This window comes from Phalacrocorax carbo, chromosome 1 (genome assembly GCF_963921805.1).
Source record: "Phalacrocorax carbo chromosome 1, bPhaCar2.1, whole genome shotgun sequence".
In the NCBI taxonomy this organism is placed as follows: Eukaryota; Metazoa; Chordata; class Aves; order Suliformes; family Phalacrocoracidae; genus Phalacrocorax; species Phalacrocorax carbo.
Window position 1 is genome coordinate 173,178,927 of NC_087513.1, and position 72,089 is coordinate 173,251,015.

A 72,089-nucleotide genomic window follows, 5' to 3' on the forward strand; every position below is an offset into this window, starting at 1 on the left:
TCATCTTATTCTACAATAACTGTCTAAGATAGGTACATGAGCTGCTCTTTGTAGGCATCTCATTCTTTTCATTGACTGCAGAGAGCCAAGATAAATTATTTAGATTTGGTCTTTAATTTTTAGGTGATTAATGGTCAGTGAGACAAATACCACCTGGCTCCCGTGGGAGAAGAAACAAATCTTTCACTGCAAAGCCAGCAGAAGGAACAAGCAATCAAGGACATGGAGACCGCAGTCCAGAATGTGGTTTCCTTGCACCGAATCATCAGGTCTGGAGGGAATGAAAATCTGTGAAATGAAGGACACGCCTTTATTCAATAACTGGGGGAAAAGACTTGGATTTCCCATGCTGTCACTGCCTTTGAATCCCTCTTTTCTTCTGTTCTAATGACAAAGACTGGCTCTTCAAAGAAAAAGATTAGACTTTCCTTTTTAATAGATCTAACAGTTGGTCTTAGGGTGCTGCTAAGTCATAGGCACTATAGATCCGTTTCCAAAAGCATTTTCTTCAAGAGACACTGGTCTTCTGGAGAGTATAACAGGTAGGTCATGCGGAAGGGAGATATCCACTAATGATCAATAATTTATTAATTATTTAGTCCCCCTATTCAGAGTCTTTCTTTGGTCCTGCACCTTTTGAACCGCCATTTGCTGCTGTCCAAGAGCAATTTGTGCAGAGGTGAGCGAGCACTCGGTGGAGGTAGCTGACCTTTGCACAGGTAGAAAGGCAGTGGAAGACCACTTGCTCTCTCTGACCACTCCATCACAACTCAGGAGAGGGGTTCAACATGGCCATGTGGAAGTCTGAAGAGGCTCTGGCATCACTTATAACCCCAGCAAACCCAAAGCAAGCTACTCTGGCTACCTAGATGGGCTTCCAGGCAAAGCTTATCCAACTCCCTAAGACTTTCCTATGACACTACCAGGCTGTTGTCTGGAGACAAGCATGGCATTGCAGGCTGCACACAGGCCTGAAGGAGGAACGCACGCAGGCTGATTTGCTTTACAGCAAGATTAATTAACAGAACAACCACAGTGCGGGACTGAGCGCTGATCTAATCAGCTTGGCATGCGTGTTTTATTCTACCACCTTCCATTGAATTAACTCCCTCTAAAACAGGTGTCAAAATGAATAACTGAAAGTGGTAACTCCATTGTGATGGTCAGCTAAAAGACTTACATAATGTGAGTAATCCGGTCAGAAATAATTGGTGACATTTTCTTTGGCATAATTTTCAACAATATAACTAGCAGGAAGCAGCATAAGCTGATCTAATAGACTGGTTTCTCTTCATGGCATCCTTTCCAATTGCATTTCGAAGTGTTGACCCCGTTGATGAGACAGGTGTGGAAATTTTGCCACTCTTGCACTGAATGAAGAATTGATGATGGGCACAACCACTTTTTTTACACATTCTTGTTTCGCTCCTGTTTATGGCAGATGCTCGAGCTGCTGTTTCCTACACTCAGAGGAATCAGACAAGGGAGAGCAGGTCTGCCCCCTGTCCTGAGCCTCTTTCACCAGCCATCTCCTGGTGCTGCTTCTGGCAGCTTTTCTGGTTTTCTGTATCTCCTCTGTCTCTCTGTGGTATTTCTCACTCTCTTATGCACAGATGCAGTACACTAATCCCTTTGCCCCCGAGGCATGTCTTCATGATATAAGACAGCAAAGGCCTGCCATACCCATGCTTGCTCTGAGCTACAGAGAGCAGCAGAAGGATGTAAGTGTGGCTGTACTGCTTAAAAATGGGGTAAATATCTGCATCGTGAGGTATGTTGTGCACTGCACATGTACTCAGCTAAGCTTTCCATCATACACTGGTGGCTTGGTAATGGACTTATTTCGGCTGAAGAGCCTTGCTGTTTCAGCTATGCCTTCCATAAAGAAGCTCAGCTGTGTCTTAAAATTATCCTGAGTCAAAGATAATTGTGATACTAAATGAAGTCAATGAGGATTAGCTTACTAAACAAAAATGTTTTGTAAGTACATTGATAAGAGTCCCTGACCCAATCAAGGTATCACTTATAAATCTCTAGTCTTCAAAGCAGTTAAAAAAAATAAATATGCTAAAAATCTGCTGCAACCAACTGTAATTTGTACTCATTTCTTTACTATCTTTGTTTATGCAAAAATTAGAAAGAATTGTTTTTAATATCTTAATCTCTGTTCTATATCAGCTTTCTGTTTCTGGAATGTAAAGCAAAGATATTAAGTATCCCATAAATCTATACCCAAGCCACTGGGAAAGAATCCATGAAAAGCAAATGCCGTAAGAAATACAAAAGCTAGTTTCTCTGTCTAGTCAAGAAATTTCTAGTCACACCAAAACAGTTTATCCTAAACAAAGTACTTGCTTGCTATTAATCAGTTGTATGCCAATGGAATTTAGATTTTTGCCTCAGAAACATGTACATTTGAGGCATGTAAAGCTGCAGGTAGCCTCTTTGAATGGTTTTCCTTTTGAACAAGGCACTTATTCCAATGGACAGCAAAAATGCATTTGTCTTAAACATAAAATAATAAATTATTTAAATAATAAATAAGGCAAAGGTTAGCTTGAAAAATGCTGAGAAAAACTGTGCACTCCAAGCACTCTTGAACTGTTTTGAATGACTGTGAAAAAACTTCAGCTATTAGTAATTCAGGCCCAGAGTATCTTATTGACTCCAGTAGTAATTGACTTTGGCTCTTGAAGAGCGTATACGTACATGCAGAGATACTGAAATGATACAACTTATAAATCCAAAGGTATTTTTATAAAAGCCCTTAAACTGTACCTTCCACATGGTCTCCTCCTGCAAGGAAGAGCTTGAGCGTTCGTTATGCAGCAGTGCAGGACACTGCATGTTAACTGACAAAGGGCTCAAGTGAGGGAAATTGTTTTCAGAAAGGGAATGGGACTCACTAGAGCAATTCATACTTAGACTTGGTTTTGCCCTGTTAGGGCAAATGCAGTCTTTCCCAAGTGCAATACTTAGAATCAATAAAGCATGCTTTATTTTTGACTTCAGTTTATTTTTTGCTAGCTTCCTCCCCAACGGATTTCACAATGCCTGTACTTACCAAATCAAAAACCATGGCACTTTTCAGCAGTATCCAAAGGACCTTTCTCCTGTCTGTCATCATGAATGGTTACCCTGCTCTTTACAGTTTTCTTCCAGATTCTTTTTTTATCAGCCACTGTCTGTGACAGGATACTGTACTAGAAGGATCCATGATCATATTCAGTCTGGCTGTCCTTATACTATGTTCTTACAAGAGATGATCAGAGCTTTCATACACTGATCTTGTGCAAGTAAGGCTGTACCCACAAGTATGGAAGTGACAAATTGGTCATGTCTTAATCCATGCTGTTAAAACTGACTTTTTTTTTTCATTGAGGTGGGTGGTGGCCAATTTCTAAAGCTGAGGTTTCAATAGAAAATTCATTGTAGCCATTACTATAAATAAGTTAATTGTGGTTACAAGCTATTGGCAAACACATTTTGGAGTTCAAAATATAACAAAGGCAATCAGAAATTGGAAGCACTTTCATTTTAACAGGAAAAAAGAAGATGAAAAGTGTATGTTCATTGCTTGAGAGAAACTGAAGTAATGAAAATTCTAAATAATGTAAAGGACTGCAGATTCCTTTTTTTAGCTGGTAATGGATAATGACACAAAGATGGAAATACATGTGTTAGGGTAATAGTAATCAGAAATTATTTCTGAATACAGGGAAAGAATAATACAAGCAAAGGAAGACCTGTGAGGCAGAATTTAGAAGGTCATTGATTGTCCTCAGCTGAGTAAGGCCCTGAGCAATATAGTGTAACTTCAGAGTTGGTCCTGCTCTGAGCAGGGAATCGGACCAGAGGACTTCCAGCAGTCAAGTCCTCCCAAAATTATCCTATGATTTTATGTTCCTATGTGTGTCTCTCCTAAAAATAGGAAGTGGTGAGGAATTGTGAGTAGGGAGACTGAAATCTCTGTCTGGGTATTGTTCAAGGTTTGACGGTGGCCCGGACAAAAGAATGAACAAGCAACAAGCTGCTCTACTCCATCAGGGATGAGGTGTTTTCCGTGTTTGTACATAGTTGCAGAACTTTAAGCAGAAATGTGAAGGTCCTGACCAAAGGGATCTATGAAGCTTTGGCACACCAGTAAATGGGAAGGTGCCAAGTGTGGGCTTTTAAGATGGTAATTTTCAGGATTCAAGTACAAGGATAATACTTTCTCTTGAAAGATGACAGCAACTAGTGGTAGTGGTGATGTTGGTGGTGAGGTTACTTTTTTTTATAGGAATATGATTATTATAGCTGCTACACAAGTTCTAGGAAAACTGCTCTAACATCTGAGCTATAAAATAAAAGAGGAACTGTTATTGCCATGAGCTGTGTAACTACCAGTTTGGTATTCTCAGGATTTAGATGGCAATGGGCTTGTTCAAGGGCTGAAGGTATGTGTTTTGAGAACAGACAGTGTTCTCTAGTGCCTCGGGAATTCAGAGGCAGCTGCAAGCAGATAAATGATCCAGTATGATCCAATAAATAAGGCCACAATTGCAACAATTTATTCTCAGACCACTTAGGATGTTCAACATCAGGATCAATTTGATAGTAATGTCTCTGGTTTTGATAAAAGAGGAAAAGGAGGCGGTGAAAATACAATTAAAGAAGACAATATTTCAGAATGGAAGAATGGAAAACTGAGGGTACTGGGTTTGGAGGGGGTTTGGGTTGGTTTTTTAGTTGGTGTTTCTTTATTTTTTTTTGTGTAGCCTAATTCAAACCTGAATAACTTTGAAATTTATCCTACAGAAAACCTTGTATCCTACTCTTTCAAAATATAGTGTCTACAAAATTTCTGGGCAGAAGCAGTATTTGCTGGTGGCAGCTCTCAGTTTTGCATAACATCTGTAATGAGCTATGAAAATTAGACAAAGAACATGAACTTTGTCTTGCCTTTTTTTTTTTTTTTTTGCTACTCAAAACAGAAGATCCTTATTGTGTTTCCTCTGCTCCAAGATACACAACATAAGAGGAGGGAGTTGTTTTTTCAAGAATATTTTCCCTTCCTTATCCCTTATATAAACTCTTTCTGGATCAAAACAATAGACTTTCATTCCTGAAGCCAACTGTATATGGAATCTTCAAAACATTCCCCTAACATAAAAAAACTAAAAAGCCAAACTCTTCCCCTTGGTGGAAAGGTACTTATAAAATCAGGTCAGATAGAAATATGTGACAAATGGGGTAGGCTGTAGAGTACACCACCTTGGGTTTCAGCCTTTTATAGAGCACCAGCATCACTTTGTGATTTAAATGGGTAATGAAGATGATAGATGTATGGAGGCCCCGATAAGGAATCTGTGGAACCCTTGAAGGGAGCAAAGTAATTACAAATACTCATGCCTGGTAAATAAAGGACTTCAGGAGACTTCACCTCCAGACACTCTCTCTGCCTCCTAAGTTACAAGAAGCTATCCACAGGCTGTGCATCATTATGTTAAGTATGAGGAGTGCATCCTGAATAACACTGTCGGCTACGTATCTGAAGGAACTGCTACCAAATACAAACAGAGGGGCAAAAATTTAATCCTAAATGTGACAATTCACTTTATTATCTGAATAACATTGTTTTCTGCAGGAGAAGTATCTTTACGCTGTTTGGATCTTGAAAGTCAGGGGAGCTCCTGGAAGACCTCACCCTCCAGCTGGCTATATTGCTTAGCCCTGCATTGCCCACTGCGATGTGGCAAACAGCACCAACAAGAGCATGTATGTCCAATGACACAGTGGAGTGCTCGGGGCAGTAATAGGTCAGCACCTGAAAAGAGTATAGCTCTGTCAGTGCAATATGGTTAATAAGATTTATCTCCTAAGTCTTGACATGGTTGTTCATTTGATTCATAGAGGTGAAGGCAAAATTATTTTAATGGAAGTTACATTAAAACAATTGAGAATCTCAGACTTTCAGATTTAAATATTTGTGTGAATGTGTGGGAAAAAATATTTTTCAAGAGATCATAAACAATAAAAATAATTATTTTAATTGTTTCTTGTAAAAGAAAGCAAGCAAGAAAGGCAGCCTTTTGTGCTTCATGTAGCTTGTTTGTTTTCTGCTTGGAATTTCCATAAACTCCCAAAGGTGTTTGGAGCCCCCTTGCCACATTATAGCTACAACAAGATCAACCTACACATCTCAAATTTTCTCCAAAGGCACTTCTTTCCTCTGTGTCAGGAAGGAGTGGGAAGAAGGGGAGTTAACCAGATTAATGTTTGTCTAGCTAGCAGAATGCTTGTCATCATTGATCAGGACTCTAATTTATGTGACCACATGAGAGATAGAGACTCTCAGTCAGCAACTCTCTCTCTCACTACTGGCGGAAGAATTTGGCCAAAATTCAAACCTATTATTTATTTTTGAAAATACAAATACAAGTTCCACTGGGCTTTCCCTGATGAATAACAGTGTAGCTGGAGAGGGAGGTAGGACCAAACTAACATAGCTAGGAAGCCACGTACGGGGAGGGTTACTGTAACCAGTGAAATGTCTGATGAAAACTCATAATATAAAATAAACAAACAAAAAAATCGATTATTTCTTATTAATTATTATTTTATATTATGGAACTTTGAAATTATAGAACATTTCATAATATTAAGTGAAGAAACAGATTTTCTGTCTGAATTGAAGGTGAGTTAATGAACAGAAGACTTTGCATCAGGATGCAAGCATGAAAAGAAAAAATAAAATTTGATACCAGGGCTGAAGTCCTGGGTAATAATAGGCAAGGAAGAACAGATAATGGAGTCATTGAGTGTTCAGGAAAAAGAAAACTAGCAAGGCTTGAGGGGTATCTTCCCAGGTGGGAAGAATTGAAATGAAACCTGGTGACCGGGTTTCACAGGAAAGAGCTGGAAAATGATAGGAAGCTCTGTGAAGCACCTGGGTGTAAATACAGTGAGAATAACTGTTGAAGGAGCAGAAGGGTCATGAAGACATTGTGCCAGAAGATACGATACGAAGCATGCAGAACGAGCTTCATCTCACCTCACTTTAAAAACCTCTTTAAAAATCTTTGAGTTAGTCATTCAGATTCCCTTTAGAGTCAATAAGTACTTCCAGGGAGTGAGTCACCTGACCTAATTTAGATGTCTATCTTGAGATGGGATGAATCACACACTCAGTGTCTATTGATATTTATTGACTATAAAAGGAACCGGGACTTGCTTAGATGCAGACATCTACATTGCATATGAATCCCATCCTTAGGCATTTTGCAGAGTAACTTGATAAGCACCAGGAAAATCCATTATTTTGGGTCAAGCTTCGAACACAGAATGGGGGCACAGAGAATCTGGTGCCTCCCTTCCCCCCAAATATAACTGGAAATAGGATTATTAGTCTGGGAGATAGGATAATCCTTTAGTGAGTTGAAAAGGAAAGGCCACAGCAAGAAATTTTGCTCCACAGAAAACTTCTGTTAATGACAACAATTAGGCTGAATCAGAGGCTCTGCTTAAAAGACACATGTAAGATATGTGTTGAGCGGAGGAGAGAAGGAGCAAATAGCCTCTCTTCACTTTGGAATGCGGGATGCAGCATCTAATCAAAGACTGATATCAAAGTGTTAAAACTTTATTAAAAGCAGAATCTAAACAAATGCCTTTCTCCCCTGCTCACCCTCCCAAATTCCTTAATGGAGAGTTTAAATGAAAATAAAAGTTCAAAATAAGTTCAGTCACTCTTGAGAAGCTCTTATATCTGAGGATTCTGCAATGAGAGTAATTTGTTATATATTAACTGGAATCCTTAAGAAGCCAAATTTTAGAAAGGTGTTGCTCACCCTAGCAAAAATTACCACATATTGCTAATATCCCATGCTTTCAAATATCATGTTCTAATTACACTTACAGGTTAATGAATATAATCTGGGTTTTGAAATCTTTGAATGTTCTCTGCTCCATATTATCACCTCTAAATAGTGTCCTCACTTGACTGAAGCGGATAAAAATTTTGCCATTGACTTCTGTGGGGGCAGGATTTCACCCACTATGAGTGCAATGCCAATTCTGCTGCATTTACAAGTGCAAGACCTCCATCAGACACCCATCTTCAGTAAGTTTTTGTCCTTTGTGCAAAAGATCAAGTAGAAGTGTAGATTTTGGCTGCCTCGGTTGAGGACTGCCAGTCTGGGAGTCCTGTTGGAACCTCAGACGCTTCTATATATTTCAATAGTGGAAGTCGTTAAAAATTCCATTTTTGCTTTTTGTTCAGCCTTTTCTCAGATAGATACTCCCTGTGGATACACAGCTTTCCTACTTTACAATGAGGCTGTTGCAGTATGCCCTGCCTGGGATCACCCCTCTTCTTTGTGGAGGTAGCTGTGTTGTTGCAAAGGGTTCAGCATGCCTTGTGTGGGTTTTACTGAGCTGTAAGAATCAGTTTGTTTATCTCTGCAAGGTAAACAGAGAACCAATGCATTTGTTGAAGGCATCCATGATACAAGTTAAAACATAGATATTTAAGTGAAATACTGTTATTAAGCAGAGGTTGTACTCATAAAAAATTATACGGTGTCTACTATACAATAAGGGTACATCACTGATGATGGCAACTTTGTTTTCCCTAATACTGTATAGGAATTTTTTGAACAGGGTTGTGACTACGTTATTGATACATCAGCAGTACAAACCCGGCCAATGTCCAACAGGTCAAATGAGGTATATGGTAAAAATCACCATTTAAAAGTCCAGAGGGGCTAAAACATGGAAAGATCTGCATAAAACTTGCTTGCATAATTCATGGCACGGTTCAGTATCATCTCCATTAGAGCCAATATAAGGAATACAAAGACAATTTTAAAACAACCAGTGAAACATTTAAATGTGCTTTGCATTCAGACTTAGTGTGGAGATTCCAGTGAATCTCAGAGTGCATTTCTTAGTTTAACATTTGTTTTGCTAATTCCTCCATGTCTCCATGGATTGTATTTACTGTTCTGTTCCTAATGCATTTTAAAGCTTTAAAGCTTTTAACCTTTAATCTCCACTTATTCTAGTGAGGTTAAGTGATCTTTTTCCTTACCTTGTGTCCAAAACCAGGTCTTCAATCAAACATTCTTCTGGAAAGACCACACTTACACTTACCTATATCCTCATAAGCTTCCTTTTAAATGCAGAATCCTTTCTTAATGGTAATTCAATTTGTAAGAAACATATTAAACAGCTAGTGCAGAATTCAAGAGCAAACTAAACACTACCCCCCCTCCCCGTTCTTTCACATTTAAAGAGGGAGATACAAAGCACACTTGATGGAGACACAGGGTGCTTCACAGCAAAAATGATATTATGTTTATTTGAAGTAGTAGTGCAATACTGCTACTCTACTGTAATACATAGATTCTACTGAGATAAAGCAGAGCTTCAGGGAAAAAACAGAAAATTGGACATGCTGTATCAAGGCAGATATGTTTTTAAACAAATCAGCTTCAGAATTTGTTTTGTCAATGTAAGAACTGAGTTATAATTAACTCAACAAAGACTTCAGGAAATAGCACTGTTTTTAAACATTCCGTCTGTTTTTCCTTTGGCATTCCTCCCTGATTCAACTCCCAACACACTAGTTGTACCTTCTGGAGGTGCCTCCATCTTTCTCTTGATGAAGAAGGAGCCTGGGAGACCAGCTTGGAGCAAATGCACAGCCTTTAGGCAAAGACATTTAGCAGTTCATGTTCTGCCACCTCACACTGCAAGGAGAGGCGCACAAGCACTTGAAAAATCTGAGTCTAATATGCTCCTTTTCAGAAACGCACCTTTGTTCTTGCTATGTATGGGTAAGATAGGAATCTGACAACAGCAGAAGCAAAAGGCCTGCAAAAGGAAATGCATAAGCAGGTGTCTGTACAGCTCCTCTGATGAGTCTCTTAGCAAACAAAGAATCCTTTTTAGAAATGAGACTTTCAGTGTAGCTAAATCCAATTCTCATTTACTCTTTGGCTTCTAGGTTGAAGTTCCCAAACAAGTCCCCAGTCAGCTATCCTGAGATTTTCTAATGGGATCTAACTACATGGCTTGTCCATGAAATCTCTCTTGTAAAATTTTCCATATCCTCCAACACTTTGTATTGAAACTGTATTTGAAAACTGAGATAACACAGACGTATCAGTTCAGGGAGATGCTGACATACTGTTTCATCCTATGTGGATTACCAAACACAGATGGTGTCAGTCTTAAAATGAGGGCAAATAAATGAGAAATCCAGACATAAAAAGCTACAAAAACTGGGCCTTTCAGGTCATCAGAGACAGATCCAAAGATTGTTGTCTGTTGGAATTCTTCTGTTTACCCTGCAATCTTTCAGTCAGTCTCCAAGCAAATCAACAGCAAAATAACAATTCGGTATCACAAGCTCAGAGTTGTGCTTGACTGTTTTGTTTGCATGATAAAAACTTAGGCGAAATTCGAAACCGAACTAGTTCAGTAACTTGTGGAAAGTGGAAATGCAGTTGACTCTCAGATGATGTAACAACATAAATATCATGCTTAGGGACATTGCATACCAGCAAACACCTTTTTTCAGTGTCCAACAGTATAAAAAAAAAAACCTTTACAGGAATCTTGTGGTGAGTTTGTTCAAAGATAGTATTCTAGGGTGTTTCTTTTTTCGTTTTGGCTTTAATTATAGCAATTGCCGTAATAAAAGGTTCTGAGGTAAGGACTTGTGCATTCCATTCACTCACTGCCGTGTTTAATTCCTATCACTGTTCAATCACTTGTTACTTTATTTTTAGGGGCAAATTTATAGCAAGCTGCTGGATCACATGTACCCAAGTATTTGAAGTATCTGCAGCTGCTTACATTGCAGGAGATCCAAGCTGCATTCCTGTCATGAATCATAGATTTGTGAGGGCAGAGCCACAAATATATATTAAAAAAATGCAGCTTACTCTGCCTGCAATCGGATTTTAAACAACCTTCCTAAATGATCCCTAGTGCCAGAAGAGCTGAGGCACTCATTCACCCGGGTTATGATCTCTTTCCCGGTACAGGGCATCTTTAGGTACTCATTAAGAGCTTCTACTGGGATGTTTACTGGAGGCAAACAATAGTCACCATGTAAAAAAGATAATTAATCGGTAATTAACAGAAAATCATTCAGGACCAACTTCCTGGGGGGTTTCCACTTTCAAAAGCCGAGGCACAATGGATTTTGCATTGTCACCAATGTAAATTCTTTCCTGCAGGATTTGCTTGTGCAAACAGGACTTACACCTATAACTTGCATCACTTCGCTTTATATGAGAATGTCATCAAATTGCACTTGTACGTTACTGTTGGTGAAATAGTTCAGACAGGAAAGCTATCATTTGAAAAATCGGTCTGTGGCAAATGGATCTACGTATCAGTGAATATCTGTGTGTGTGAAGGGACACGGCCAGTTCAGTTCATTCTCGATCACATTCTCTGTTCTGAGACTGCTGACAATTGGCAGGTCACTCTGAAAACATTTGGGACTAAAAAGTTTCTCAGCTGCTAACTGTGACCAGATAATAAGAATGAGAGTGATTGCTGTGAGTCATTATTAATTGTTTTGTGATTCAGTTTTAGCTTCCAATCATGAAGGAAAAAAACTTCTGTTGCACACATATCAACCCAACCAATACAAATAGAGTTAAACAAATAGTTCATGAACAACACGTAGTCTGAAATTAAAGTTTTCCACCACTCCCTTTTTTTTTTCTTTTCTTTCATTTACAGATTGGAATAATTCTGAAGGGAAAGAGGGTAATGTACATGAGTCACTAACCAGAGAGGGCTAAACTGCTTGCATAGTTTGAAAAGTTCTCTGTATAATAAGTTTAAAATAACAATGTAAGCACGTTCATTCAATGAGTAATAATTATCATATGAAAATGAGAATTTGTTAGAATCCCTTGTGCTATATAAAAAATTCTGTAATTTTATTATATAAGACAAGAAGTCTCAAATACTACACACACAGCACAGATAAGACTGTTAGACTGTAGAAATTTCCAACTTAAGCAAAAGCTACGTTTGCAAATCATTATTTGAACCTCACGATGCATATATTTTTTCCGCCAAAGTGGCCACAAAAACATTTGTCCTCAATTTCTTTCATATTTTCCATGTCTTATATCTCTTCCTGATTTTCTTTCCTAACCTGCAATGCCAGTTTAATGATTCAAGATTATTTTCCTTCCAGGTCTTTTTTTTTTTTTTTTTTTTTTTTAATGTTCAGTCCCTTGTTAGTTTATAATCATATCATGGTCTTCATAGTATTTGTGTTTGTTCTTCTCTCAGGAGGAGATATCTATAATTTCTTGAAGCAGGGACAACACCCAAATATTTGTCTCAGATAATAAGAAAAGACTGAAGAACAGTAAAGAGGATTTTCACAAAAGAGAAGATGAGAGAAATGCTTTTTTCCCCACTATTTAAAAGTCTCTGATGTGCTTGCCCAGGTTCAGTGCTGAAAATACACCACTTCTGACATGTGTATGTGTAATGAAATTAACATTTGTCAGTGCTTTTCTAGGATCATGGATCTGAACAAATAGTTACCAGATAGACAAAAGAGTAGTAAACCTGATGTCAGGAGCACAGTACACGATCACATGGAGCAAAGAGCACCTGAGAGGAGGAGCAGAATGGGAAGGAACCTAGGCCTTTTTTTTATCTTATTTTATTTTTTGGTGGATGTCTTACCTACATTACAGAAGGATGGATAATTATGACTTCAAACAAATGCCGTATCTGAGCTCCATCATGCAACTTGTCATCTGAGTTTAACTGCCCTCTAAATCAGCTACTTATGTGATCTCTTAAAGTTAGGTTTGGAGATAAGAACATGTAAAATGACTCTTGTTTAAGAATGCCTGTCTTTTTATTTCTGAATATTATTATAATGTTTTATACCAGCTTTTAAAGGCACAGACATCCGTTCAACGTCCATAAAATGCTACCAAATAACAAGACATTATTTATAGGTATTATAAAATTGCTACCTATAAAAAGGTTTTCTGAGAACAACAATATGTTACTATCCAACCCATGCTGACCAGCACTTCTCCTCAGACAATTTCCCACATTTGGTACGTATGTGCTTTTTTACATGGACACATGCGGAAGCCCTGAGATACTTCGCTGATACCAAGAGCAAGCTGAGTGCAAGCCAGCTCTGCATGGAAGCTTTATGACCCTGTTAGTATAAAGTGCTCCTGAGCTAAAATACCCTTCCTTGCGCAACACTCTGCCATGGAGATAGGTTCTGTTGTTAAAGAACAATATGATTCCACAGATTTTCCTAAGGTTATTGTTTTAGATTGACGACAGTGCCTAAAGAAACACATGATATAATTTCCTTCAAATTCCTTGTAAAAGTTTGTTCAAATATTTGTTAAAGAATAGCAGGGCAAGCATTTTCACAGATAATTTGAAATCTCTTTGATTTCTCTTCTCTTCAGAAATGTTGCAGTTAATCAAAGAGCAGAAACAGCACCATATGTTTAATCTCAACAAAATTAGAGAATCATTTTGTAGAGAACAAAGAGAACAAAGATGTAGTCAATGCAACTATCTCAATTTAGACTTCAGTGTAACCAGGACAAAAGCCTCTTTTTCAGTAAGTCTGTAACACACCTATGACACCTTTTACTTCAGTCTGGCTCAGACTTCTAGCTGTTACTACAACACATGTTACGTTTGTTGGAAAAAATTCACAAAAATCAAAGCATGTTCCTGTCTAATTCCTTAACAAAAAAATTAATTAAAGTAGTTTATTACTACTAGGGTTTTGAAATATTTACAAAAAGTGATAATGAAGGAATAAATTAAATCACTTATTACGTAAAGTCACAAAAGATTATTTTGCTGTACATGACATTGAGTCAGACTAAAGAACCATGCTTTATCCTTGTCTCAGTCTTTGTATTTAAAGTAAATGTTCAATCAGTGCAGAAGAGACTAAGAATCAATAAAGCAAACATATTTTCCTTGTACCTTGTCCAAAGGTTATGATTTAGTTACAGTGCAACTTAAGTTGTTGGTTCAGTTGCAGCATGTACAACATTATAACGTCTCTTTTTATTGAGCATGAACCATGTGGCTCAAAAAAACAAAGAGAATAAGATTTAAAAATGCTAGGTCCATAAAACAATTCTGTCTTAATGGGCTTCAGTACACCCATTTCCCAACACTGCATCTTTATCTGAAGCCCACAGAAGTAATAACTGTCTTTCCATGGACGGCAGTGAGTATTGAAACAGGTTTTTGAAATTTTATATAATTAAAAAATAGGAGTAAAACCTACATATGAGGAACATTCATTTGCCAGATGCATTCCTCATATGGTGCTGCTGTTGATGACAATGACATTTTCCCGTACAGAATGCATGCAGAAGAACTGTATAAAGTAGGAATAACTCACTATGAATAGATAAAATCCAGATTTTCCTCAAAATATTTGTAAAGAAGACTTTCTGCTTCAGTTTTTTAAAAAGTCATCTTTTCATGGAAGACATTTGTCCATTCCCTAAATGAAAGATTTTGAAGACCACGCTCACTGAGGTAATGCCTGTGCTGTATACAGATTTATGTATTTGTATACACAAGTGTATATACACCAAGTGTAAAAGGCCTCCTCCTAAAATCAGTTATAATTTCTGACCTGAGAAGGCTGGCTAAGGGCAAAGGGAGAGGGAGAGAGATTTTGTTACCACAGGCATAAAAAAATTCTGGCACCAGAGCTTGCAACCGCAGAACAGAACAGAGTAATGATAGTTTACATTTTTTAAATTTCCAGGAGGACATATTTAGCATCCTATGGGCTTATCACTTAAAAATATATGCCATCCATCCCTTAAATAAAGTTCCTACTTTTAATAACTTCGGCTTTGACCTTGAAAAACAGACAATGCCATGATCAATTATGTGCAAAGCCTTCCTTAAATGTCTTCCAAAATGTTGTCTTTTTCGGTGAAAAAAATAGGAACAGGACTTTGAAAAGTCCCAAGTGAAGTAGTCAGTGACTGTCAACCATTAAAATCAGAATGGCTTGGACATGAATTTCCATGCACACCCCCCCCCCCCAATGTCAGTTTCTACCAGTGAGACCATTGAATATCCCTTCATTACAGCCTGAAGTGTCCCAGAGGTCCAGAAAAAGCCAGTCTGGGGAAACAGAGAGGCGTATGTGTTCCTGGGATCTGTGTTTTACTCTGACAGCCCTTCATACAGAATAGTCTTCATGTAGTTATCCCATCAATCAAAAGACAGTGAGATCCTGGAAGTTATTTGAGTTTGGAATCACTTACTGCCTGCTTAAGACCAAACAAGAAAAAGGTTTTCTAAGTCAGCTAAGGGACAGGACATCCAGGTACCAATCTTTTTATACTTTCATACCAGATAAAATAGCTGTGACAAGAGGAGCTGGAAGCAAGGAACTCAGCAGAAAAGGGCTTTTTGCTAGGCTTGTGGGTAGCCTGGATCCAGCCTCTTCCCTCTATCAGGAAAGAGCCTGTGTTACGCTTACCTTGCAGAACAGTTTTATTATTCGTGTACAGTACAAAAGCATACCCTGGCTATACATTTTGTTGTACTCTGACCATGTTTACAGTATCAGGTCCATGATCCCCCTAATATGAGGATCCTGCTTTGGCTTGAACTTAAACAGCTTCTGTGCCTGTGAGGTTTTGGACTTTAAATGGCTTTTCAAGCCAATTGCTAGAAAATATTTGGTAGGAATACTTATCATTACTTATTAATCTTCATTTGTACATACTTCTTACAGTATTCATTCTTGTCATTAAGGAACTGGTAGCTCATCAAGGATACCTGATTGCTAGTGTGGGGTGGGTAAAAGAGAATAGGGTATGTGTGCTGAGATAAGTGAAGCATCTAAATATGGAGCTTCTTATATCCCGTCTCTTGCTTTGGCCTTTGTAGACTCTGTGATGTTTCAGTGAAATGAGAGATCATGGTACCTTCTCAAGGCATCCCTAATATGGGCCAGCCAAATGCTGAAACGGAGAGCAGAGTAACACAGCCATGAATCACCCAGGCTGGTCGGGAAGTATTAAGATTTTGAGTAAAAAGTATGACAATATTCTAAAAACTGGACCCTGGGCTGTAGGATATATTTTTTTCCCCCTTTATTCCCATATTTGCAGCCTGTAAAAAAACTGCAATGCATTTTGGATCACAGCTGTCTACTGTACCACAATGCAGTACTGAATTTGGAAGAATGCAGGGAAGAATTTAAAATTACATGCACCACAGATTCTGCAATGAAAAGACTTGGCATTCCTGGAAGATCATCTGCCAAATTAATTAATGACACTTTGGATGTGGAAGTTGAGCCACTGATGGCATTTCTTCCTCGAAGATGGTATGAAAGAGACATTTAGTGTCTCTGCTGCAAGCTTTCCCTTCCACTCTGCCTGGAGCAGAGAGAGAATTGGAAAGGGCGTGTCCCATATATTTAAAGTGTACAGTAAGAATCTTCTAAAATAAACCCTGAAAACAAAAGGCAAACTTCAAGAAAATTTAATAATAAATAAAAATGAATTAAAAGAACATGACTTGCATGAACTTGGCAGAAGTAAGACAAAATGGTTATCTGCTGGGGAGTGAAAAAATAAGAAGATAAAATACTATGAAAATACATCTAAAAGACTGAAAATACATCTTTGGTTTGTTTGGCTGTTTAGTGTCATAATTTTTTGACACATTAGGCTTTTTAGAACAAATAAATTTTGTGAAGGGATCTGTTGCATTAGAAGTCTTTGATCATGAACTGACCTGCTGGAACAGTACAAATCTGCACTCTTTCACATCATCCTGAATTGAATAAATAGCAATAACTCATTTTCATTTGAAAAATCATTATTATTCCTCTATTTCAACAGTCCCCTCACTTTCCTGTATTGCAAGCCATTTTTAGTTATTCGCATGAGTCACGGGGTTGTGCTGCCAGGACATTCTGCTGTATCGCCAATGTATTATTCTGCAATATTTCCCTTAATTTTCTTTTTGCTAGAACTTTGCCTACAATAACTTTGGCCCATTTAGTCCTAGATGTGTCCCATCCAGGTTTCAGGCACTTAACAGACATAGGAGGTTAACACCTTCCTGAATATGCAATAGGTACCTTCAAAAGTTAAATTCAGCTTGATTCACCGCTGTGCTGCCTATTCTGACTTCACTCAATACTGAGAAAGCCTCAAGTGACTACTGATATAGGCGCCTCACCTAGGTGGAATTAATTCAGGTGCTGAAGTCTTTAAATCAGTACTAAACACCTACTTTTAAAGATGCTCACTTTTTCATGCAGATACCATAGCTCTGATACAAAATTTACTGGTGAAACTGTTACACACTGGGCAGACTTAGTGTTCATAATGGCATCTACAACCTCTAAATCTACACACCCAGAAGTCATGGTGTAAGGTATAGGACTGATGGAAAGTGTTTACAGTTAGTCTGGCTACAAAAATTTTTACTAGGTGAAAAGTATATGAAATTTGTATCAATGGGATATGCAGCCCTGCAATCACCAAATCATGTTGGGATATATACTAGTGGGTTGCAAAATAAAGCAAAGTTTGGACAACTAACTTCAATTTGCAATGTTCTGAACACAGCATAATTCGGAGCTATGGAAGATCGTTTCCTGACAAACTGACAGCTGATGTTCAGCTTATAGCAGCACTCTTTGTTACTGTGTAAATGAGCTCACTGTATTACAGTTTCTCAGATTGTTGCAAAAACTCTTGGTTTCTTCATCAAAGCATTTTTTTTACATACAAAATTGATGGGAACATTTTCCGAACCTTCAGTACTTCCCTTGTCCCTTCTTTTGTGCCTGTTTGTTCTTACTCAGTTCCATCATCTTCTGGCATTGTTCTTGGCTAATTGTAATGGACTGATTCCTAACATGTGTTGTCAATGGATTGTTTGCTGGCATATCTGACAATATTGCCATCTACTTCAGTCTCTTATAAATTTTGGTGTTTTTATACTGCGGTAATTTAATAAACAGACCGGTAATTTAGAAAAAGAAACGTCAGCAAGATGTGTGGGATAGGACAAGGCCGACTCTATATCCCATATTCTTCAAATGCAATTGTTTCTTTTCAAAGCAGCACAGCTGTTCAGCAATCAAGGACTATCTGTATCCCATATGCTAAAGCCAGATGTCAATATTGCTGTGTGTGAATTTGCAATGCACTGTTCAGAACAGTCAAACCATATTTCAGGGGAGGACATTGTCCAGGGAACTGAAGCGGGAAGAGTTTCCAGCACAGCTCCCTGCCAAAGCAGTAATAAATCCTTTCTTTAGGGATTAAGCAAAAGCTTTGCATTATGTGGAAAACTGACTCTTCTTTCTTAACCAATAAACCCACAAAAACACAAAATAATGTTTTAAAAAAACGCTCACCTCTCTCCACTGCCTGTGAAAGGCACAGACTGTGAGCAGCTCAGATGCAAACATCTACTTTTTGTCAGATGAATCCCACCCTGAGTGCCTAGTCACATGTGACTATGAAAGCACAGATTTACTATCCTCCTCCCCTACAGTGCACGCTGTATCTTCCCACTCATTCCACCCCCCTCCATGAGATATGTTCATCATATGTGTCTCCCCCTCTGATCCCTTTCTAAACACTCTTTGCTCAGCCAGTACTGCTGAGGTAGGTGGAAACGTACCGCCATTCCAGAGGTGGCAGCTGCAGCGAAGAAGCATTGCTTTCTTGGCCACTTACTTTCCACTTTTCTAGTAGGGGCTCCATTTTCTTCTTGCTTCCTATCTGAGTGCTATTAGTACAGACCACTTAGTTGCATTGATTCGGGAGGTCATCAACAGGTCCTCGTTCCCTTGGAGCCCAACATCTACATCACAGATGGAGGGGTTGGAGGTTGGAGCAGAGCTCTCTCACATACCAGAATGACTCTAAAAATTATATTAAAAATGGAGATTATAATGAAGATCCTTATAGACATCTACAGTTGTGATGCCGTGGAACAAATTCTTTCTGGGGTAAACCAAATGTTGGTAATAAGGTACAGAAGTTCTGGACAAAAATAATGGAAAATGAAAAGAGAACTGATGGGTATTCAGCTTTCTAAAAGGCGATTCTTAAGCAAAAAAAAAAAGGGGGCAAAAACTTAGAAAACATGCTGGATAAAAGGAAATACATTATTGGATTTCCTTTTTTATTGACTGAAGCTCTAGGGTCCTATCACATACTGAATTCTCTACAGTTCATTATAATATACATCCTACCCATTCTCCATACACACTGCACCTATTCATCATCAATGAACAACTATCCTTACACCATTAGTTTTTGTACATTTCCATCTGGGACTATTGCTGGCACGGAAACTGCAAGACCCCCCAAGATGTGCTAGAAGTTTCAGTAGACAATTGTACACTGAATCTTGAGCACTAGAAGTTGCACGACCATAAGTAAATGACCTCACATTTCAAATAGTTCAATCCAGAATAGTCTTTTTAAGTGAGAGAGACTGCAGGTTTTTTGCGTGCATGTACATCAGTGGAGTACACAAAATTGAATTGTATATAAGAATAATTCAAAGAGAATTTTCACTGTGTGTATACCATTAACAGTTAAGAAATACAAAGCTTTCACCAAAGTTGAAATGAGTCTAGGTTTTTTTGGATATGAATATAGCTCTTTTTTTTTTTTTTTCTCCCTATACCATGCAAAGAACAGATGTAATTTACATTTTTCCTTTCCGGGACGACACCAGATGGTTAACAGCATGCTGCAGGAGCTGAATTCAGAGGAAAAGAGATTGATGTTATTTCCAAGAACCATGTAAGATTCTGAATTTCTGTTTGAAGGCTTTTACAGCACTTTGTTCCCAACAGTTTATTGTATCCTGACTAAAGCAGTTTTGGGATATGATCCCATCAGGATAGCTGTGTCCTGAAATGTGTTAAAACTACCTCAAATCTTTGCCATTGGACTGAAAATGTTAACTTCTCAGGTGTTCTCTTTAGCTTTATTAGCCAAAGAACAAAAAAGAATACATACTTGGCAGCAGCCAGAAAAAATGACATCAAAATAGCCCCCAAAGTAGAAAGTCAATCTCCAATTACTCCACGAGAATGCAGATTTGGATCTTTAAGAGACCATATCTAAAGGAAAAATATTCTAAAGCACCTGTATAACTTGACAGCCTCAGTCCCAATTTCAAGGATCCATTTGCATATTTCCTGAGAATCCTGTCTACAACTTCAAGCGCCTTAGTACCTCAACAGTTTGTGTCTCCATCAATGGTAACTCTGAGCCTCATAGGTGTTTGGACACACTCTGTATAAGAAAATAATGATTCCCGAAGGATTTACAGAAGCCTGCTTGACTTCTGCGTTGATTAATGCAAACAAGGCCCTGGCACTGCATAAATCAGCCCTCCTTCTGACAAGAAAATGGTTGGGATCCAGCCAGCAGAAGCCAGCATTGACCTGTCCCTTCTCCAGAGATTAGGCAGCTAACCCAGGATTTGGGGAGAAGCACTCCTAATTACACAAGTTTCAGGCTGCTGTACCCAATCTGAGATTAGCCATTCGCAAAGGCAGAGCTTGTTTTTTTAAATACAGCCTGCCCTCTGCATCACAGTTTGCTGGTTTAAGCACTCATGCAGGACGCTGGAAATTTGGATGCCTGAGTCTTTTTAGCTTGAGGGAGTCAGATCATATTCCTCCTTTCTAAAGCTGTGCCTTAAACTTCATGCTGTAGACCAGGTTCAGCTAGGCACTCTACTTTCCTCCTGTTAAGGCTTTGTTTTTCAAGCAAGGTCCAGATTTAAGACAGATCGTTCCCTTACTACTGGAAAGAGAACAACAAATAATTCAGAAAGCTGTTGGTTAGTTCATTCAGCTGGGAGGGAGAGACCCGATCCAGGTCCTAATCCTACAGTCTCTTCTTTTTTCTAAATTCCATGTCTATCTCATCAAACAGCATAAACAGCCCTGGGAGGGGAACCAGCTCCCTGCAGAGTGCCTTAACTGTGAGGCCTCAGAGCTCAGGCAAGTTATTGCTCAGCATATAGGACACTGACTCATAATCTCAAGATGTCTAACTTTCTTACTTGTCTTTACTAGGCTGCCTGAACACCTGATTTAGGTACTTTTGACTTATTCCCTGAGCACTGGGCAGAAGCTCTGTAGGCACGGCAAAGATAATGTTCAAACCAAGCGTTATGCAACTAGATCTAAATCACTTTTCAAAGGCCTTGCAGAAGTCGTAAGTTAATTAAAAGCACATGAAAGACAATCACCTGGAGTAGTTTCTATTTTTATATGTTTGTTTGCCTCAGTTATTCTTGCATACATTTAATTGCTGGCAAACTGTGCACTAGCGCAGTCATTTCTTAACTGGATATGCTCTCTCTAGTTGCAGACACTTATACTGGCCAGGCAGCTAGGAGAAGGCACCATCATCATTGCCATGAAGGTGCACAGAAGATGTGGCAAGGCAGAGGAGCAGGTTGACAGTTTGTACGGTAGCGTGCCTGGCAGGAGGTGCCAAATCCTGACCACAAAGGTTGCCCTAACGTTCTTCTCCTAAGGAGAAAACAAGAGAAATCAAACCACTCATCAGGACACAATGTTGAAGAGGACAAAGAGCAAGCATAAAGAGAATAGCAGAGTGTAGCATAGCACTGCAAAGAATACAGTATTCATTCTCTGCTCTTGCCTCCCAGTGATTTTGCTGCCCTGCCCTCTGTACTTTATATTCTTTAGCTATTAAAGGAATTAAAAATTCAATAATGCACATTAAAAACTTCATCCTTGACCCGAAGGAATGGAAATAACTGTTGAGGCTCTCTAAACTTTCTCAGAGAAAGCACACAAAAACATTTGCAATCCTGCAATTCATCAAAAAGCAGAAAATTGTTTCCTATATATCTTTATTCTATGCATCTTCAAGGGTTGTGCTAGTTTTATGCAGAAGGTCAAATTAATTCCACATGAAATTCAACATAGCAAGTGAAGCTACATTGTGACTTCATGTGCCCATATAGATTATCTAGACTGTTCTTTAAAAAAATAAAAATTACCCTAGTTTAAAAGTATTTGTAATAAAACAAATAAGCGTTTCATCATGTTCCTTCCTGTGGCACATTAAAGCTGTAGCTGTTGGTCTTTTACTACTATGTCTTAAATCTGTGACAGGGTGTTGGAAGTGTTTTGTGGCCTGTGGTTTGAGGGGGTGTTTGGAGTAGATGTTCTGTGAATCCTTCAGGACTATCCTGTCTTTTGCATGCAGTTGGAAAGGACTAGGCTTGGTAATCTAGGTGGTCCCTTCTGTCCCATGATCTTATGCTTTGGTTGTTCGAACTCTTCACCATATACTTCACAATATCTGTCTTTTAGACTCTTGGACTAGATTACTACTCTCAAACCACCGATGGAGAAAATGTAACTGTTCATTACAGAAGAAAGTGTTTGAAGGGTCAAGGACCTGGACAGTATTCACTTCTAACAGCGGGATATTAATCAGAAAAAATACATCTCACCATAGGTTAAAGAAACATCTTTCTCAGTTCTGTGACTTTAGCTGTATTTTGTTTCTACTGAAACAAAGGTATTTTTCCATGTAAGGCAAGTAGTTCCTACTGTATCTAACGTCTACTTGAAACTTTATCTGGCCATCCTGATTTATCTTTGTCAAACAGTAATCCCTTTGGCTACAGCATTATTTTCCCCACAGGTGTAAAAATTGCAAAATTGTAAGTTATAAAACAGAAGATGACAGAATCCCATTTGTACAATACATCTAGATGCCAAAAGGTAATCTTATTACAAATAACACAATCTTCTCACAACACTTGCTGTATTATTTTCCGGGTGGTCTAAAAAGTTGATTCAGAGAATAATGCCACAACAGCAACTTGTAGTTCCTAAGGCCAAATAGCCAGATGTGTCAATAATCAGTGCAAACTAGAAACAGATGTAGGTCCTTGTTGAATAATAAATGTAATGAAAATACTTCCTTAGCTCTCTCATGCTTTCACACACACAAGAATTTACGTCTTCCATATTTTTTTAATTGAATTTATTTGCCCCTTCATTTTTATGTCATCAGGATCTCTTTCAAAATCTTAGTCACTCCACAATGAACTACTAATGATTAGTGTATCTACAGCAATTGCTTAATATCTGGTCAAATTGGTTCTACCTGATCATTTTATTAAGGAAATTCCTTATCACCGAGATAAGATGAAAACTCTTGAAGGCAGATGTGAAGGCCAAGTCTGGGTAGTCTCCCGTACCTGCATAGTTTCTGCATGTCTATGAAAGTAGACAGTCTATAGAGTTGATAACACAGTTCAGACCACTGGCAAAATCCCTGACATGACTAAATAGACTTAAGTATTGGGTGAAAGTCAAAACAATCTTTCAGGAATATTTCATGCTATCAGGATCTTTGTGAGACCTTGTATAAAGCCACATGTCCAAACTTGATCTGTAACTTCAGTCCTTGCTTGCAAGTGATGACAGCTCAGCTATGTGAAAAGCTACTTTAAAACAGAATACCATCTTCAAAACTAAAAATAAATACTTTGTAAGCTAAGTATCGAGGTACTATTTGCTTAGTTTGTGATACTCAGCACCAACCAAAAAAAAAAAACCCACCCCAACTTCTTAAAATGGTCAAAGTCACATTTTTCTTACCTAAAGTAGTTTGAAGATTTTTGAACAATATTCCACCCTAGATTAAGACAACAGTCTTCACTATACAGAAAATACAACATTAATGTCAGAACTATAAAGCCTCTACACAAAGCTTATATTATGCCTTTAGAGACTAACTGGAACTATGACCTGACAAAATTAAACAAGAAACTGGGAGAAAATGTTATCTGCCTTTTCCCCCAGGTGCCAGCATGCACATCAATCCGCACCAAAGCTTTGCCAGTCGAGGCAGTCATTTCTGCATTAGAAAAGGATGAAGACTAGTAAGGAAGAGCTCAGGAGTGTGAGTCATTGCCACAAACTGAAGCTGGGAAAACACTTCACATGCAAAACCCCAGAAAGGTGTTAGAGACTGCATCGCTTTCCCTAAAAATGTGTACGGGAGGATAACCAACGCTGCAGAAACAAACAAAAAAAAAGGTTGCATACTGGTTATGCCACTGTTTTCCATGGCGCTTTCATCCTTCGGGCTCTGGCTGCGGGTGTCCGCAAGCGGACAGCTTCAGTGGCAGTGCCAGTTTCGGGAATTCCCACCCCACCCAGCTCCAGTTATTCACTCCTCTTCCTCCTCCTCCTCCTGCTCCTCCTTCCTCCCAGCGCTGCAGTGCCAACTCCTCTCCGCTTTGCCAGCACAACAGTTTGAAAGGCTGGGCTCTGAACCCCGTTTTATCAGAGCTTTTCCTTAACCCAGACCATTTCAGCAATGCAGCCCACGCTGTAGCACTGAGAGCAGTTGTGTCAGCGCAAGTGATGGGGCCCCTGCTCTGGGATGAGAGCAGGGCAGGAAGGCAGGGAACAGGGAACCCAAACTTTTTAAGGTGGCATTGCCACATAGCTACTGTATCCTGAAACTGCAGCTTCAGTAACAGTGTTTTGTTGTGTATTGTTGATGAAATCCCAAGTGGGTCAAATAACCTGTGTGAAGGGTGTACTAATATTTATACATACACAACTTTATTACCTTGCCTTAGGAATGTGACTTCCAAGTGATAGCCTTGCATCAGCTCCCATGTGTCTCCTTGGATACTAATAACGTGATAGAGAAAGATTTAGGCACAGGGGAGCAAAGCTGTGCTCTGATTATTGTGTTAAATTTATAGTCATTAAGTAACCGCATCCATGGGCAATTAGGGGGATGTGTCTAAGTTAAAATATACCCCTTACCCTAGTTTCAAAATCTTTGAACTCAAAATCAAATGCAACAGAGGGCTAGATAAAATCTAACAACTTTAATTGTCATACAGCCATAGGAAAGACAAAAACAAAAAAGATCAGTCGCATTTACTACAACTGCAATCCAGAAAGCAGTGACACTAAAAAGAACACAGAGGTCAATATCCAGCACCACCTGAACCTGATTCCCAAAGCATCCTGTTGCAAAATCAAACACAAGTAGATTTTTTTTAAGCTGGAGTTGGCTGGTGTCACTATTGGTGCTCGTGACATTGAAAAGTCATGTTTCCTGTATCTAGTTTTGTTGCCCCCACTGAAAGGGATGTTGAAAACCTGCTGAGGATTCATGAAACAGCAATCTGTGGTTTAGAAAACATGCCTTATAAAAGCAGACGAAAGCCATCCCCATAATCTCATAGCGCTGCTCAGTCTTTGCTGCAGAGCCACCAGGGCCACTCTATAGCACAGCAATATTCAGCCACCTGACATAGGTTTCCATGAGGCCTCTAATTAAAAACAATATTGGAGCTCATTATGAGCTATTGTAGAAGCAGCTGATTTAGAAATTTAGTTCCCTTTCATAAGCAATCTGGGTACGGGGTTGCTCAGGCCTTGTGGTGTGCAGCTCCCAGCTCCTCTCCCACTCCAAGTTCCTGGCTCAGGAATGACCAGAGGTTCAGTTCCCTTCCACCAGGGAAAAGACATGAACTTTACTTTCCCACAAGCTGGGTACATGTCATATTTGGGACATGCTTTGTGAGAAATTTCTACATCTCACCATGCCTGTTCTCTTGGCCAAGAGCCCCTGCTCCTGTGTCGCTGTGGAGTACAGACAGGCCACTGCTCAGGGAAACACAATGATGTTGAATCTGAGCAACTCCTAAACATATATCTCAAAGACAAACTGTAGCTGTTGCCTTGTTTGTGAAACGGGTGCAATAGCTTTCTGTTTCACAAGGTTGTTAATGAGGATAAACATCTCAAAAGCTGTCAGACGTAAAGACAGGATCATATGGGTACCTTACAGAAGCAGGAGTCAACAGCAGCCATGTGATAGAGAAATTAAGATAGGTAGATTCTGAAGCTCAAAGAGACCATGACAGCTAGTGTGACCCTCTTCATTACATAGGCCCAGAAGTGCACTGAAATTTTTAAATAACATATTACTGAAGTAGAGACATCCTTCTGAAAGACTTCCCACCTTGCTTTAGACGTGGGGATCTGGGGAATTTGTCCTATGCATGTATAGTCTGTTACTAACAAGGGTTAATTAGCCTTGTGAAAAACTTAATCTTATTTTCTGCTTAAACTGTGTTGACTTAACTTAGAGCTATTAGTTCATGTAACAGCTTTGATAGATTACAGAATCATTGCAACACTGACTGGAGCAGTGCCTAAATACCTTTGAAAAACAGACGTAAGCTATGTGCCCAAGGAAGCCTGCTGGAAAAGGAACCTTGGCTTATCAAGTCCTAGACTGGCACTGAAATAGTTTGCACTTTTTTTCTACCAGCCTTATGAACACAGCACAATTACCTGTCTTTTGTTATGTACAAATAAATATATAATATTTAAAATAGCACAGAATAATAAAAAATACAGTATGTCTATGTACAAAGAAGAACTAAAATTTCTGCGTATCAACCCTCAGAAACCTGAAAGCCCTTTGAACATAGAATTTTCTCTCACTGTTATCTCATGATAAACAATGGAGAAGAGGAAGCCTTTTCCAAGAGAAGATGACTCATAGAGAAGATTCTTAGGAACTCACAACATTCAATACAGTTGGCAGTGAATGAAAAAAGCTCTTATTATATTTTTTTTTTTAGTTTTTCCTTGTTCCAATAGTCACAAAGCACATCATACTAGTCAGTTATTTCCACAGTGTCCTTCAGCACATTAAATTATTATTTCCAGCAGGCTGTGCTGATTAGCAAGTTCATATTCTTAATGCTAGCAATCAAAAATCTAGTTTCATAGGATAAATTAATTTGCACTGAATTCCAGTTTACCATAGTTACACTGCTTCTAGTATTTGAGATAGATTAGATGTACATTGCAATGTAGATAAATCAGATAGGATTAATATCAGCCCCCTTGTGACATTTCTTTCTGAGCTGGTCACTCTCATCTTCTCTTAATTTCAATTAAGAAAAGTAAGGCAATATAAGTAAAAGATTAATCTCCTACTTTTGTAGATATGTGAAATGGATCAAAAGAATCATGGTCCTTAGAAGTTCCTTTTTGCCTCCACTCACTACAAAGTAGTGACTAGCTCAGATATTGCTGTAACCTTCATTGTCTAAGGACAAAGGTGAAGCAAAGTTTATAGGTAGAGGTAATATCTTCTATTTGAACAACTATTAGCTTTGCTAGAAGTAGCAAAGCTTCTGGGCTTTTCAGTCTTTTTGATTTGAAAAAGGCCTTGTCGTCTTTTCCCAGCTATAACAATTGTTCTATTAAAATTTTGACCTCTACCTGTACATCTTGCCTTAGCTCAGATGGAAACATCTACAGCAGAAACATGTTTGTTTGGTCAAATTAATCGACCTTGACACTGATGAATGCTTTTGTCAAGATGAACCTTTCTTCAGTATCCACATGAGCAATAATTACTATTTCAGTTGTGAATTAGGCCTGTGAATTGAATACAGCCCACTGAGAGCACTCATTCTCAAAGTCCTTGTTTACACTTCTCTTACAGTCCTGTACCTTGCTCACCTAGTTTAACTACCTAATAAATATCTTACTCCCATAAAAGTTAGATATTCAGCACTGGCATAACACTTTATGGGTAGGGAGGCATTATCCAAACAAAAAAAAAAAAAAAAAGGAAGAAAAAGAAAAACGAGAATGGTGCCAGGAAGGCAGATTGACTCATTGCTTCTGAAATTATTATCTTCAGAGACAAATTATTCAATCCAGAGACACGGCATCACCCAATGTGTACTCTGGGCAAGCTATCAAAATGCAACCCTTCCCACGTGTAGGCAATTATTCCTAAACCAGTAGGTATAATAATATCTATGGGCACAACTTTCTTCTACATTTTTCACTCTTAGTACATAATGTTCTCAAATTTGTGTTTTCCCTTATTTGAACCTGGCAGTTGTTAACCTTTTTTCTTTTCCAAATATCAGGCCTTTCACTTTGTCTAGGATTATGGGAATATTAGTGAACTAGTTTTGCTCTGGAAAATTTAAAACACTGTTCAGTGATTGCAATGGCCCTGATTAATTAGCGGACTTCTTATTGCAAGCTGTACATTCCTCACCTGTATCTCCCTCTGTGCTTTGCTAGCCACGTTAAGGAAAATCTTGCAGGGGAGATGGTAGTTCGGGTATCTGATGGGAAGAAAAACAGAGAGAATCAAGAAAGCACGGTCTTCCCTCTTTAATTTTTCATACTTTTTAGAATTAAAAGGGCATTTTTTTTACTAAAGGGCTAAGCACCATTAATCCCTCTGATATCGCCTCACTCTTCTGTCAGAACAGGGTTTATTAAGAGCCAGCTGAGGTATTTCTGCAAAGTATTGCATAGTGTCACACAGACACATTCACTCCAGAGACTGACAGCAGGATCCTCAGCTAAGTGATGCAGAATGATTGCTCAAGTGTAGCCTCTTTCAGAGAAAGCTCTGCACTTCTGATCTGAGGTAGCGTACAGCTGCCTCATGGTACTCCCATAGCCCTTAAATACAGTTAGCATTTTATATATATATAAATAGAGATAACATATATATTTTTATATCTTTATATTTAGATTTAAATTATATTTATATACAGAAGTAGTCAATATCGTTTGAAATCTCCTTGGTAATCCACTGACTTTATGTACTTTTAACGTGAGATTGAAAATGGGTGTTGTATGCCCTGAGGTGTGGTATGAGGGCACAGGGAGGAGTCTGAGACTGCAAAGCCTGCAGGGATATTGTAGGAGGACTGTGTGAGGCAGAGGGAGGCAAACCTGACGCGGTCTCATCTTTACCGCACCATACGGGGTTTTTGTTTCAGAGGATCTACTTGCCTCCCTACAAAGAATGGCCTGGAAGAAAATGAATATTTATGCAACGTGGACTGTGAGGGTATATGGACCTAGGAATGAACTGAGAACCTAAGTTCTTGATAGTGTAAATGTAACCAGAGTGACCTGAGACATGGTCAATGCAGGTTTGACAAACAGGAGTATATGACCTTCCTTAGCAAGTGTCTCCTTTTTCTGTCTGTCATGATCTTGAAAATAATGCATGTAAAAAGCACAGTGATGGGCAGTATAGGAACTCCAGAGCTAGATTTCAAATACTGCTTCAGTCTCGGTCTTCATCTGAGCCAAAGTAGGTTATTGCAGTGGATAATGCTATTTGTTCTAGCATTTTTGCACTGTGGAGAAATGGAGTTGAATGAAACCATGAAATGTAATTTTTTCAAGAAATAAATTATGCTAAAGGTTTCCAGAGAGTACTTCTTTCAAACATTGTCTCATTTATTGTACCAACTCTACTTTGTTCAGCTAAAGCAAAGATTGGAGTTGGCACCTACAGAACTTTACAGTCGTCTTGTCCTAGTTGAGAAAATTTCAGGCACCATTTTTCCTCATTTCAAAATTTCTCAGCAAAGTCAGATGAATAATCTGTTTTATTTTTTGTGGTTACTTGATAGCAGGTCTATTCCTGTACACATTGTCCTAAACACTCTCGGCATTCGCATAAAGTCTGCTGACTCTGCTTTTCAGGGCTTAAGCCGTAGCAGTCTTGCTCCTTATTCCTACCCAGTTTCTACAGTGTCAACATTACATCTAGTCAGGAGGGTAAAGAACATCTCCTTGCTTTTTTATGTTGTAAAATAGGGAGTTAGGTTGAAACAATTTGCTGAATATAGCATAGATATATTTTTTAAGACCTGATCCAGGGGTTCCACTGGATTTCTCAGGTTTTATATCACACAAAAAGAAGCCCGTAAGTCTGATTTTAAAGGTTGTAAGCTGACTTCGGCAACAAACACGAATACTCCCTTTCTTCATATCTTTCCCAGTGCTGATCATGTACATATCTGTTAAACCGTAGGTTTTGAAAATGCCCTGGAAAATGGCAAATGCCAGTTTTTAGACATGATATGAAGTGTAGTTGCATGACATCAGCCCACATTATGAAAACATTGGCAAAATAACTCCTCTGTGTTGTTATAACAAAGAAAGAACTGGCTGGCTGATTTCATATCCTACAGATAATTGTGCTGTCTTTATACCACTTGAATAGATTTTCAATGAAGATACAAATTGATATCACTACCAAATTCAAACCTTCGCATGATTGTACTGTGCAGTAAGTAATTGCACACTGGAATGGGTTAGAGGATTTCCAAGCAACGTGACCAATCTTCGACTTTTTTCTGTACACCAGACTGCAAATCTTGTTATTTCTGATAAGTCATGGGCCAAGGGCGTGTGTGTAGAGAGTCAATATGGTTCATCCAATGAACAATAAGTTGATGATGTGTTTGATTTCATATGCTCCAAAGCCTGAATTTCAAATTCAGTTCAGAACAAAAATGGATATCTCTAGGCCCATCCACAATATTATAAGTGCATCTTAGTGTTTATGATCATTTCTAACTCAAAGGTTTTGCTCCAGGAGTTAAACACCATGTGAGTTATTTTTTATTATTGCAATTCCTTCTCAGTTCCACTGGGGTTTTTTATCCCCTTTTCTTTCTTTTTTTAAATCTTTTGGAAGGTCACAAATGACCATGATGTTCATGCAAATTAAGGCTTGTTGCAAAAAAATCTGTGTTTTGGAATAGCTGTCATTCCTTTAGTGGTTTTGGATTGAACTTCTATCACTCAGGATGGTATCTCATTTCAGTATAATGAGATACATCCCAAAACTCTTTATTAATGCATTTCCATAAAGAATAGGAATTCTTCTATGGCAACAGAGCATTCCTCAGGAGCTGCTTTATCAGTTTTTCTGTTGAGGTATTTTAGACAACATTTAGTCACAATAAAGACGACGATTTACTTTATTCTTTAATGAAGTGAGAAGACTGGAACGTCTGTCCATCAGAATTACAGTAAAGAGCTGAACGTTAAGACTCATTAGCAACCTGGCAGAGAGAGCTGACAGATTCAAGTTGTCAATGCTTCTCTCCTCCAGCGACAGCAAATATTTTAGCTGGGGAGGGTTTCAGGGTTGGGGAGAGAAAAATGGTTTGGCTTTATTTTTTCTTAATTTCTTTTTTTTAAGCACAACAAACAATGGGTACTGTTGAGAAAGCTCTGTCTCATTTCAGTGAGCTAAACTCAGTATAAAAGAAATTACAGCTGGCATTATCAGGAGGTATGAATTTGCTCCACAGTCACCCTTCTAGAAAAGACCTGAACCAAAGGAGAGTTCTTCCCAAACTAGTTTCTTCATCCCTTTAAATTTTCTTCACACTTAAAAAAAAAATTCCCATCAGGGATGAGGATGGAAACATCAAATTTCATAAAATTTTTGAAAGAAAACAAAAGAACAATTACTTCAGACACTTCGACATTTTTAGTTTGATAATAAGGAAACGTTTGCTTTAAAATCCTATGTGATCAATATTATTTTTATTGTAGTCATTATTATTAATTCGATTAATTCTATTTTTCTATTCTATTATTGACTCTATTATTATTATTAGTTCTAAATAAGAAGTTAAGTGGAAAAGCAGAGCTTTTTTTTCTACATTCCAACAATTCCAAGCTTTTCTTTCCAAATTATTTTCAAGACTCTTAATATATCAAACCCAGTTATTTCTCATGAAAAGTTTTGGCTTTGGGCATTTTTTAAAATAAAAACATTTAATGATAATTCAGTTCTATTCCAAAATCCACTGAAGTCATTGAAAACTTCCTTTCATTTCAGAAGTTTTTGGATCAGGTCCACAGATGGGATTTATGCGAGCATTATAAAAGAAAAAACACCACCATTCCACTGGTCCAGATTTTAAGCTCAGATCTATATGCACAATTTCCCTTGACTGTAGACACAAATACATGTAAGGGCAATATTTGGCCCTGAGGTGTATTTTCAAAAGTATATTAAATAGAATTTGAGAGTTACAGCTGAGAAAACAACTGATTTACTTCTTTTTATTATTATTATTTATGACTTATACACAAATGATTACTTATATTATTACATGAAAAGAAGGTAACAGTCTACAGTGCAGATAAACTTTTTTTATTACAGCACAGATTTAAATCTAAGCAATTAATTGATTACTTTTTCTTGACAGCTGCTCATTAAACACAACACAATCAGTTTCTGCATAAAATAAACACAATGGAAAGGAATGTTTTAAATCCACTAGATTTGGGCACATATTCCAAATTAATTACTTTATGACTAGCACAATCTTATATTACTTTTGTTTTTCCTGCAGGCTCAATCCTCAGCTGTGCTTGGTTTGTTCAAAGTGACATCGACACTGTCCTAGTCCAGGAACAGGACACCCCTGAAAGCAGTCGGTATCACTCTGAGCAGCACGCAATCTGTCCTGTCTTCTTGTAAATGCCATCAGCAAAGTGAATAGAAAGGATTTTAGAGCTTGTCACAATGTCTTTCACTATCTCAGGTCAAAGTATCCTCAGTGAAATCTTCAAGGCTGTTTTCTAGTTGCAAAGTAGCATGAGCAAGCAATAAAGGATTGGGCAAGTCATACAGATTTGACATACCAGCGACAACAGTGCATATAGTTATACAGAACAATCAACCATAGACATACACAAGCGTACATCTATTCATCTACTGTGTCATGTAGGTAATGTGTCAAACTAAACCTAATTCAGAACTATGGTTACATATACCATAACATATGTATGTACATGTGTGCAATCATATAAAAAAGGAGAGATTTTGAGGGGACTGCATGCAACGTTAATGCATATCATTAAAGAACAGCAAATGTGTACTTGGACTTTAGATGTAGACTGTTACGAAACAAATAGTTTTCCATGTTTCCGTTTTGACTCCTTTATATGCATATATATATACACACACAAAAACCTAAAATTGTGCCTAAACATTTGTCACATTTATTCAGCTACAACAGCTAGTTACCCCCACTAACACACCTTAATCTTCTTGTGTATCCAAACATATGCACAGGTACATGGAAGAATCTTCTTTTCATTTTTAATAGTAAGATATATTGCACACACACAACATCAAAACTCAATGTCAAAGCCATTTTAACTTGAACCTGAGTTTTATTTCTTCTCATAATACTTGTTCCTCTCTATGACCCATAGCCAAATAGTTCACAAGTAAGCACCTAGGCATGGATTAATCTCATTAACATTAAACCTCTAAAAGTTCAGGAGTTAGATGTTCAGGCTCTGTCTTCAGTGAATGGTGGGGGACAGGCAAACCATCCATGTGTAAGACAGGCATTTAAGATATGTAGGTGAATCACCAGCTGAACATACCTATTTCTATTCGCTGAATCACACACCAGGAGGTAAGCAAGGAGAAGCGGAGGAAGGTAACTCAGTACCTGAAACTGAATGGCATTAACACGTTGGTCTCCTTGCATGCACAAGCTGGTCTTTCACTCGTGGGTGGTGGCGAAGTGATGTCCACAAGGTTTTGAGTGTGGCTAATGTATTTGTCAGATGACCTACCTGATAAGTCTGCCCTTTCAGTGAAACAGGGTACGTGTGGGACATCATGCTACCAGGTGACAGCAAAGACCTACTCCAAGGGCTGAGCTGTGGTTTGCCATGGGGTCCCTGCATGGAGCAGAGCTTGGCCGAGCAGCTTCAGACACACACGATGGAGCTGCTTGGTGATGGGATGACTGAAAAGATCAAAACATGCTCCTCTTCAGTACCCTTGTCATGGATGAGGAGGAGGAGGGTTAACCTTGCAGTGACCCAGTGTAATTAATGTATGCTTCCTGGCTGGTGGCTCTGACTCCTTTTCTTTCCCACTCACTCCTCTCTTGCATGAAGCAAGACAGGGAGTAGTATATCTGTGTGTTTTGGCCTATCATGCTGTCTTTAACAACAGTTTTAATGCCGACTCACAAGCTCCTCCCTTGAAAACATATGTAATAATGATATTCATGAGCATGGCACATTTTCTTGTGCTTGCAAAGAGTTCCTGATAATGTGGAGCTGAGCAAGGTGCATAAGAATGAAATGAAAGATTGAAACTGTGGCACAAGGGTTATGAAGCCACTCACTCTGCCGTGTCCCTTATCATGTTGCTACTGCCTGGGAACCCAGTTTCATTCTTTCCTGTTACGCACACCAATTTCTCTAAAATGATTTAAGCCCACTTTCAAAGTATTGCTATAGTTCCTGAAATCATATTTGGAATATAAGTATACAAAAAATTCTCACCTATATAATTGTAAAAGATTCCTATATACAGTAAAAGGCCATAATTCACTCTTTGAGATTCAGAAATGCCATAAACCTCCAGAGTTGAGTTAACATAATTAATCACCAGAGCCACAAAATTAATTTCTTTTTATTATCATGATATATGTCTGATGTTTTATCATACACATTTAAAACATTTTTACCTTGAAATGCTCACTAAGACATGTTATCTTAGTGTTGTCAGAGTTTATTTAATGTCAGTCAAAGTTTACGCTTTCTCTCAAAACTAAACAGTCATTATGGGGCTGGAGTAAAAAATTAGCGTGACCATGTAAACTGTGGGTGAAACAGTACTCTTAAGTATTCAGGAATCAAGCACTTGACACCACACTTCCAGGTTACCACATCAGTTATCCTTCTCTGTTTCTACTCCTGCCTGTTTAGAGTAATGCTTCTCAGCTTCAAAGAGAAGTAAGTGCAGGTGCAATGGGACATTATTTCCCAACTGGTAAACAGATATACGTGCTGCATAGCTTGATTTCACCTAATTTAAGTAAGTAAAACATGTAAGTTAATAATATATTTTCTCTTCCACAAGTCCATAGAAAGAAAGAGGTTTTTCCTTGGGGTAACCAATCCATGTAATTGCTTTTAGCAAATGCCTCTCAGTCCTGATATCCAGTTCCTTGTGAATCAAACCCTAATATAACTCGCTCACCTGAACTTTGCAACAGCTTTGCCACTCTTTTGGGTAGAGATGGTATCATTCAGGCATTCTGGCAAGAGGTTGGGAAAGAACCGGCTCAGGTGAGCCAGGTAGGAGGTGGTGGCTGAGCTGCCTTGTTTCCAAAAGGGACTGTTGCCTGATTTTCTCTGTGAGGGAGTAGGGGAGCACGGCTTGCTCAGTTTATCCAAAATATTGTGTTTACCTGTTCTCAGTCAGCTGTAGGCAGACAGGATAGCTCTGCTGGCTGCGAGCTGCCTCCATCCCAGGCTGTGCCAAGAGGCACCAGGAGAGTAAGCTGCTTTTGCCTTCAACCCCCACTTCTCACATAGGGCTGGGCATCGTCTGGCCATAATAAAGACTTCAGCTAACTCGTCTTTGAAGTGGGAAGTTGAGTCACGCCGTCTGTGAAATCCTCATTTTTCATCGTTATGAAAATGCATGCCAGTGCCAGGGTATCCCATTGTTTATTCACTGTTCTGGCAGGGCCGTGCAGCGGGGTGGACGCCAATCACAAAGCAATGTGCGAGAGGCAGACAAACACAGTAGGTGAGACTGGTTAGGAGGTATAGACTAGACATCTCCCTTGAAAAAGGCCAATGTGTTGCCAGTATGACTAGGAGCCCTTGGAGGCTTCAGAAACATGCCCTTCAGTATTTTGGCTTACGAGTCAGTTACACGGGAAAACAATACACGGTCTTACTATGCCCAGCAACACAGCTCCTGCCTCAAGCACAATAAGATGGGCTTGCTTTTTGCAAATAATGGGGAAAAACACTTTCAACTAAGAGATTGATTCATGCATTTGCAGTTACATAAAACGCATGTTTTTGCCAGAGTATCTCATTATGCAGCCACCGTTTTGGCGTGCCAGTGTTAGGAGCATGCCGGTTAACCACATAATTATGAAGAGGATGCAAATAGGACTGTCTCTTGTACTTTTTTCTTCTTTTAGACTAGCAAGTAAAATGCCACCTCCACCATACTATATGTAACTTTTGGAATTAAATCAAGGTTTCATGCACAACTTCTTGCAGCTACTGTCAGCGAACAATTGTGTTAATAAATGATTTCCTTTGCTGGCAATAAGTCATTGTATATGTCAATTATTACTAATTCTCAGTCTGAAATTAAGATTTCAGTAACTTCTTGATGCAAAAACCTCCATCAAATTATTGCATTGTCAAAATCTCACACTGAAATAAATTCATGCTGTCTCTCTCTTTTTGAGAATTACACAAGGCTGTTGAAAAAATGAATGACATACCTTAATGGTGGTGGAAGTTCTCTTTTACCTAGATCAGCTGTATTTGAGTTATACAGTGTTCACATTCTCAAGCATTTCTGCAACCCCACTTAATGTGAAACAAGAGCTGAGATTCTTCTGTAAGTACAATAGTTCAGGGAGGTGAAGTTTGAAGAAAAATATTAACTACCATGAGGGTTCATAATAAAATCTTGAGATACAGAAAGGAAGAGTCATTTTCAGAAAAGAGGGGAGTAAATAATCTTTAATTTAAGAGAATACTGACCTGAATCTTCTCTTAGTTACACTAAATAGTGTAGAATGGTGAAATCCTCAGGTTACTCCCAATTTAAATTTATAACTGACACTAAAGCTCTATCTGCATGATGCAATGGAGTGTTATGCAAAGACCCTCTGATCCTCTCCAAGCTCACTCTAGAACTGGAAAATATATACTAATATAATAATGCAGCCCTGCTTCTAAGCTAATAACATTTGTTTAGAGGCAGGATGAATTAGTATGGGTGCCTGTTCCTATTCTCTATGCTAGTTCACTTAGGTAGCTACTAGGTCTCAGGAATACATGTTCTCAGGATCTCAAGACATGACATTCAGTGGGAACTGCTTCTCTGAAATGCAGTCATTGAGCACTGGAGATACACATGAAAAGTAACCATAATAGATTCTTGATTAACTTGCAATATTATATTTTTCTGTATAGAAAGGACAATACATAAACCCATTACGATTCAGGGGCTTGAAATATATAAATTGTACTATTTATGAAATGCTGTCATTAAGGGCTGTGTGCTGCTCTCTTTGTTGTGTTTTGTGGTGCTACAGAAATAATCATAGCTATATTTATATAGCAATTCTTCCACGTATATATAAGGCTATGACCTTTCCTAAAGCCTTTGAACAGAGAAAATGTCAAAGTTGAGAATGAAATGCATTAGACATTAATACCTTGAGTCTTTAAAGGAGAAATAAATTTTATACTTTTCTCAGGAGGATGGAAAAAATTCATTTGCTTGTTATGACCCAGAAGTTCAAAAGTAGTCCAAGTATGGGCTCCATCACAGACCTGTGAGCATCCATACTCTTTTATGTTTCAGGATATACCTTAGTCTTGTTTCTGTTCAGGTTAAAAACCTGCCAGAAGGGGCCTGGACATGGTTTACAGGATAGCATGGGCCAAGGACTGTTCTCTTAAGGAACCTGTGGCTGCAGTTCAACTGTTTTGGGGATGGAGGAGCTTTAAGCTGTGTGCTTGTGAGCCTCATCTTGCCACTCGCCCTCAGGACCAGAGAACAGTCCTGTCTCATCTACCAGTACTCAGACATAGCCATTGGGCCTCTAACTGTAAGAGATGCCCTACGGTGTTCGAGATATCTGCATGTGACTACAAATGCCCCAGCTGTAAGCAGCCAAACTGAGCTACCTTGGCTATAATGGGAACTTAACCACCAGGCTTCCACGTAAACACCTGTGTGAAGACATCAATTATCTAAATCTGTGACAAGAATCCTGTCTGTGGGATTCAAATTAACTGCTAAAACATTGATATTTAGCACCATTCAAACACAGTAGGTTATCCTCCCTGATCAACAGCTGCTACTGCAGAAAGGCACAGATATATCTGCTAGTGCCATGCAGGTGTCTTGGATATTCAGATGCCTTAGGTATCTGAGTCTCAGATAGAACTAGACAGATATGCCTAGGCAACTAAATCCTATGCAAGGTGATAAAATTTTGAGTCAACTTTTAAAAGAAATCATCTTCATATGATGGCCGGCTCAAGGTGCTTGAGTAAAACCTTTCAGCTCCAGACCTGCAGAGGCTTAATCATGACACAGAGAGTCCTTTGCATCATGAGCATGTGGACTCCCAAGACAGCAGAGTTTTGCACTATCAATGATACTGTTACCTGCCCACAGAATGGTGGTTGCGCTGAGGTTGAAGAAAGTTCTTTCATTGTTTCCCCTAAGTGATAAAACCCATATTGACTATGGTTTAAAAGAACTAAAAGGCCCAGTCAAGGTTTACCATCTGTGTGGCTTGAACTGTTTAAATACAATCACAATATTGATATTGCTCTAACCTCTGTATGCCTCTCTCTGCCATCTGCAGAGCTGGGAGAACAGGTTTTCTTTATACTCACCATGACGGAGTATGTGATGGATTGGAGGAAATCTTGTTTATATAAATACATAGTGTGTATACAATACATATAAAATAACTTGAACATCTTGACTGAACACCAAGTATCCAGGAAAGGACAGTAAGTCACCTCTGTTATCAAAATGCAAACAGAATTTTGTCCAACCAGAGCCTTTCGGAAACACGTGGCATGCAATAGCATGTTTGAAGGTTATGTGTTTATGTCAAACTTAGCTACAATAACTGGTAAGAATAGAAAAGTCTATGTAATCTATGTCATCTAAAAGTCCAAGTAATAATGTTGAACTTCATCACTGATACAGTAAGAAATTGTCAAGAAAAGGAGAGGTATTTATTTTATGACTAGTACCAAAATAGAGAAATAATATTGTCCATGTTACCGTAAAATACGCCTTTATGTGTAGAATGGTAATGAAGGAGTTCATACATTCACTTCAGCAACTGCCAAGCATATAAACACATAGGGCGAGCTAAATAAAAGAAAGCACCTCACCAGCACTGGAAAGTGTGTCTCAGAAAGAGATGCTGAAAGAAGCTCATCAGCATCTGAACACAAGCTCTGGGAGCTTAGTACAACACACCCTGTGTCAGCAGGGCTGCATGGAAGATCAGGGGTGGTCTTTTGCCTAGGTGACATCATTTTGGAGTTAAAGTGTTATTTTTAAGGTACTTGCTGATGGTCTTTCTCTCAAAGATGGCATTGTAGGGTGAAGGCGGCATCTGAGAACTAAAGTGTCTTTCTTTGTCATTTGGCAAAATACTTCAGATCTACGCCATGAGCCGCTGAGGCCATTACAGACTTCTGATCGGTTCCAATGGTCTCTGAATCAGGTATGTCATGTAAGAACAGTGAGAAAGAGGGCAATTACTGCTAGGCTCTGGATGACATGACATGATAAAATAGGAGAATGAAGAGTCTTAGACAATGCTCATTTCAAACTGCAGGAGAATTTTAAGGAGGAAAGGCTACATGTAATCCTCACACAGGGAGTTCACAAGAGCCACAGCTCTGAAAAGTACTATGGGATTGACTGTTGACCCCAAAAGTGGCAATTTGACAACAAATGCACCCTCAGGAGCCTGCCAAGCACCAGCCTGGTTCTGACTCAGCACAAAAAATACAACCTAATGAGTCATCAGCATCACTTCCTTCTGCACAATTAATTTCCTGAAGTTTCCCATCTACTTTTGGTTTCCTGTAAGATCTAGCAATGGCAAGGCTGAAGATCAACATATGAAATTTCACACTGACAGAATAGTAAAAGGAAGAATGATTCTTCTGAGATCATGTATGACACGTTCTATTTACCTGTATTTTATGGAAGTCACAGTAGAAAAGGCAAGTCAATATATAAATTAGGCCCATTTTCCCAGTGTCATTTTTCAGGTGAATCATCACATTGAGTTGATCGCATTTTCTAATTTAAAAAGTTTAAACATGCAGAAAAATGTACTTTTTCTCTCTTTATCTTATCAGGTACATCATCAGCACACTACCACCCTCTTCCACTAAAAATATTCTCCATCATGCCAACTATGAACATGCCCCAGGCTTATTTCTTAAGAAACATTAAGCATTACTTCATACAGTGCATTGAAAATACGTCCAATAACAACACAACATCTAAGAAAAATGCAGAAACCATTATTTTCTGTCAGTGAGGTTAGTAACTAATTTTCGTCTTAGTCTGGAAAAAAAGGGGGTGGTTTTCACTTTACTTTTTGATTTCCTGATTGCACCATTTTGCAGATTGCACCATTTAAACTTCATATTCCTTTCAGCAGGCTCACAAGTGAGACCAGACTGGTCAAGACAGTTGATTTTATTGTATGTCATTGTCAACACCTAGATTTCAACTTCTTATGGCAAACAGCAGATAATAAAATCAAAGGTTCACCTTGTAATTATTATTCATTAGAGCTGGCTCAGCTCTCACAAAGTCAAGAAATTATGAAGACCATGGAAAATTTCAGTGAGTAGGATTTCCCTTTGGCAAGCTGAAGTCATTACTTACCCTGCAGTAACCACAGCTGTTTCAGATGCATTGTCCATTCGCACTTTGCTCTTGGCATGCCTGAATTTCACATACTTATGCTTGGATTGTTTTGGCCAGCCATGTCCACTGAGCCTGCACCTGCACTCCTCCACCCATTGCAGCAAGACTGAATTTTTTTGCCGTTACAGACTTCAGGTGTTATAAAACTCCACTGCAGTGAGAAGGAGAGCTGGTTGGGCAACATCTCAGAGAATCATCACAGTTACTGCAGCCATTTTATTCTGCCAGAAGGGAACCCTAGTAATGGAAATTTCCATAGCTGACATCCTTTCTTGACATCCTTATGCTTTCTGCTGCCATGACTCACAAGCAATGACCTGATGTGTAGGAGGTGAGAGTACTTGGAGACTACCTTAAACAATGGCTACAGGACAGCTCGGTGAACACACAAGCTTCAGATTTAATTTTTCGACCAAAGAATAATGTGTAAATCTATGGTCTGATCCCCAGCCACCTCCAGATTTCAGAGATAGGCACACTTCTCAGGGAAGCCACAAAGGCTGCCGGCACTCTGGTGGTGGCATGATCTCTAACCTGAATTGGTAGATCTAATCTGGTTAGCTCATAACAAACTTAATGCAATTAGACACCCACTTAAAGAGCCTCTGGCTAACTGTCTGACTTTCCGTCCTATCTATGAAACTGGCAAACAACATTGGGGAAACTGAAAACTTTGGTCCTATCCTGATTTTAAAAAGAGCTCTGTGTATATCCCAGACATGCCATCCGGCCTTAGTGTGTCAGAGTCAGGTCTGAAAAAAGAATAATCAAATAAGTAATCTGGTGCAAAAGTAAGGATGAGACCATGGCATGTAAAAGCTCCTACGTAAGACATAAACATGACTCTGTCCTTATGGAATTCAGTGGCCCTACTGTGCCAGCATTTCCCTATTTCATGGGCAAAGGGAAAAATAAAAACACACGAGTTTCATAATAGTTTCTTAACAGTATCTGGTTTAGAGGTTAATATTACATTTGTCAGTATCCAACACACATTTCTCACCAGCTTCAGTAATCATTTGTTAACCGGCTTATCCAGGTGAACTAACTCTAGTATGTGAGGATATTCAAGAGTATGTGAGACAGGGTTCTCTCTGTGTCACTTCTAGGAATTCCTTAGTATCTCCACCTGAAGAGCAGTCCTGAGATATTTGCTATGTGTCTTGCAAAAATAAGGGTTTCAGGAATCTGAGCTTCTTTTGAGGCTAACAAAGGGGTGGTTTGGGGGTTCACAGGACATATCTCCCAAAGGCATTCTCTCAGAAGAGAGATCTGTGGCCCACCAGGCCAAGTACTGCAGGGTCCCTCATGCCCATGTTGGCTTGGACCTCCTTTGTGTCAAGTAGGAACACCACAGCTCCCTTGGACCTCTAAGGCATACTAATAATATTTGTGTGCATTTTTTTCAGTTCAACATCCAATATGGGTGTTGTATTGCAGCCAGTAGAACAGTGCTTTCTTAGGGTGATTAAAAGGGTAAGTGTTTTGTGTCTTGCAATATGGCACGTATTCACTTGGGGATGCTTGGAGCAGAGTCCTGGAGAACTGTGGAGGACAGAAGGAAACAAATTTGGTGGAGTCACGTCCATATTGACATCAGTCCCTCAAGTGATCTATCCCCTGAACTGGTTATCATCTCAGAGCAAATGAGTTGGATCAGTCCAGAAAATATATTGAAAAGGAATTAATAAATATATGATATGCCCAACCTGGGGAAAAAACCGGAAGGTAAGTAATGTGTCAGTGACGGGATACCAATAGGGTCATAATTCTACAGATACTCCTTGCCATTCCCTTCTTCACTGGAGTTGCTGTTCACCACAAGAGAGCTCCCCATCTAAATTCCATGAGCCCTTCAGTGTTGATGGCCTAGCTCTGAAATTTTTATTGCAGGTGGTTTAGTAGGAAAGGCCCATGGCAGCACTTCATCGTCCTTTTCTGGGGTCTACAAGTAGTGCCGTTAAAAGCAGGAATTAATTGAGTGAACTGGGAATATTTCACTGTCATGTTTAGAAAATGACAAATGTTTCTTTCACAGAGGAGATAATCTCAGCAGGCTGAATTAGGTGCTCCTTTCAGCACTACGAAAAGGCTTGTTACTGTAGCTGCATACCACAGCTGCAGACGACAGAAGAAGCAAGTGCAGCTCAACATGTACAGTTATATGACCCAGAACTGCAGAGGATGCAAGTGTGAAATTCTGCCTGGGGATCAGACTCTTTTGCTAACAGTCCTAAGTGATGTGCTATCAGCGCTCCTCTACCAAAAAACCTGTTCTAGGGGAAGGCTGACACTGTTGCTACAACTACTTTTGCCTACAGCTGTCCTTCCAAGTATGAGCCATGAGCTACCTTTTGAGAATTACGTGAAGCCTCTCCCTTCCAGAGGCCAAGGAATGCAATCCACCCTTTCAGTCCCTTGAGGAAAAATGCTTTTTCCAACCACAGTCAAGACGTTGTGTGAAGGAGGACTTGGCTGCTTTTCTGGTGCCCTGAAACCTTCTTAATAGAAGGCACACAGGAGCCTGGTCTAAGCCAAAGCTCACATCAAGACTCCTAAAAAGGGCTGGGTCTGTGGCAAACTTTGGAGTGGAGCATGGACTCCAGCACTTCTAAACTGAAAGTAAATGTTTGCAGCAATATCCTTCAGCTTCCTATGACCCTTTGGGGAGGGAATGGGAGATGGAACATTCTTCTGGAACATGCCTCTCCCGAAGGCCAAAAAGTGTTTCTGTGGACCATTGTTTTAGCATCACTGAAGGGTGAGAAAGGCAGTTCTTGAAATCAGAATACTTTGCTTAGTTACAGAACAACCCTCGATAATGGAAAAAACATTTCCCTGACCTAACATTACAAAAGCTGTTTTTGCTGTTTTTCAAGTGCTGAACAGGATGCTACGCACCAACACTATCTCTAACTAAACAAACACACAACTAAATATTTACTAAAAAAATTGGTTTCCTACTGCTCAGAGAAGAGGATTCTGCCAAGGGCTTCTATCTGGCAATCAGAGAGTCATAGGCAAGACTCAAGGGAAAGTTGTTCCTGCTCCATCTCTCATAATTTCCCATGGGGTGTGAGGGCAGTCACAGTTCAGATGTAGTTTTAAAGGCCAATAATGACAATGGGAGGCCAAGCTCACTCTTTTTGGGGGTAAACCCACTAGAATTAGAACATATATGGATCAGTGGAGATCTTCCCTGTTAACATCAAGATTGTCAGAATGTTTATAAGTCAATGTATTCTAATGCCTACTTTTTTTTTTTTTTTTTAAAGTATATCATGCAGTTCTGCCACTGGAAAAAAAATAATATCCCAGGAATGTAAATGCAGCTAAATATGTAAATGTACCTTTACAGTGGATTGGCTCCTGATGTACTTAATGGCATGGACTTCATAATGGAGTACTAACACTTCTAAAATAGAATTACATGAAAAAAATTTAGAAGAAAAGACCTGATATTGAAGTGATCTAAATTCATAATTTAGTGTTTCTGCTTCTTGGAGCAGAAGTTATAAAGTTCTATGTTTCTTACACAATGAGTGCAGAGTTAAGCACCTAGTAATTGCATATGCAGCAGCCACCAATATGACAAACAATACGTCAAACATTTTAAAAAGCATAGAGACATGACTAACCTAAGTAGGTTGGATATGCCTTCAAAATTCCTCCATAGCCACTGGCTCCATAGGCATCTGACCGTACAAGAAAATTAAGCCTTTGCTTTGGATTAAGGTCCAGTGTTTGTGTTTATGTGGACAGGACCACAACACAGCAACCATGTATAGCCCTCTTTGAATCTGGTTGCCCTATGAAAAAAGAGGACCAAGGCATCTAATTTATCTATTTGGGACTAAAGAATTAGCTAAGTTTTCTTTGAATGGATACTGATAGTACCAATACACACAACATTTAGAACACCTATCGTACTTCCAGTTCCTACATCTGTATTTATTATATATTCTTCTTTATGTTCCTTACCCCTTACTGTAACTATAGAACAAAGGATTCTTCCCTTTGAAGAACAGTTAGTGAAGAATAGAAATTAAACAGATCTTTATGAGTTATGGAAGCACTATTCCCACAAAATTCAGAAAATGGAGGCCATCTCATTAACCTGCTAGTAGAGGGGTCATAGAACTTTTTCACACAATGCCTGACTCCATATTCCATGTATATAATGCAGAGGGACAAAAGCATGAATGGGTTCAAAATGGAATTAGACAAACATGGCAGAAGGGTTCATCAGTGGTTGTTAAGTACAATGATTTTGATACAACTCCAAACTCTTCTGGTCATGAAAATCCAGAAAACTATGTTAAGAATAGATACCCTACTTGTTTATAGAAACTTACTGTAAGCAACTGCTCCTGGGTGGTATCAAAGACAGAGCTATGGGGATATTTGTCTTACTTGGCCTAGCATTTCTTATGGTTTCAGCCCCCTGAGGCCACTGACAAAGGTGGATGTGGAAGGAAAGTGTTTATACTGTAGTCATACCACTGCATAAACAAATCATTTAGGAAGCCTCCTTGTGTTACACCTTCTCTGTGCCCTTTCAACAGCTTCCTGCACCCTACATACCTCCCTGACCTACAGAACTTCAAACTATTGAATGATTCTGACTGGGACTGGTTTTTTAGCAGTTGTCACTAGTTGTCTTACTTGGCCACCGCTGGGGAAATTAATTAACCTTGTCACTATATATGTCTGGGCTGCTATCATGTCGAGGTTATCTATACGCTATCACAATCTCCTTCCCATAGATGTTGTTGTCTGCTGTCCCCATTTTGGTTGTTTCTACAGCTATGTCTACTAGCTGGAGTTTCTGGTTGATATATTTCTGTTGTTTTCCAGCAAGTTTCCTACTAAGGAACCTACTGCTAATTGAAAGAGTTTTGGTATCAGCTTAGGAAAGGGAAAATCTTCAAAAGCCAGAGGTATATCAAAGACGTCTCCTAGCAAAACTTTGGATTTTAGCTCTAGGCTGCTTCCATGAGAATAATCAATGGTAATATTTGATGTAGCTCATTCAGACATAGGCAAATATGAACTATTTCACCCACCATTCATCTGTTTGCTGATCCTGGGTTCTGGGAGAGATGTGAAAACTTGAACCTTACATTTTATCTTTGAGTAGGATTGGGAGCGCCAAGCTCTGAGAGAAATTGTGTGTGGGCTTTTGGGAAGGATTGCTTTTAATGAACATGTAAAACCTCATCTACTGCCAAATATGCTACAAACGCAGAAGAGCAAATTAAAATTTCTGAAAGAAAACAGTATGAAATTTCTAACAAGTACAATTAAAATTATCAGAAAGCACTGTGGGAATTTCCTGAGGGAACTTGGAGACATTGCTTCTGCAGAAGAAATATTGCCCACAGTCAATGATGATAGAAGCAGTTGATTACAGTACTAGACTACAGTTACAGTACGGTTATATTTGCTGTTTGGCCAACTACAGACTGTATGCTCTGTCTATCCATATGCCTTCTTGTCTTCATCCCCCAATCTTGTATTGATTCAATACAGCTGACAAAAAAGGTTATTTGGTAGAAATACTGTGATTAATTATTTTCTCTAGCCTTTGTATTTCTTATGCATTTTCTTTTCAATGTTATTTGAATGTATACTTTTAAAATGTGTTTCCTTTTCTCATAAAAACTGTTGATAGGAAACATGTTTTTCCTGGCTTTATGTGAAATGAAAAAAAAAAAGAGAGAACAGGCTCTATTATATATTATACTGAACATACATATAAGCCCTGCAAAGCTTAAAACTTTCATTTATAGTGAATACCACCAGCACCCTAATCCAGTCATATGTTTTAAAGTGAGCTCATGTTTATGGAATTGTAAAGCCTATAATAAATAACTAATGGTAAAATAAATTAAAATATCTGACTGGATGCATAGGCCTAAATGCATTAGAGCTGCACAGGGCTTGCTGTACTTCAATTATGGAGACATGGATGGAGCTCAAGAGTTTGTTCTTCCATTTCCCCCGCCCCTTCAAAACTACTCATTCATTCAATCGCTAGAGGTAGCACACGGAGATGTCACCCCGAGTGAATTTCTCTGATGTCAATAAAAATCACAGTGTAATGTAAATAATACCTTATCTGTGTTACTAATTGAGGGCCAAATTGAGACCTGAGAGATAGTGAACGGATTGGGAAACAAGGGACTGTTCGATGACAGTGAGAGCAGCAGAATTTGGGCCTTGGAGCAAGATTCCTCAAGTGAAGACCTGGAGGCCAAATGCAGTTCGTGATGCCCAGCCAAAGCTCCTGACAAATGAGCCTGCCTGGGGAGTGGCCTCAAATCCAGATGGGCTGAGCGATAAGAACCCTGGGATCTTACACATATGCATGAGGCAGGGAGAAGTAACTGCAAATAACAGCTACAAGGGCACAAGCACATCCTGCTCCTCCCATTCACGTGTGCTTCTGAGCATACTCCTTCTTGGGTTTTGATCTCTCTGCTCTTCTTCAGGGTTTTTTTTTTTGTCTCCTTTCAAAAAGGAGTATACATTTCTTTTTTTCTGTTCCCAACTACTCTATTATCAGCAGAATGTTAAAAGCAAATTACTTCAATAGTCCTTAATCTAATTTTTTTTTAAAGAAAACAAAATTTGGGCCCTGAAATACACCAGTGAAATTAATTCTGTTTCCTCTTTTCTTAAGCTGGTCCATCCAAAGAAGTGCTTTGGCTTGAATTCTAAAAGTACAATAAAATTTTGCAAATAAATAAATAAAAGCTTCAAACATTGTTCCATGTTTGTCGGTTGGTGAATATGTTTTAATGATTGTTATAAAAAGTAGAAACACAGGACTAGAATAGTCAATACAGTAAGTGTATATGGTACATTTACATAACATACCTTTTAATAACTAGACTAAGATTATGTGCAATGCCTTTTCACCTATGATAAATCTCAATGGGTACGTTTACACAGACAATCTGCTAGTAAGCTTATTCTCCAGACTCTTGATGGTGACACTGCTTGAATCTCAGCTTACTCTGTGGCCCCGTCCTTAAGATTGTCCCCCTCTGCAGTCTCCAGGATGAGTCTGCTGTAAAAAGCACTGGCACTAGGCAGCATTGATGCAAGCCAGCCAGTGTCACTTGGCCTCCAGGTGAGGGGATGATCCCTGCCTTTCTTCTAGAAAGCCTCATTTCATACACACGCACAGATGCTTACTCAGGAGATTAACACACTCTTATTTTTACCTGGCATTACACGCATCTTTATTTCAACCAGATAATTATGGCATTAGGCTGATAAGAAGACAGATGAGGTGTCAGCATGGCAATCAAGTTTTGTGTGGCTTTCCCTGAAGTTGTCCCATAAGCGTTGCGACATGAGAAGCATTAAGGCTAAAGAAATCTGACCACCTGCCAACCTCTGTTGGGTTAACCTGTGGGGCATTATTTTGGCACTTATCATTAATATAGAAAATGCAGTGAAACAAATGAAGTTACATCCCTTAATATGCCCTTAATATGTCCCTTAGAACTTACAGGGCATAGGAAATCCTGTCCCTGTTGGGTTCCCCTAGAGAACGTCTCGGGTGATGGGACTCCTAACTTCAACACCTCAGTTCAGACCCTAAACTTGTGAATAAAGACCAAAACCCTACTACTGTCTTTGCAATCAAAGCCAGTCCTGTGTAATATACTATCCAATATTATTCCAGCAACAAGTTTATGTTGCATATACTTGTAAGGCCCACAGCTTTATTATTCTAGCTGTCATCTTTTTTAAAAAAAAATATAGATCTTACTAGTATATTTTTTATGCTACAGTTTCGTGATTCATTCTGGCTTGGCATCGGCACAACATTTTTCCACCCACATAGAAAAGCATGCCAAGCCTCCGAGGTTTTGCAATATTCTTTTGTAGTATTACTTTTACCAGGCAATCAAGTAAATATTAATATAACTTTTTTTTTTTTTTAAGGAAAAGCAGCTTTTGCTGCCAACTCCACAACTTTCCGTGTGATAATATGAAGTATCAACATGTATCTTCTTTGAAAAATTCAATTTATATATTCCCAAACATTTGTAGCTTTAAACTGCTTACGGTTATGAACTTAATATCACAGGTATTTTTACCTTTTTGTCCATATAGATAGTTCATGTTGATCAGGGCCCAAAGTCTGTTCCTTTTATTCACATGAGCATTCCCTATTTGACTTAGAGGAGGTAAAACCCAGCAGCTTTATGAGAGTTATGTGCTCTGGTGCAAACACACTTATGCTGGCATGTAAATTTTAATGCTATTATAGCTTATTCTAGATCCTGAATGGGCATAACCTGCAGCAGTTTCAGTACTTCCAAAACTGTGATAGCATGTTTAGACTGACATATTTTACCAGTTGAACAATGTAATTAAACCAGACAAACTTTCAGGTTTAAATCTGATGTCAGAGCATAAGAATCTGCCTCATATACCCTTCAAACGATGGGGTTTGGATGATTATTTTGGAGACGGGTGAACACATAGATACATAAGAGATACTGCCCAGTTTCACAATCTTTTTGTATGATGAATCACTTTTGCTCACTCACATAGGCGAATAGGTATTGTGGCACTTCAAGTGAATGCAATCCAAAGTAAAAGTTGCAGAGCAGAACCCATAAAATATGTAATATAGCAGATAAGCTTTCCAGTCATGCTGTGAAATAAGATTGTTTATTATTTCCTGTCATATCGTTGCATGGTAATTTTCAGTTCATGATCCGGTGGTTCCTGCCCAGCATCCTTTCTAAGCTTTTTAATCCACAGCCACAGGAATATAGCTACCATGCTTAACCCACGGCTACGGGCTACACAGAAACCTAGTTCCTGGTCATTAGCAAACCAGATGAGACACATGTTCCTTATATTAGTTAACACACACACACACAAAATCTATTTCAGGTTAACGGAAAGGAATTTATTGTATAACTTTCAGTTCAACCACCAAACCCCAAAATCCATTATTTGCACAGTTCTATTTCCAGCACACGTAAATACACCATTCCTGTTCATTAATAGTACCATAACCTACCTCTGTCCTTTCTACTGTGTGAATAGAGCTATTCTTCACACTGCCAGCACTTGTTTACCACTTCCATTGCATTCGTTGTGAGATATTGGGTAGAATTCAGCTTGCCTGAATTTAAGCTCTGCAACACGGGTGTCTTTATCTGAGCTTCTCCAAGTTCCCATCAAAGTCAAGGGAAAACTCAGATCCAATTCAGTTTCCTAAACATAGATGTTTAGGAACATTGATGTGTTAGATGCTGTGTGTTGTCACCCTTAGGCTGCCTCAGAAGAGCATGTGTCCTCCCTAGGTCTTGTGCCTTATCTGCAGGCTTCATGCAGGTATCTCATTCTTGATGGCATCTCAAATAGCACTAGAAGACTGTTCTTAGGCAACCTTCAAACTCTCCATTAACTTTAATAGGAGCTTAACACCTAATTGGGGTGCAGATATCCACAGTGCAGACACCATAAATTTGGCTGAGCTGAATCCTGCATACTCAGACTTGGGGGGAGCAGACGACCACCTGTTTTGGGGCTTGTGGACAATTCTCTGACTAACCTATCCTGACTTATTTAGGACTATTCTGAATTCAGACATCCTTCTATAAGATGCTTTTTCCTTTGCAATTACACTTAAAATCCTTACACATGGTCTGAAGAATCCCCTATCACTTGTAGGGAGAAAGTGAAGGTAATGTACATCTTTTGTACAGTCATTTATATCAATGTAATCCATTAGTATCTGGCATAATAAAGCAACAAACAAAAAACAAATTCAAGAGGATCATCTGTACCTACAGTGCTAACTCCACCCCAAGGAAATCAACTAATGATCAAGTGTCCACAGGAACTTTCTCTAAAAGGAAAGATACTTTTTTTCAGGACTCTTCAATACTCTTACTGTTTTAATTGTGAACACCAGCAAAGTAAACCAAGACATACAAAAAAAAAAAAAAATAAAGGAAGGCTATTTGCTGCTATGGAGAAAACCCCAATCAGCACCATCTGTAGCCTAATTATGTTCAATGGTGCATAGGAGAATACTCGCCCACAAGAGACCAAAATATATGGACATTCCTAAAGGCTCTCAGGGTTCTAACAACAAAACATCTAAGATAGAAGACAAAAATTTAAAGGGCACTGTCCCATTCATATTGCAGACAAATGGAATAGCTGCAAAATGTAATGAGGTGGTTCTGGACCTTTTATTGACTCAGAGCTCTGCAGTGAGACTCTGAACACCCAAGGTATCTAAGGCTACATCTGTATCAGCAAATACAGAGCAATGGGCTTGGATGCTGAGGAATACTGTGTATTCTGCACACATTTCAGGGGTTTGATGTGAGACTAGTTCTAGTTTGGTCCTGTTGACTGAATTTCCATTAGCAATTAGAGGGTCTTTCTTCTGGAGCATGTTTTCTAGTTAGTGACATCCAAAAGGAATCCAGATTGCATGCTTTGAGAGGCTCCATGATGCAAACCAAAGCTTCTCTGGCCAGCAGGTTGAGGGAGGTGATTCTGCCCATCTCTCTTCCTCTGGTGAGACCCCACCTGGAGTGCTGGGTCCAGCTCTGGATGCCTCAGCACAGGAAAGACATGGACCTGTTAGAGGAGGTCCATAGGAGGGCCACAAAAATGATCAAAGGGATAGAGCACCTGTCCTATGAAGAAAGGCTGAGAGAGCTGGGGTTTTCAGCCTGGAGAAGAGAAGGTTCTGGGGACACCTTATTGCAGCCTGTCAGTACTTAAAGGGGGCTTCTAAGAAAGATGGGGACAGACTTTTTAATAGGGCCTGTTGTGATAGGACAAAGGGTAATGGTTCTAAACTGAAAGAGGGTAGATTTAGACTGGATTAAGGAGTAAATTTTTTATGACAAAGGTGGTGAAACACTGGAAAAGGTTGCCCAGAGAGGTGGTAGATGCCCCATTCCTGGAAACATTGCAGGTCAGGTTGGATGGGGCTCTGAGCAACCTGATCTAGTGTAAAGATGTCCCTGCTCACTGCAGGGGGGTTGGACTAGATGGCCTTTAAAGGTCTCTTCTAACCCAAGCCATTCTATGATTCTACCATTCTATACTAGGTAAGGGCGGTCAGGAGACTCCTCTCAAAGTAGCACTCCCAACCCAAACTAAAACACTAATAAAGACCTCTCCTTTAACAGCTTCTTATCCTATCTTCTGATTTTAGTAGTACGTTCTGCTTGTCGTTCCTGGGACTCCTTTGTACACTGTATGCATCCGTTAATCTCCAGAGGTATTTCTGTCCTCTAACAGGAGTATTAATTGAGAGAAAAACATTAGGTCTGAGCAGATAGAGATATCACTGTCTTTGTATGATATGACTGTGGTCACCTGAGTCCTTTTCCCCAATCACAGATGTAGTCATCAAAGAAGTTATTGTAATTAACATTCTTAATGATAAGTTCAGCACAGTCTCCAGAAAATGAATTGTCAGCAATGTAATACCTTAACTAAACAGGGTTATGGCAAGATTTTTGCACTGCACTTGTTCTGTACTAATGCCTTCTCATGATTACCTGCCACCTTTTGCCAGTTCTCTGTATAAAGAAGTGTATATGTATTACATCGATGTCATAGTCACTGGCCTCTTGGCACACTTCATTTATAGCTTCTTTGCGTCTTTATATTTGGTGATGTAGCAAATGGAGCACATGGGGTTAACCAGTTTCCAAAGGGTGCTGTTTAACAATGGTTGGCCTTCTGAATCACGGATTAGCAAATAATCGTTTGTTCTGATGATGTAACATTTGTAACTTACCATCATGTTACTAAAGGGAGGAGTTCTGTGAAAATTGAACTGGTCTCTCTGGTTTATGATCCTTCCTGTTCCCCTGCTCATGCACTGACTTAATCTTACTCATTTGCCATGGTTTCAGCTGGGATAGAGTTAATTTTCCTCCTTGTAGCTGCTATAGTGCTGTGTTTTGGATTTAGCATGAGAATAATGTAACACATGGTTTAATCCCAGACAGCAACCAAGCACCACACGGCCACTCACTCACCCTCACCCCCAAGTGGGGTGTGGGGGAGAACTGGAAGGGCAAAATAAGAAAACCCATGGGTTGAGATAAGAACAGTTTAATAGTTGAAATAAAACAAAATAAAAATAATAATAAATGGTAATGAAAAGGAAAACAAAAAAAGAGGAACAAAACCCAGGAAAAAACAAGCGATGAAACTGCTCACCACCCACCAAACGATGCCCAGCCGGTCCCAGAGTTGTGATCACTGCTTCCCCCAGCCAACTCCCCACAGTTAATATACTGAGCACGACATCATATGGTATGGACTATCCCTTTGGCCAGTTTAGGTCAGCTTTCCTGGATGTGCCCCCTCCAAGCTTCTCGTGCACCTCCTCGCTGGCAGAACACGGGAAGCTGAAAAGTCCCGGACTTAGTACAAGCCCTGCTTAGCAACAACTAAAACATCAGTGTTTTATCACATTATTCTCATGTTAAATCCAAACCACAGCACTGTACCAGCTACTAGGAGGAAAATAAACTCTATCCCAGCTGAAACCAGGACAATCTTACTCAGTAAACACATTTGTTCCCTAATTCTCCTTTAGACCCTAATTCGCAAACAGCTCGGAGAAATTCTGCTTTCAACCCCAAAAGAATCAAGCAAAGAAAAAAGAGTGTCTTAGCACTGAAAAGTAAAAGAAAGTATCTTAGCACCGGAAAATTATTCTAGTCATTTCATTCTAACTCAGCATAAAATTAGCTCCCTGGAGACTGCTGATAAATACATTTATCTTCCTAAATTTTCATTTGGCTAAGAATCTGGAGTATATCAAGAGTTTCTTTTTAAGGCAGTTCCTGCAAGGCAATACTAAATGTTACTACTTCTTATTAGAGGTAAAAAAAATAGATTATATTAATGTTTTTGCTACTGGAAGTGTAAGTGTAAAGCATTTTTAGACATTCAAGTGAAATTTTTCCTGTAGGTGCTAAAAATTGTTATTTCATCAGTGCTGCAGACCTTCTGAGGAATACGCTTGATACTTACTGATAAGTCCTGAAATGGAATTCATTTATTTTTTTTCCCTATTTCAATCCCTTTTCTTCCACAGATAAGTGAGTAGGAGTAAGGATTCTCTCACCACCTTGTACTCATTCACCCCGGCAGTGACCATAGTTGAAAAAACAATTATCATCTTCAGCTGTCACACCAAAACATTTACCATAATATGTAAAAGAAATGGTTACTTTCAAGCATCAAATGCCAATACAGGGAGTATTGCTGTTAATGAATACTAATAAATATTTCTTTCCAGTGATACCATAGTGTGTATCTGATGGCATACAATAAAATAAAACATGTGAAAGGCTGGATGCATTCAAGATGGAAAATCATGCTCAGACCATGGAGTGAACAGGAAGGAGGAAGCCATTATTCAGCATGACGGATTGTGTTTGTGGATTTGACAGTTGCAGGATGGAGATTCCTGCTGAATGCCAAGCCACCTCCTCTGCATGTGGCTGCAGTGTTCTCAACTTACAAACCACCTTGATTACATAGTCCTGAGCACAGTCCACTGCTGACTCAGATCTGTTATCTGTAATAGAACTACAATATCTCCTCTTAACATAGCATTAGTGATTTCTTGCCCTTCAGATAAAGTGGACTTTTACAAGAAATTCAGTGATACCAGTACCAGTTCCTTGCCAACCAGAAGCATCAGAGCTGCTTTTTTACTGAGAATCACTGTTTATAAATTATTTTCCCAGCTGAACATTGAAGATTATGTGTACTATTCAAAATAAGGGCACGTTAACTCAAAAAAACAAATGCACTAAGCATACATACAGAATAACATGAGAATGTTCCCAAACTCTGAAATAACTCAAATAGATCGGCATGCACTGATGCATAGATCAATCGAGTCACAGCATGCTTTTGTTTAGTTTAATAGTAGATATTCTGCAAACAATCATAACATTTTTAGTTGCACACTGCAGAGAAACTATCATAAATGGATTATTTGTGTGTGTTCTTCAGCTCATATTCTATTCAAACCAATGTAAGGTTTGTAATTTTTTTTTTTAAGGTTGAATAAGTTTCTGGTGATTTTCTTCGTATGGTTAGAAAATGCTTTGGTAAACAGCCATACTTATTATCCATTTAGAATACATTGACCTAGAACTTTTCGAAGAGTATTCATCATATCCTTAAACACTTAGCTTACTTTGGCATCTTAAAGCCAAATGATTTGGGTAGTATCCAGCAGTTTAGTGGTAAAGCGGTCCATTGTCCCACTACCAACAAAGACCACTGGAATTTCTCATTATTTTCACTCAGTCTTAAAGATGAGAACTGATAGCTGAATGGCTCTTTTGTTGCTGGGACAGAAAGGCTGGTTAAAACTGTGAACACCATTTGTGTTAATTATAATGTCAAAATTTGTTTTGGTACTGAGTCATAACTAAACCAAACATTTTAAAAATTCCCCAAAACCAAAAAGTTTTACATTTTTATTTTAAAAATTAACTTGGGAGGGAATTCTGATTTCAGTCCAACACAAAATTTCTCATTGTTAGTCATATCATTTATACAACTACAGTTACAGATATTTACTTAATTTTATGGGTTGATTGTGGAAGTCCATAATAAAACACATGCCATAACATATTAGTTGAAAGAGGATTGCAGGATAATGGAAAGATACAGTAAACTGCTGGCTTCCCTAATTAGTATGTCGAATGTTTACGTGCTCTTCTTGTTAAGTACCAAACTGTTTCATCAGAACAAAAACACGAGATACTTTGATCTGGAAAATAAGGTAAGATGTTTCAATGATACACTGCAGTCACAATTCATCCTACCTAACGTTAATCATCTATGAGAGGCATGTAAATTAGGAGGTTAGTCACCTCAGACTCCCTCTAATGTTTCAGGAGGAAGATGAGCACTTTCTCAAGGTGGCAGAGAGACTTGGTGGCTCCACAAGAGCGGAGGAAGCTGTGGTGGCCAGTGCCTCAGCAGTACAGCTGAAACTGGAGGGACCAAGGGCAGGTTCAGGCACTATCCCATACCTCCTGGTTTTCAAAACAAATCAATGAAATACTGTGATTTTTCCTACTTTTTAATTTGGTTTGGAGAGGGGGGATTTTGGTAGGAAACATAAGAAAAATCCTCTTGATTCCACAAAAGCTTCTATGTCATTAGAGAAAAGAAAGTACATTTGGTCCAAATCATCCCACCAGCTTCAGCTGTGAGCTCTGCAGAAGAGCTATATTACCAATTCATACAGGAAGAGGTGTGCCTTTATTCTTCAGCAAACTACATTTATGACTTCAGAAATGGTCTTTAACAGGGTCTGGAAAGAAGCCAAGTCAACTTTACCTTTGGCCTACAGGCAGGTCAAGCAGAAATGATGATTTTGAGGGACAAAATGGGGAGATTAGAAAGATACCTGAACTGCAAGATTAATTCAGCAAGAGGCACATAAATCCCTTGGGTGATCTTCTTTGTATTCTCTGAATTATATTGTTTTCTGTTACAGGAATGTGAACTCAGAATACATTATTGCAAGCCTATGGGAACATCAGCATTATGGGATAATGCAGATACACCTATCTGTCATCTTGAGCAAAAATAAAGGTGAATGGAACGAGGCTGGTATAGTGTATGCCCCTATGACTAAAAGCTTTTTATATTCCTAGATCCAGGAACCACAGGAAACTCTGCAGGAAGTGAGCTCTGGAAGTCACCCACAGCAACACTCAGCTCAAACTGGAACAATTGCAAATACTGGATCAGCTCACCAGGGCCTTGTCCAGCTGAGTGCTGGAGTCCTCCAGGGATGGAGATGCCACAACTGCCTTGGTTTTTGTACTGGGACAAGTCTCCCAGAGACATAAGAGGTTACCTACTGGTGACTACCTTCAAACAGCTCTGTCCTTTCACAAAGGCTGATGCAGGACGGAGGAAGAGGTGGTTGTCCTTTGTATGCATCGCTGCTCCCATGCAAGAATTTGGAGAACCCTGAAGGTGGAAGCAGTAAGGAGGGGAAGATGAGAGACTGACTCCATTCCCCTAATCCCACTCACTCTGATATCAGAGCCTTTTTTCCTCTAAAGCATTCAGCTCCTAGTCACCATATTTCCTCAGAGGCCTCCACCAACTCCCATACATCTGATGCCCTTTTCCTGAGGGGAAATTTCCTCCCCTGGTGCAATTCCCAGATATTATACTTTACGTGTTGTAGGGAAATAGACAGGGATCGGCGACAGGAGGATCACGGGCTGTGACGGAAAGGTAGACTCCTCCCCATAGGAGTGGCAGGAACAGGAAGCGCAAGAGCTACATAAGCGTGTGACGCAGTTAAAAAAACGGACATTTTGCATCCATCATATTGATGTCTGTGCATCACTGTCCCCAGGGTTGGTAGAGCCTTGTGTCCTGGAGATGTGCAGCCCAAGATAAGTTCTCCCACAGAAGCGTACAGCAACGTGTCAACTATGTCCTGGCTTCTCCTAACTCTCCCTCCACTCTTCTGTAGAAAAATCCCTCCCACTTGAACTTCCCACATACCCTTTCCCATCCTTCCAGGCCAACCCCCAAATTCCCAGCGACTCAAAGCCCTAGTTTTTCCTGTCCATCCAACTCAACCTCTCACCCATTGTCCCTCACCTAGTCTCCCTTGCTCCAAGCTTCCTGGCTCCTGCCAGCCCTTCCTTTCTTCACACAGACATGACTCTCCTGTGCTGTTGCCACTTCCTGCTGTCACCACCACTTCAGAGACAGAGATTCCACTGGATATCAAAACCCAGGACACTCTCTGCCTAACCCTTCCTGCTTTCTGGATTTCCCTAGGGTTTCCTCTGCTTTGGCAGGGATCTAAAGACCTCACACTCTTCACCAAGAATCCACTTTGGTGTTTGCTTAGTGGGCAAGCAAAAAAAGTACTTCCATGAGAAAGAGGAAAAACAGAAGCCATAGATAGAATATAACCTTTCTGCCATTTGAATGATTTGAAATTTTTGTCTACAAAAAAGATCGAATATAACTGAGGTTAAGTGATAAAAATACAGGGCTCTAGAAAGACAAGCAGACCTAGAAACACCAAAATTATGTCATTAAATGAAAGAAATGCTGGGCTGTTTTAAGTGGGAAAGGAACTCAAATTGGCATTATTAAGTCTTATCAAGGATAATGAAAGCTACATAGTTGTAGCCTGTGTGGCTGGCCGTTGGAGTGGAAACCAGAACTTCTATGAGGCTTTACATACACAGCATAGGGAAGGTCAGATGCCCCAAGACAGGATTCAAATCTACGTTTTCAGCATACCTACCATTCAGGCACTTTCAGCTACTTTACAGTAAATACAAAGATCAAAACATGTCTTACTTCTCATTCACAGACCGGAACCTGTAAGTTGGTGCCTACATGTCCTCTTTCCAAAAGCATACTTCTGAAATGTGCTGGTGATAGAAATGTTGCTGTCTATGTAGTACAAGTAAAGCTGTGGAGGGCTAAGTGGGCTAAGGGGAGACCAGGATTTCGTTTCTTCCAGTCTTTCAAGTGTCAGATCTCCTACTTATCTGAGTTTAATTGAAAGGGCGTTGACCAGAAAGCATATAAACAGGCCTCAAAGGAGGGAGCTCTGCCCAAACCTACTTTGTGCAGGCTACAGAATAATGCACCTCTGAGGAGGTGCCTGTCCTGTGACTTTTGAATTTTCTGCTACACATTAAAACACATTTAAGAGAAAGAGTAGAGAGTGTGTATGAAACCCCATCTCTCCCATCTAAACAATGTCACCCCTGGGGAAGACATTTTCCTTGGAGAAATGTTGGTTTCAATCCCTTCAGTCAGAGCAAAGTGTTGAATCTGAGTCTAACTTCCTCACTGAACAGCTTAACCACAGGGTATTGTATGAAAGGTGGGTGGCAGATCCTCCTCTGCTGTCTGTTCTAAAAAAGCACCCACAAAGTATTTTCCAAGGAGCCTTCTGGGTGTGCATTACGTGGTTTGGTTTTTTTTTTTTTGAGAATGTCTGCAGGTTTGAGCCCCCCAGGAGACTTCAGCAGAGGAATGCCTAGCTTCTTAGGTGGGAGATAGCTATCAGGCTGCTTAAACTGTTCTGGGCATGTGCCAAAGCAGAGCTCTGGACACCCAGAGGAGCTGAAGCCCAGACAGGCAGGTGCCTTCAGCAAGATTCATATAAAGCACCTAAGCACTTATGGTGCAACCAAGGAGAATTTCATAAAAGAAAGAGAAAAATTATTTTCCCAATAACATTTGCCCCACTAAGGTACTCAAAATTTCCATTACGAAATTTACTTTGAAGCTTAAAATTACGCCACTGACACCTTGACTGAACTAAATACATAGACTGCTGTTTCCCCGAGTGCGTTTGGGATTTACAAAGTAGGTATTCCATTGCCTAAGGCCCCCAAGGATCCCAGACTTCTGGGCTTGCTTGAATCATGTCTAATGCATATCAACAGCACTGGGTTCAGCATAGGGCAGAGGTGCCACGGTCACTTTAATTCAAAAACAGTGGTGCAGGAGAAGCAGCAGCAGTGGTGGAGGTATCCATCTTTTGCAAAATTTGTAACCCAGGTTCGCTGAATTCTGGCATCAGACTGCAAGCACAAGACCAGATAAATCCTTCCCAGTGAAGCCGTGGTGTTATCTGGTAAGACTTTTATATTAAGGTAATTACTGGCTTTTTAAATGTTATTCCTAATGAAGTATATTTTGAAGAACTTATGGAAGTTCTTCCTGTCCCAGCTGATATCCTGCATGGACCAGTTTGGTCCGCAGTTATGTTAATGAACCTTTTCTGTTCAATAAGCTTCCCTGCTCTGTAAAAGTATAATGGAGTCTAACGTGTCGTACTCCAAATGGATGGGGACTGCACCACAGCCACCTACCCCCGTCTGTGACTAGGATGAATTTAGCCCACTTCCACTGAAAAGGGCAAACAGTGACAGCAGCTGTCTGTTGGGACAAGACGATAACAAAGTGTGAATAACAAGCTTCCCTTTCACGTTGATATTATGCAGATTATTCTTATTTGGTAACACCCGGAGCTACTGAGATACTTAAACACATGCTGTTTGGTTAAGTAAACTATGAAAGAATATGGGAACCCAAAGGCACTGTAAGAAAAAAAAAAGCCTAACCTCATTGCCAGATTGGATTCAAAATCCTGCAAAGCTGGTGAACGTAGGCTGGAGAAAACAAAAGACAGCAATGCTATCTATGACACAAGAAATAAAATAGGAAACTCAGCACAGGGTTTGAAGATTTCTGTGGAGGTGGGTGAGTCACTGTTGCTCACACTTTGAAGTCAGTGAGACAAGCCTGTGCGTCACATATTGTTTCCTCTTAATCTGCAGAGAACAGGCCATCCCAAACCATTGATGGAAGCCAAATACTTGGAGCACAAACGAAACGTGACTGGACATGGGTTTCTCTTAGTCAAGCATCCTGGGAGCCTAGAACCACAAGTCAGACTCTGTCAGCAGTTGAAATACCTTTGGTTTACAGGTTAACAACCTGATGATAAAAATGAACTGTGGCTGAAACTAAGCCTACGTGGGCCTAATGTAATTAGGAGCCAAGTTTCATACCGCTATAGGGCTGATACTACACCCACTGAAGTCAATGATAATCTTTCCGTGAATAACAGAGGCAGGCCCTTTCATCTCTTGATGCCTGTACTTATAAAATGCGGATAACGGTACTTTCTTTCTCCTATGTTTGCAGCCTCAAAAAAAAATTTGCAGCAAGGACTGCTTCTTTCTAGGCACTCCATGTGGCATTTAACACCTCCAAATTCCTCTCTTGTTTGGAATTCAAAGCTAGAAAAAAACATTAGGACTGACATGCCATTTCCAGCAGTTATGATGTTTGTTGTACACAGAGTACCACAGAACTGTATAGATCTGAAGACGTTAAGTCTATGGCTACCACTAGAAACTCTGTAAGTAAGTGTTATCGGCAGTTTTTCAAACCCCTGTCTAAAAACTCTGGGGTTTTTATTTCTTCTTCTTTGAACTACAACAGTAGTATAAAGCTTGTGAAGGCAGCATAGCTGTTAAATATCTAAGAATTTCATAGGAGTCTACAGGCACAAGGCTGACTGCATCAGTGAAGATAACTGCTAAACTGAGTAAGTTGGATATTTATGTACCTTTTATTCATACAGTGCTGCTTAAATGAGTAGTTCAACATATTACATTAAGAACAGTCTCTAGCACATACAGGACATATGACAAAAGAAAGCCTTGCATGTTCTATATTGTATTGAACTGTACTGAAAATTGAGATGGACCCTTCATTTCATCTTTAAGTTACTTATATGAACATATACTTGGTTTGGTTTTTTTCCCTTTATGAGAAGTAACTATACCTTGCATAGACTGTTATTATTCACTGTTTTGGAAGACATGTTGGCAGCCTCGTTAGTTGACATCCTCTGTAAGTCTTGGGTCTTCTGTTTTTTTCAAGTAAATATATGTCTACTCGAACATGGCATGCTGGAAACACATTTTAGTACAGTTTTGTACCAAAGTTCCACACCATTGAACACTATGCAAACATATACACTACATTAAAGGATATTAATCTTTGTTTAGGCTTAAGTAGACAGAGTCAAGCCCTTTCTAGGCTATAAGCACCTTATTAATGTATATGATCAAGTAAAACAGTGTTAACACTCGAGAGGAATCTCTCAGAGTTCTCAAGTGTCCTCAGTTAGACCTCCAGATCCTGTCAAACTGCTGTCATGTCTCAGCATACCTGAAAGGTCACAATTTCAGGAGAAAAGCCAGAGGTAACAGCCGTCAGTCCTTCATACTTTGCAGGACCCCTTCCATCTTGAAAATCTGCTGTCTGTCCTAGTGGAACTGCCCATTTTAAGGCTAGAAATATCTCTTAAAATTATAGACTCTTTCAAAACTTTTGTAAGCCAAATACTTTGTTGTTGCTTTTGGAACAAAACAAATCCTTGGGCAACTAAGCATAGAAAATAGGGCTGAACAACCTGTTCAGAAATCCCAACCTGCCTAAACACAGCAAGTTTCAGCTTGACGAAGACTGATTGTGCTGAGGATGGCCTGAAGCCCACAGAATGGAGCTAACTTCCGTGTCAGTTAGTTAGTTAGGAGCTTCAGTGAGCTGGGGTAGACACTTTCATTTAAAGAGAAGGCTCCACTCAGGTATTGGAATCAGATTTAGTTTTGCTCACAAAATATAAACAAGAAAAAGAAAAATTTATTGAAATAACCTGGGTGGCATTTTTTCAGTATTATACATATCATAATCTCTGAGATGCTTGTTGGGGTTTTATGGATGCCAATATCTTCCACTGTTTACTCAGAAAGCTCTCAGATGTGGAAAATATCCTTGAACGTCTCATGGTGGCCATGGAAAAATGTAGGAGAAAGGAGCAAAGGGGACTGATTCACTACAGTGTTTTATTCCAAAACGACACATGGATGTAATACTGCTAGGATTGATTGAGTCATACGAACATAAAATTGGGTCAAAGAGGTAGTGGATTTGTCTTAAATTATCTATTAATGTTTTGAGGAAGGGGACACTGCCTCCTACTACTTCAAAATAGCGTGACATGTTTTTTTTCTGTAAAACAGTAGTGGCTGCCAATAATTCACCAGGCTCGTTGAAAACACTTTCACATGACGGCAGGTAACCATATGTTATAAACTAGCTGAGACCTGGGAAAACACTCTAGGCAGTGGTAGGCAGACAGGTAAACTTAGCCTCATGCTTTGCTTTTAAAAGTTCCAGTACGTACTGCCACAACCAGTTTTTGTTTTGGTTTTTTTCCCAGAGAGCCAGTCTGTAACCACAGACAAATGTTTTTCTCTGTTGAAACTCATCCTTATGGCACGACAGCCTGGCTAATTCTTGGTTATACTGCGTACGTAATAAGAATGCTCAAACATAAAAGGGATGAAAGACCAAAGCGGGAGAAATTTTCCCTCGATTTTATTTTCCAGAAAAGCAGAACCTGGCATACCCAGGTCTTTTTGTTGGTTCCCAATGCTCAAACAGTGGAATTGAACAGCAGCTACTGATGCTAGTTAGATTTCTAAATTTATTTAAGAAATCTTTCTTTTAGGCTTCTCCTTTGTCAGGTTTTTCCTACATGTTCTTTCTCCCATATTCTGGATTGAACTCATTCTGTTCAATAGCCTACAAGGTACAGACTCTGTCTTCTAGATTCTGATGTCTAGGATCTGTCATCTAGTTTCTGTTTTGTTCACCTTTTGTGACTAACCTTGTAAGTCACTCCTTATCTCACTTGTGTAATTGTGTCAATAAAAATTTCAATAAAATGACGTAAAGAGGCCTTATGTTCATGTCCTATGACTGCATCAAAATACTCTAGTGAGCAGTTTAAGGTCAAAAAAATGTTGTTCTTTGTTGCTTGTCCTAAAAACTCATCCTGGACATCTGCAAGTCAAACTGCTCTTTTTCCATACATTTAAACAGCTATAAAAATTCAGCTATGGAAATCTGGGCCCCAGTTCAGAAAAGCACAACTATTTGCTTAATAATGGATGAGACAAGGCTGACCTAGCTCACTTTTCCATGTATGGGCTGTGCAAGGCTAGCCAGAGCTAGGGAAGTAAGAAAATTATTTTCATAAGCAGCACAGGTGGTCACAACTGAAGGAAAACATATTCATTTCATATTTATGCGTATTTGTGCTCCTACTTTCCATTTGATCAGGGATCCTCTGCCCTACACAGGGGCTCACCACATCCCAGAGGGGGCTTGGAGCTGCCATTATGGACTGAGCCGGGTATTGCCGACGGGATCACACTCACACAGAGCTGTTGTTTAGCTACACGGCCGCACTGAAGGAGCTAATACTCTCTTGTTTAGTCGTACTCCAACTGCCTTTACTCACGGTGAGTAATTCTTTTGAAGTCAGTGTGTCTACGCAAGTGAGTAATGGCCTCAGGATCCGGCCCTTCAACAGCCTATGACGTGTTATGTTTCAGATGCTTTTGCACTGTTGTTTTTAATACTGCATTGCAATTTACCTACTGGAATTATCTTCTGAATAGCTTCTTTCCATGGATTCCATTATGTATATTCTTTTATTTATTACATTTTCACTTTGATCTGCATGCCAATCAAGATAAGCTCAATAAAGATAGAATTTTAATGAACACAAGGAACTATGTGTAGCTGCAACAGCCAGTTTTACTAGTTTTATGGGTGTGTGCATTTATTTTTACTTGTGTAATATCCAGATTGTAATGTTGCAGTGTGCGAAGCACTTCATATTCATTTGGTTCTTGTAAAGAATGAGATATCTCTATTATTTTAATGACTGTCATAAGTACCTCATTTTATCTGTTTGAATTTTTTTTGTTCGATTATACAGAATTAAAGGAGACTGTTAAGAAAAACAAATACTGAGTAGAATCATGACAAAGATTAATATCTTCCAGAGAGGATACCAAGGAGTCTTTAAGAACAGGGACCGCTAACAGTGAATGTCTACCACCTGGCTCCAGATAGGTTATGGATGGACATTTCTAAGTCAGGATCAAAGAAACTTGAACCTGTTAAAGCCCTTTTCCTGGAGTAGAAAGGGTGGGAGACAAGCAGCAGTTGTTGGGTGTTTCTTCTAGTAGGAAAGAAGTAGGGCAGGACTGAGGGGAACATATGGAAAACACACAAGGAAAGACTAAGTCTTAGATGGAGTCAAGCAAGCCTTGTGACATCTTTCACAGAATCACAGAATGGTAGGGGTTGGAAGGGACCTCTGGAGATCACCTTGTCCAACCCCCCTGCTTCAGCAGGGACACCTAGAGCAGGGGGCACAGGACCACATCCAGGCAGGTTTTGAATGTCTCCAGGGAAGGAGACTCCACAGCCTCCCTGGGCAGCCTGTTCCACTGCTCTGGCACCCTCACAGGAAAGAATTTTTTCTCATGTTTAGGTGGAACTTCCTGTGTTCCAGCTTGTGCCCATTGCCCCTTGTCCTGTCATTGGGCACCACTGAAAAGAGTCCGACCCCATCTTCTTGACACCGAGCCTTCAGATACTTATAAGTATTGGTAAGATCCCCCCTCAGTCTTCTCTTCTCTGAACAAACACAGGTCTCTCACCCTTTCTTTACTGTTATATATTTTTTCATAAGTAATACATGAGTTACCTGAATAAGGCATTCAACACAAGCTCTTGGAGAGATTTTTCTGTACATGTGACAAACCCAGTTAGATTACGATCAGGAGATAAAGGTAGCCTTCCTCAGTCCAAAGTACAGCCCTAGAGTTGTTAGGGGGACTGTTTCTATCACAATAGACAGGGGCCAGGAAAAAGGGCAGGTTCCAATTGTGAGAGAAGTTTTTAAGAAAAAAGCGGGAGGGTCGGGGGGAAGGAGAGTTCTGTGGTAGAAAAGGTCTTGCAAAAGGATCTAAAATATAGTTTGCCCTGCAACAATGGAAGATGCTTTAACAGATAACAGCCACCAGATCTGTGCAGGTATATGAAATTAGTCAAAATGTAAGCGTTAGCCTTCATTGTCTGTAATGTAACAACATTAATGAAAGTGATCATTGCTTCATAATAAAAGTGGTTGTTACCAAAGAGATGATGTTTTTACTACGGTCAAGCATGCACTTTGTGTTCCTTTTCATTTTCTGACAACATTGATTTACCCCACCATTGAAATCACTTGTGGGTGTTTAGACTGTGGCACAACATGGACAGCATATGGACCTATTCCACAACACATCAGTTCTGGCAATGAGGTTGACACCAAGATGCCTGTCCAAGGTGTGCATTGCAATGCAAAGGATATTTCTGTACAGCTTTGCCATTGCTAACAGAATTGTGCACTGGCATAGATTGTGAGCTGCTGGAGGATGCAGGGAAGATGTGCTTTCCCTCTTCTGGAGGTCCTTTGCATCACTGCTGGTGGAGTGATCTGAATGGAGTCCCGGCGCCTGGCTTCAGCCTTGGTTCCTGGAGGGCACTCACGTGTGTGCTGCACAATTCCAAGAACAGACACAATGTAAATTTGCACCTAAACAGCCACTTCTCCAGACCACTAAATTGCTAACATAGATGCACTGGTTGAGCACCAACCTACCCCTCTGAGTGAAACCTGGCATGAACCAAACTCATTCCCCTACCAAATTCCAGTGACAAATGCCTGTATTGGAAGGTATCTAGGCTCTTCTTTAGCAGAGGTTACTACAGCTTAGCAACTGTCAACATAGAGGAATCACCATCATGTGTCCACCCAGCCCTCAGCGAAACAGCAATGGGGCATGAAGAATTGCCTCAGAATCACCATCATAATTATTTGCTGTATATTAAAGGTGATATGATAAATGAGGTCAGATGCAATGAAGAAAGCAGATTCTCTTCCCTAAATTTACCCTCACCTTGCAGTACTGTCTCAGAAGCATGACGTATCACAGTTCAAAGATCAGTAAATTTTAACCAGTTTCAAGAGTTCATCTGACCATTTTCTTGATTACATTACTAAAGCACTTGTCGAGAAAATGATAGGAGGACTCCAGCAATGTAGGCAGTGGTAGTAGCAGCTCAGTTAGTGCCACAAAAATAACAATAATGTTCAGTGTCCATGAGACAGGGGAAGTGTGGAAAACACAAGGATCTGATGGAAGGATGAGGAAAAGGAGGATGGAGTATGCAAATGGGAATGAAGGATGAGACACATCATGTTCTTGCCATAGTGGAGAGAGTATATTATACACACTAGTGAAGGAGTAACACAGTACACCTGCCTCTCAATGTTGCAGGATGTTTGGCTGTTCATGGCTTGTGAATGCTTCATCACAGAAATTGTTCATGCTCCACTCTGAATGCATGTATGAGAGTTTATGGTCCTTGCCTTAATCTCTTGCTCAAATCACCCATCTCCCCTGTCAAGTTCATTCTCCTTTTTTTCAGAGTAGGACTTTTCTTCAACATGTCCTCAGTGCAACACTGGGCTTACCTGGACAGCCAGGGCTTGGTTTGAGCTCTACATTTCTGTTGGGACAGCTCTGTCACTGTATGTGGGATTTCCAGGTTTTGACAAATATGGACATACCAGCAAAAGGCCTGTCTATACTAGCCATAGCCTTGGAAGAAGACCACCCTTATACCGGCTAAGTACTCTGGCGCAGTAGTTTCAAGCACAGAGTGCATATGTGCATACCACTCTGTATTTTGTTCAGAAGTGACCATAGTCTTCTGCCTTGTTTCAGGGAAAATATTTGATTTGAAAGTAGTGGAAGAATCTCTGTTATTTTTCAAGCAGAAACACTAAAGTACAAACCATTTCTTTCACCAAATCATTATTCAGGTCTGTGGTATAGCAAGGTTTGACTTTAAATCGTTAGCAGAAATCCATTGCTAAAATTTTGGGATGAACTGGACAGAAATCTGTACAATAAGATAAAAAGGTCTCTTGCTGATTTAAGAAGTGAGTTAATGTCTTATTCGGTCCTGATGTGTCCTTTGATACAATCTGCACAGTTAAGGCACAACACAGTATGAATACAGGTTGGGTCCTGACCTCTGCACTTTCAAGAGCCAGTCCTACTTCACTGGCTTCAAAGAAATCTGAGGAATGAAACCAGAATACAGTGCCCTGCAGGCTGGGTAAATACATAGGAAAGCTGTGCAGCATTGCAGGTTCCTTCAATGAAAGCCAACAGCAAGAAAAAGGTGTTCACCCATTACCACGAGGAAAATGAATGGTATATACCCGGCAAACAATTTCACCTCCCTCGCTTCAAAGGGAAAATAACCACAGGAGGTGCATCCTGGGTGTACACACACCTTCTCAGGTGAGAGGGCTGGAATAACGAGCAGCTCTCCTGTGATCCCTGCAGGTATGTGAAACTGCACGTGAACTCTTCCCAGGCAAGAGTCAAGTTTGGGTTGGAGGAAAGGGAATTTAAGTGGAATTCCTGGTAAAAATCTTGCCGGGCAGAAGTATTGCATGCAGGCCTGCTGTTGGCATGAATCCGAAATGAGGGGCAGCACACATACATAATCTATCAGTCGCTTTGACATGTGTGGGGTGGCTTCACTGAGGTGACTTCGTGCCTCAGAGACCTGCTAAGCCATGCTGCCAGATGGCCTGCCTCGCTCATCCCTCAGGGCTACAACATTTTCTCTGCTGCCACCGACCCTCTGGGAGCAGGCTTCCCTTTTCGGTCAGGCTGGGAATCCGCAGCCCGTGGGCTGGGATGGGTCTGGAGCTCCGTTCCAGAGGACCTGAAGCCACCCTGGCAGGAGGAAGGAAGACACAGGCCTTTCACTAGTGCATGGAAGGTGAATGCTAATTGTGTTTCTAGTTATCATAGCAGAAGTCTGTTGTGTGTGTGTCAATGTGCAGCCCATAAAGAATGCATCAAAATCCTGACTAAATGCTAAGTTAAAAAAAAAATTCTCATCCTGTGACTGCAGAGCCTCCTCTGTCCATGAATCTGCAGCAAATGATACAACAGAGCTGTCGCATCAGGTGGAGCCACACCTAATCCTTCATGTGCCATAAAGCACACGGTTTATCACCTAACTCTCCACACAACAGAGCCTGCATAATTATTACGATGAGCATAACCTTGTACTATGTCAGTGATTAATTTATGTGTGTCTCTTCTGCTAATAAATGGATTTTGTAGCGAGCGCTAATGATGGGACAGGACTGGTTCTGCTGAAAGAAATGTAGATTTAAGTCAAAACATTTATAAAATTACTGTCATATTCACAACTTTTTTTCTAAAGCAAAACTGTCTCTCCGTTTCTTCTGTCACAAAAATAAATTAAGCATTTGGGTTTTCTTTTACGTAGAATGCTAAAATCAGTTTGAAACCTGCACAACACATTTTATTTTCTATCAATCCAAGATGATTTCTTAAATGACAATGACATGTTATCAAGATAACAAGGAAGTGAATTATTCTCACAATCTTGTCTCATTGACTATACTGAGGGCAGCATCCAGAGGTCACTACTTGTAGGTAACTATTTTTAAAGGGCAAGTGATCTGAAACAAAAAACATTGCAAAGTGATGAAAATGAAGCAAATGCAATGCAAATGAACCTCCCTAATGCCAGTGAAACAATACTTTGAGATATGGCTTAGAAACTGAAGGAACTCAAAAACAAAAAGTATCAGAATCATGCATTTTACAACTAAATATCAGTATGTACATTAAATACAGATGTTACAATTGTTCTGAGAAAGAGATTAAAACTTTACCCTCTGTGATTAAATATCTGTGAGGAAACAGATTAAAGAGACATTTGCCATCTAACGAACACCTACAACATTATAGAGAAACCCTTTGAAACATAAGTCTAATTTACAATACGCCTCCTAAAACTTCACTGTGAATATTCATTACAATCATTGAGTACTAAGAAAACACTGACATCAGAATTACAAAATTATCTGTCTATGGAAAAAAATGGTAGGGTGCCATGATAAAAATATACCTCCCAAAAAACTCTCCTAATAATCTATTTAAAAATAGATGTTTGATTTCAGATGCAGTTTTATGGGGTGGGTCAATGAATCAAAGCAATAGAAGGCTGGAAATGACCTTAAGAGGTTGCCGAGGAGGAGTAAGTATTCCCAGATCATCTTTACAGGCCTTTTTCTAGTCCATCCTTCAAAGCCTCCAAAAAAGGAGATTTTTCAATTCCCTCAAGTGAATCTATCTTTTTATGGTAATCTTCTTACTGTAGTAGACTTTTACATTCCTTCCTCAGTCTTCCCCTTTTAGAACAAGCAATTCTTTTTCTACAGTTTTCTTTTGTATGGCTTGTTTTCTAAACCTCTTAACCCTGCTTGTTACCTTCACCTGGCGGTTGCCTTGTTCAAGGGCAATGCCCAAAAGTGGGCAGAGTCTTCCAGCTGAGGCTTCACTGATGACAAACAGAGCTAAGCAGTCGCCCTCTACTCTGCCCTAGTGAGACAGCATTTGGAAATCTGTGTCTGGTTTTGGGCCTCCCAGTTTAAGAAGGACAGAGAACTGCTCGAGCAAGTCCAGCAGAGAGCTACCAAGATGATCAGGGGACTGGAGCATCTTCCTTATGAGGAAAGGCTGAGAGACCTGTGTTTGTTCAGAGAAGAGAAGACTGAGGGGGGATCTTACCAATACTTATAAGTATCTGAAGGCTCGGTGTCAAGAAGATGGGGTCGGACTCTTTTCAGTGGTGCCCAATGACAGGCCAAGGGGCAATGGGCACAAGTTGGAACACAGGAAGTTCCACCTCAATATGTGGGAAAATCATCTTTCCTGTGAGGGTGCCAGAGCAGTGGCACAGGCTGCCCAGGGAGGTTGTGGAGTCTCCTTCCCTGGAGACATTCAAAACCTGCCTGGATGCGTTCTTGTGCCCCCTGCTCTGGGTGTGCCTGCTGAAGCAGGGGGGTTGGACAAGGTGATCTCCAGAGGTCCCTTCCAACCCCTACCATTCTGTGATTCTGTGGTTCTTGATCACATCATACTGATTTTGTCTTGTTCACAAGTGCCTCATGTGGCTGACTCCTAGCTGGTTTGTGCTTCTCAGGAATCTCCAAATCCTTTCCTGTTGTGCTGCTGTATCTCTTATTATTCTCCATTTTATTTTTTTGTTTGATTTTCCTTCTGAACTGTAGTTCTCTGCACTTCCCCTTGCTTAGTTTCATTCTGTGGATTTCAGGCCATCCCTCCGCTTTGCCCATTTGTTTTCCGAAGCTCTCCTCCAAAGTGCCTGGAGCATCATCCTGTCAGTGCCATCTGCAAATTAACTGCGTGTGTATGCTCTCTAGCCTGTTGTCTAGACCCTTAATGAAAACCCAGATTAAGGCTGGGACCAGGACAAAATCCTGCCAGGACACCACTTGGAAGGACTTCTCAATTTGCAGTGAATCTCATGCTTACTCTTTAAGAAAAATGTTTCAGGCTGTCTTACTTTCCAATCACTTTCTATACACTTTGTTTCTTTACCTTGCTCATGACATCATGAAAGATGGTGTCAAAAAAAGTCTCACCAAAATATTTATCTGCTCTTTCCCCACCCTTCAGCAGGCTACTTATTTACTCAAAGAAGGAAAAGGGCTTATTAAGGCAATACTTTCACATTGAATCATGCAACAGTCCTTCCATTCTAAACAAAACTCTAAAGTAAAGTGATTTCTAAAATAAATGCCTGAACTTCCCTATCAATGACTTCATAAACTTCCCATGTTTGAAAAAGAATAAATAAAATACACTCATACTACAGGTATGTATAAATACTTCTGATCAGACAGCAAATGAATAAAACTTACGCTTCGCTTACAAACTGTTTGCTTTGGCATTTGCCATATAATGTGTCTGTACAAAGACAAGGCTAGTCATGCAACATAATTATTTTCCCACCTATTCTTGTCACAAAGTTTCCTGAAAGTGCAGTTTCTTTCTTCACTCCCTGTACATAACCTCAAAATAGTATCTCATGGTCACAAAACTCTTATGTTGTGTAAATATCTTTTAGGGCATTTGATCTTTTCCTTCTTTTCTCCTCTTCCATTAGCAGTTTTTATTGCAGCTGCTTGAATACAAGGTAATGAAGGCTCATGTTTCTGTTTACGCTAGGTCCATATTGGTACACAGAACAGGAGAGGAAACAAAAAGTCTGGGCATCCTTATAGAGATTGTCATCAAACAACCACTATTTTCTAGTTTGTGCTTTAATCAGTGTCTGGAACGACACTTCAGGACCTGGCAGTTAACACATTAAAGGGACTTTCTCAGGGATTCTTTGCAAATTGCTCTTATTTCTGTGTGCAGTGAAAGGCAGCATATTTTAACCTGGTAAACAGTTTAAATTAGATAATAACTTACGCTTGTGTACAGTAAATGATCAGTGAGGGATCTGTGATTGCATAATGATTTCTGTTCTTCAGACAGGGTATGTGGCACCACTCAGCGTTATACGGCGATGGCGAGTGAATCAGACTGTCACTTGCATATCCTATGAGTCCTTAGGACTTTTCCAGGAGAACAATGGAAAGTCTCCAGTAGTAGGAATGCTGTTGTTACATCACATGAGGGACAAGGATGATAAGAAAAACCAGGTGGAGAGTGCATCCTTCTTGCAGCTGCGAGGAGCTGGATCCTTCTACATTACTGTACTAGGGCACATGACAAGAGAAGAAAATAGCCCGACAACAGCTTTCCCACAAGCCCACCATTTCTTGCTGAATTCCCTCTGCACAATGACACAGGAGGTACAAAAGTCCCATGGCTATTTCATACACTGGTCCTATAAGGTCTGCAGGCCTTCCTAATTCTAAAAATAGCATTTTAGTCATCCAAGCCAGTCAGCCCCAGCCCCTGATTTTTGGCCTATCAGTTACTTGCCAGACTAGCTCTCCTTGCTCATTGATTAACCGCCAGCTAACTGACAGCTCTTTCTTACAGGACTGTCAATGGATACGATGGCAACTTTTGCAGGAAGGACAGAGCTAACTCTATAATAACCAGACCAAGTGAGAGTAACATCAGTATGAAGTTTAGTACAGGCTGCATGTATATCTTGGCCAGGTAAATATTTGGCCAGGCA